This window comes from Monodelphis domestica, chromosome 3 (genome assembly GCF_027887165.1).
Source record: "Monodelphis domestica isolate mMonDom1 chromosome 3, mMonDom1.pri, whole genome shotgun sequence".
NCBI lineage: Eukaryota > Metazoa > Chordata > Mammalia > Didelphimorphia > Didelphidae > Monodelphis > Monodelphis domestica.
In genome coordinates, this window is record NC_077229.1 from 169,465,764 (window position 1) to 169,537,852 (window position 72,089).

The 72,089-nt window shown below is 40.0% G+C and overlaps 1 long non-coding RNA gene across 1 annotated transcript; it reads right to left on the bottom strand.

The window, feature by feature from the left end:
- Positions 1-7,668: 7,668 nt before the first annotated feature.
- On the bottom strand, positions 7,669-57,026 carry LOC103095114 (uncharacterized). The gene is made up of 4 exons (XR_001629108.2): positions 56,608-57,026; positions 53,501-53,578; positions 8,468-8,566; positions 7,669-7,770 (listed from the first exon to the last, which is right to left on the bottom strand). It is a non-coding gene; the product is annotated as an uncharacterized LOC103095114 (long non-coding RNA).
- Positions 57,027-72,089: the final 15,063 nt, after the last annotated feature.

Consider the following 72,089-nt stretch of genomic DNA (forward strand, 5'->3'; position numbering starts at 1 on the left):
CCAGCATTGTTGTGAGAATAAAATGAGACATTTGTAAAGTGCTCTGCAAATTTGAAAGTGCTATATAAATGCTACCTATTATTATTATTGCCTCACATACAAAAGGAACTTTTCTCAGTTGGTCTAGAGTGAAGATCATCAGCATTTATAACATTGCTGCAAATTTTGCCTTTTGGAGTAGTAATCTGCCATCTAAATCATAGTAATTATTTTTCTTATCATGGAGTAAAAGGTTTTTCCCCTCAGGACTGTCAGCCAAATCCTTCCTCTTGTTTCTTTCAGCATTTCCCAAATAGAGAAAGAATCATGAAAGTGAAAAGAGAAATTAAAATTGGGTGACAGCCACAAAGGGGTCTCTGCTTTCCTTGGCAGAGACGAGGTCCAGGAAGTGAATAAAATATGTAGTCTATGTTACATGAGATTAATACTTCTGCTTTTTACTGGGCATTTATTAGTTTAATCAAACCATGTTTTTCAATTCTGACCTTGAGTAGAGGTGGTAGATCAATGCAGCCACACAAAAAGAAGACATAGCAAGGGACATGATCAAACAAGTGGAAGCTCGAGCCAGATGTTGAGTGCTCTTAGTAAGAAGGGAGGGTTTACTGCCTTAGATATTTCCTAACTGTGTGACTCTGGGCAAGCCACTTAACCCTGAATGCCCAGCCTTTGCCTCTCTTCTGTCTTAGAATTGATGCTAAGACAGAAAATAAGGATTAAAAAAATTAAGGGCTTAAGAGAAAAGCAAAATTAATTTTAGAAGGGGACACAAACAGAACAATTTTGTTACTACATTGTTTAATTTAATATTCACTTAAAAAACAAACTATATAAAAGAAGTTAATGGGTTCTCATACAATACTCTTTTTTGGGTTCTTTTAACATTAAAGTGTAATGTTTATTTTGCTTGTCAAAAAAGACAAATATCAAGGATAAGGCTGCCAGCAAATAAAGAAAACGCAAAAATTAAGAATCCAGAGTGTCACAGTGGGAGTGGAGTATTGCTTGATTGCGCTGTCTCTGTTGACAGGCTCCAGACTGTTGCCATGGTTACATTTGTTTCACAATTTTTAAAGCTCATGTCCACATGACCATATTATTTAGCTCTTTTAAAAAGACTTTCTTTTCTCCATTCCTCTCTCATTATTCAATCCAAAAAATGTAGAGGCAAAGAAGAAAATGGTTCATAGAATCATAGATTTAGAATTGGATGGAAACTCTGAGGTCCTCTAGTCCGGCACTCTCATTTCATAAAAGGGGAGAGTGAGCCACTAAGAGGTTTAAGTGACTGGCTGGGATTCACACAACTAGAATGTGAGATAGAATTTGAACCCAAATCTTCCTAATTCCAGGTCAAGGGTCTTATCCAACACACCATCCTTCATCTGTAGTAGCTTCTTCAATCTGAAATAGTATTATTGTGATAAGGTATATTAGTATGAATTCTTCTGTCAAGATCCAGCCAATCAATGAGCATTTATTAAGTGCCTTCTATGTATCAAACACTGTGCTAGGTGCTAGGGATATAAAAGAGAGGCAAAAGACAGTCCCTGTTTTCACAAATAAGTGGAATGGTTAGCCACCCAACTGATAGAATTTGAAGGACACCGGGAAGTCTCTTCTTCCAAAATAACTCATCCCATTGGTGATTGAAATTTTACCATTAAGGAATTTTTTTGGTTTGGATTTTCAAGGATTTCAACCTTTAAAAAATTCTTTATATGTCTAGGTACAAAAAAATATATTTATAGCAACCCTTTTAGTCATATCTAAGAATCAGAAACAAAAAAAGGGGTGCCCATCAATTGGAGAATTGCTGAACAATTTTGGCTATGAATACAGTACTGTACCATAAGAAATGAAAAAAGGGATGGTTTTAGAGAAACAGTATTGATACTAAGGCAGAAGGTAAGGACTTTTTTTTTAATTCTCATTTTAGGGAAATGACTTGTGTTTCAACAGACATAGGATCCAGGTATCATGGGGATAAAAAGGATGAACAGGCTTCAATTTTCTCCACTTCCAAATCTTGTCCCATATCAAATACATTAGGAGGGATCCTCCTAAGCCTATTTGTCTCCTGGTTAAATATGCCCATTTCCTTCTATTGATTCTCTTATGGAGTGGTCTTGAGGATTTGTCACACATTTTTGGATACTCTCTGGCTAATCAGTATCATTACAGGAGTAGAGTACACAGAACTGAACAGAATGCTCTATATGGACTGACCAGGTAAAGTACAGCGAAATCACTATCATCCTTGTTCTAGATACTCATATGGATCTGTGTTGTTATTGGTGTGTATTCCCTCCAACAATTCAGATTGTAAACTAACCATGATGTCCCATTGTCTTGTCCATGTCCTCCTGCATTATAGGGATGACTCATTTGTTTCTCTCTCTCTCTCTCTCTCTCTCTCTCTCTCTAAATAATTCAAGGTTACCAGCAGAGCACAGGAGCCATCCAATGGTCATTGTTCTTTTGTCATATGACCAGTCCTTTTTTTACTCAGACATTTTTGGATGATATTCTTTATTCCACCTCTCTTTTGTAATTTCTTATTTGTAATTTGTTGTAGCTTGTTTGTGCCTACCAAAAAAAAAGAGATCTCCATTGATATTGGGGAAATTTTAAGTCTCAGAGATTATAGTATTCTAACTCACAGCTATATGACACCACCAGATGAATCCTAGAATTAAAAAAAGATGAGTCTTTAGAATAACTTTGTAATTTCCCCAAGGCGACTTGTGGTCTGCTCTCTTCTTATTTGATTCTGGGCCCAACTCATTTTCTATTTACAGTATCTGTCCAAAATTCTGATGGATGAGCTCTAGGAGGCTATGCATCTCTAAAGGCAGCCCAAGATTCTGTTAATTTTTTTTAGGTAGCCTTATCATGCTGTCATCTCATGTTGAGTTTGAAGTCTGCTAAAACTTCCAGATCTTTTTCAGAGAAATGACTATTTGGCCATCCCTCCCCACATGGTACTTATGAAGCTGATTCTTTTGAACCCAAGTTGCATTTACCTCTATTAAGTTCATCTTATTAAAGTCAGTTCAATACTCTAGACTTTTGAGTTCTTTTTTTTTTAAATTCTGACTTCATTATCCTGACCCAAGGCAAACTTTTGTGAGGCCTTAGACAAGAGTTGTACAGAATAGGCAAGGCATAGATGGGCTGTGTATGATTGGAGGAAACTTTTGAACCAATGAGATTCAAAGAGTGGGGAGGACTTTTTTCAAACTCAATATTTTTTATTGTTTACTGATAAATGTTTTTTGGTAAAAGAAGGAAGGAAGGAAGGAGGGAGGAAGGAAGGAAGGAAGGAAGGAAGGAAGGAAGGAAGGAAGGAAGGAAGGAAGGAAGGAAGGAAAGAAGGAAGGAAGGAAGGAAGGAAGGAAGGAAGGAAGGAAGGAAGGAAGGAAGGAAGGAAGGAAGGAAGGAAGGAAGGAAGGAAGGATCATCGATTGAGGACTTACTATGTACCAGACACTGTGCTAAGCCATTTACAAATATCTCCTTTGAGCCTCATAAAATACTGGAGAATATGTGCTATTATCAACACCATTTTACAATTGAGAAAACTGAGGCAGTGATTGTGACTTGTCCAGAGCCACACAGCTAGTAAATTTCTGGAAAGTTTTGAACTCAGGATCTTGACTTTAAGCCCAGTGCTCTCTGTACTGTATCACTTAGCTTCCTTGGAGTGCTCAGAAGATGATGATAACTATGATATATACTGTAACCAAGGTCTGATGTGATAAATAAATATTAAATAACAACATAAACTACATAAAAATTTATATTATCTGCACCAAGATAAAATAAATTTCTTTAAATTCCTAAAACTTAATACAGAATATCCTCACATTTTAATTATTAAAATAATGGAATAGAGTATCTCATTAAAAAAAGGAATTAGAGACAAAATAATTAGGAAGGAAACAACACCCAAAGTCATCAGAAAAACACTTGGAAAACACAAACTCTATGTGACTAGAAGTTTAAAAAATTACAGATGAGATCATTGATCTATTTGAATATTTGAGTGTTTAATTGAGATTTTATCATTCAAAATGGTACTTATTATAATCATAATCATAATAATGCTGTTCAGTCATGTCTGACCCTTTGTGACTTCATTTGGGGTCTTCTTGGCAAAAATACTAGAGTGCTTTGCCATTTTCTTCTCTAGCTTATTTTACAGGTGAGGAAGCTGAGGCAAAGAGGGTGAATGCATTATCCCAGGGTACAACAGCTAGTAAAAGTCCAGGGCCATATTTGAACTAAAGAAGATGACTCTTTCTGACTCCAGGCCCAATACTCTATTCATTGTGTTACCTAGCTGCCATAATGATAATAATAATAACAATAATTAGCATTTATATAGGACCTGCTATATGTGCCAGGCACTGTGAAAATCACTTTACAAATATTATTTGATTTAATCCTCAAAACCACTTTGCAAAGTAGACATTATTATTATTATTATTTTCATTTTACAGATGAGGAAACTGAGGCAAACAGATTAAGTGACTTTCCTATGGATGCAGAGCTAGCCAGTGTCTGAGACAACATTCAAATTCAGGTCTTCCTCTCTCTGGGCTCAGTGCTCTATCTACTCTGCCATCAAGCTGAGATTTGTGTCACCTACAAATCTGATAAACATATTAATTCATTCATGTAAGTCAACAATAAAAATGTGAACCAGCACTAGGTCAAGGACAGCTCCCAGTTTATAGTATTAGAGACCTTCTTCCAAGCTGACATATTAATGATTTCTCTTTGGGCTCATTGTTTCAACCATTCTTAATTCATATAACTATATTGTCATGAAACCCATATCTGCCGATATGGTCCACATGATAACATGGGAGACTTTGTTGCCTACTACCTGTGAGATCCTGGGCAATTATAGAAATGAAGGTACCAGGCTAGATGACCTCTGAAGACACTTCCAGTTCTATATCAATGATACCACAATCTTAAGACATGTTATATCAAATACAGTTAGAGAATTTTCTTATCTACCAGTATAGAGGGAGGAAAGGAAGAAGGAAGGAAGGAAGGAAGGAAGGAAGGAAGGAAGGAAGGAAGGAAGGAAGGAAGGAAGGAAGGAAGGAAGGAAGGAAGGAAGGAAGGAAGGAAGGAAGGAAGGAAGGAAAGGAGAGCGGTAGGGAGGAAAGAAGGAAGGAAGGAAGCAAGAAAGAATTGAAGGGAGAGAAGGAAGGAGGTAGTTTGAAGTGACTTGTCCTTGATGAAGCTATAGTCCAACCCTTCATTTTACAAATAAGGAAAAGGAGACAAGAGATATTAAGTGATTTGCCCAAGAAAGTAACTAGTAAAGCTAAGACTTATATCACATCTTCTCATTCCAAGTCTGATCTCTTTCCAGAACATTATATTGCCTCTGAAACTGCCTATGAACAACATCAGAATTCTAGCCATGTTCTGACTTCTTAATTCTCTGCCTCTTTGCTGCAAGAATCCTGAAAATTGGCCATTTCTTCACACCAACTTGAAAGGTCTGAACCTAGAAGAACTGAAAGGTTCCAGTATAAAGAAGGCAGGGCTCTGTATTCATTCCCACACAGTATGTTTTTAACTGTGAACCAAGTGAATTTCAACTTAGAAAGCTAATTTCTGACAGCATACAAAAATAGCTAAAAATAAATCTGCCCTGCCACAGGCACCACAGATCCTGCCATACTGTCAGAGGATGGGATAGTCTCATTGTCTTTATGCCTTGGCCATTTCGGACTCCTCAACCCTACTCTTTTAGAAATGAATGGACCATTCTAGTGGTCCCAGGTACCTCAGGGCTTTCAGTAGAAAAGGCAACACCCAGCTAATATGTGTTTCTGCAGTGTCCATTTTGTGAGGGTGGGGTGTTTGCTCAGGAAGTTCTCTGCAAGGTCTGGGGGAGCTTTGTAGCAATTTAAAATATATTTTCTATCAAACTTAGAATAACTGTACCATTAGTCACAGATACCTAGGCTCCTTTCTTTTAATCATCCTTTCTGGTTGGAGGAAAATGCCTAGAGATGAGTTGGGAGTCTCGATGCCCTTTTATAACACATCGACTTCAGACTGATTATGGGGGGCAGAGAGCCCTAGGTTAACTTGACAAGCCAGGGAAGTGAGACTGTCCCACTGGGTCTGAATAGCAGAAGATGGAGGTCCTTCAAACAAGGAATCATATTTTCAAGTACAGAAAATGCATTCTCATCCCCTTCCCTCAGAGGAAGCTATTTTTGTCTTGCTTTTTTACCAGATATGAGAGTCAAGTACTAAGAAAGGGAAAGAAAGCAAATTATCTCTAGCTTGGAGAGGAGCAAACTGTCCCCATTTCTCCAACAAAATGTTCTCTCTCTCTCTCTCTCTCTCTCTCTCTCTCTCTCTCTCTCTCTCTCTCTCTCTCTCTCTCTCTCTCTCACACACACACACACACACACACACACACACACACAGAGAGAGCTTGAGTAAAGGAACTATTGTGCAAAGCCTAAAGTCTTAAACTAGGATTCCTTCTGTGAGATTTCACTCCATACTGTTCCCCAAACAGGGTTTGTTGCCAGGGTAACAAATAAATCACATGATAGACATGCTACCCAGAAATGTAGGAGGTAAGGGGGCTGAGCACGCCTCTGAATGGAAGATGTGTCCCTTCCCTGCTCTGGCCTCTAGTCTCCCCAGGAAGACAAGATGATTTCAGAAGCCTTTTCCAGTTGAAACGGAGGCAGCCCCCCATCATTCCTTACATGCCTGTCTTTCTTTCACCATTCATTTACAATGCATTTTAAATGATTTTGTTCCCCCCCATCTTCCCATCTTCCACTCCCACTCCTCCCTCTCTTCATGCCACCCCTACAGTCACCCACCATGGTGGAGTGGCAATACCAGCATGCCCTCTGGGCACTGGCTGCTGCTCTAGCCCCTCCATCAGAGCAGGGCCTGTAATTTAATAGCTGAACCCGGGCACTGGGAGGGTGGAGCCGGTGGCTGCCACTTGAATAAGCCCTTTTTCATTTGAGGATGGCATGAGTCAGGGAATTTTATAGCAATGATACAATCAGGAGACTGATCCTCCATGGGGTGGCCCCAGGGATTCAGGGAAGGAGTCCTTGGTGTGGCCTCACCCAAGCCTGGCAATTGCCAGGACCCAGTTTCCAGGGTGGGTTTGCAGGTTCTCCCAGAGGCCATTCCCTGAAAGGTGAGGGTGGGCTGGGCCATCTAGCAGAAGGGAGAGCTCTCTAAACAGCAGGTTGTCCTCTGCCTCTGCACCCACCCTCTCCTCTCTTCTCCTTCCCCTAGGATCTCAGCGGACTGGAGCAGAATCACGTGCCCTGCAAGCTGTTCCATGAGTGGGTGTGCCTCTGCAGTCCTGCAGTGGGAGCACACAGGCAGGGTATACAAGGCATTTTTTTTCCTCTACAGAAAGGAATTTCAGACAAGGGAAAAGTGCCTGATTCTGATTCTTTGTGAGTCTGTGCAAAGCCTCGTCTTTAAAGATCCCCCTCATTTCTCATTTCTCGATTGATGCTCCAAGGTCAGAGTCACCTTCCCCTCCTGGATTCAGGGAAAAGTGAGAGACAGAGAAATTAAAACGACCTCCGAAGGGCAGAAGACAGGCCATAAGGGATGCAGAAATACATTCTTTCCAATTCATTCATTCATTTATTAATACGCTTTATTGATGCCTTTTCAGATCATCATCATTTCTGGAAATATCTTCCCTCCTACTCTATCCTCTTGAAATGGAACCCTTTCCTGTAACAAAGAAAAACAGTTAAGCAAAAATACTCCATGCCATGACCATATCTGATGATATAGAAAGCATTCTGCCCTAGTAATCCCCCCTGCCCCCATCCAGAGGAAGAAGATAAGGGTGGGGATGGAGGGGAGGGGAGGGGAGTAGAGGGCGGGACATATGACGCAATAGAAAAAGCTCTGCAGTGCGGTGACCAGCCATCAATCCAGATGACTGATGATGGAAGCCCATTCCCCACGCCTGCCAGACAAGCGAGGGACAAAATATGTAGCAGGAGACCCACATCTGGGACACAGCCAATTTGTGAATTTGTTTCACTTGACTATGGATAATGGTTCCAAGACTCTTGCTTTTCTCTTCATTTTAGTGTGTAGGGAGAGAGATGGGAAGGAGAGAAATACTTGTTAGCTGAAAAAGCAAATTTTATTTTAAAAAGAAGAAGAAGAAGAGCATTGGCATTGGAGTCAGAAGGGCTGGGTTCGAAATCTGCCCCTGACATGTATTATCTTATGACCTTGGCAAGGTTATCCTTTTGTTATTGTTGTTGTTCTGACATTTCAGCCTTGCCTGATTTTTCTTGATCTAATTGGGTGTGGGGGTATTAGGTTAGATGGATAGATGGAATGATTTACCATCTCTTTCCCCGGCTTATTTTACAGTTAAGGAAACTGAGGTAAACAGAGTTAAGTGACTTACCAGGGTCAGACAACTAGGAAGTATCCGAGGTCAGATTTGAACTCAGGAAGATGAGTCTTATTTTCCCAAGTTGGCATAATGTACTAGTGGATGGCAGCCCTGGAATTAGAAAGACTTGGATTTAAGCAGGACTTCACTGAACCTCCATAGGCTTTAGTTTGCTAAACTATTCTAGGTGATACAGTAGATAGGACTTACCTTCCTGAATCCAAATCCTGCCTCAGACACTTCCTAGCTATATGTATGACCCTGGGCAAGTCACTTAACTGTTTGCCTCAGTTTCCTCCTCTGTAAAATAAATTGGAACAGGAAATGGCAAACCACTCCAGTATTTTTGCCCCAAAACCTTAAATGAGGTTTCAGAGTCAGGCACAACTGAAAACAACTAAACAACAACAAAATGAGGGATTGGACTAAATGGCCTCTGAGATCCCTTCTAGCCCTAAGTTTGGAATCCTCTATTTCATTATCTGTTCTGAAGAACCATTCTTATAGATAGACATCCCCTAGATGCCCCCAAGAATTTGGAGAATTAAAAATAAAGGAACTGTGGAATAAATCTATCTATGACTATTCAGTTCAAATATTTTTGACCAAGTATATATAAACCATTAGGTGTAGAATGGATTCATATTAATATAAGACAGTGTTCCTGCCATGGGAAATATAGGACATAAGCTCCTGAAAATATAACCGTAGACCTTTGCTTTTATCAATTTGAGAGTACAACTTGACTGCTTGCCTCAGTTTCCTCATCTATAAATTGTAGATAATAATAGCACCCACCTAGGGTTGTTGTAAGGACCAAATGAGATACCAGCACCCAGCACAGTTCCTGACACATAATAGACATTTGATAAGGTCTTTCTTGGTTCCCTTACTCTCTGAAAGACACCTTAGGAGTCATTAAGTTCAACTTTCACTGCAGAAATCCTTGACCCTGAATTAGACATCTCCAGCAACAGTGAGTTCACTTCCTAACAAGACAGTTCCTTCCATGTTGCTCAGCTATAATTACTAGGAGATCCTTCCTTGTCTAGCCAAAAAATCAGCTCTGCTGAGATTTCTACCCATTTGCCCTCATTCTCACAGGCAAATCTCTCCCTGTACTACAGAAGTGGATAAATCTACTCATCTTTGCCATGATTATTGTTCTCTTCTTCAACTGAAGACCTCTTCCTTAGAACTACAGACTGGTAGCATTTTGGAGCTGAAAGGGGATTTAGAGGTGCCTTCAATCATTCCAGACCTCAACATATTCAGTTTGCCTTTCCAAGGAGGCAGTCACATTTATCAACGTTGCTTATAATGTAACATCTAGAAATGAGCATAAAACAAACCCTACAGATAGTTGTTGACCAAAGCCCAGAGAGCTTGTCTATTTGTCATCATCATTATTATTGTTACTATTATTATTATTATCACCATATGTTTTTGAACAGATCTTTTACTCCATCCATTTAGGGAGCTCACTGTAAGGAATTTTCAATTCATTTGGGCTCCTTTTCCATAATGTGGTTTTCAAGAGTTGCCTGGTGGACCTGAGTGGTTGGATGATTTGTTCCAGTTATATAGCCAGTAAGTGGCAGAGGAAGGACTTGAAATCAGCTGAGCCCAGGCCAGCTGTTTATTCACTATTTCACACTATTATCTTAAAAATAAAACTGGCAAACACAGTTAGGAAGTAAACCTTTTCAAGGAATTCCGTTATAATATGATAATGACAATAAAGGGAGAGAAAATAGGGAAGAAGATGAAAATGATGAGGTTGATAAGGAAAATAAGGCAGTTACATGGCACAGTGGATAAATCAATGGGCCTGAAGTCAAGAGGACCTGTTCAAATCTGGCCTCAGACAATTCCTAGATGTGTGACCCTGGGCAAGTCACTTAACCCCAATTGCCTGGCCCTTGCAACTCTTCTGTCTTAGAATTGATTCTCAGATAGAAGGTAAGCGAGAAAGAAAGGAAGGAAGGAGACATACACACACACACACACACACATACAGAGAGAGAGACAGAGAGAGAGAAGGAAGGAAGGAAGGAAGGAAGGAAGGAAGGAAGGAAGGAAGGAAGGAAGGAAGGAAGGAAGGAAGGAAAGTGAGAGACAGCATGGAGTTACTCCCCAAGTCAGGAAAACCTTGTGTTCAAGTCTTCCCTTAGAAAAATATTGGCTATTGGACCCTGGGCAAAGCATTTAAGATATGTGTCTGTGACCCCAAGCACTCCTGTGGAGGATATAAATTGTAGAGTGATTGCTGATCTCCCTTAGTAGAAAGTATTATCACACGAGCACCTCCAAATATTCATGAAATTTCAGGGCTGAACAAAATAATAATGACTTACATTTATAAAGCTCATTAATTTATAAAATGTTTTACTCACAAAATGTTGTGAAATTAATAATAAAACAGAAGTGGGCTAGTAAACATTTAACAATCAGCTCTCTGGAAAAAAATGTACCTAACACAGTTTAAAAGATTAATCTCCATTATAAATATTTTCTCCAAATCATCTAGAAAATCAACTAAATAATTAATTAAACCCTGATATAGCATTTGCCCATTACTGAGTTATTAATGCTCACATTGAAAATTTAACAGTTGGCTTTCATGAGCTAATATGAGCTGGCTCCAGTAATACAAATATCATGATAACAGTTTTACAGATGTAAGAAACTGATGCTTAGAGAAGTTGAAGAGCACACCTGGTAAGTGTTAGAGCTCTCATTTGAATCCCAGGTCTCCTGGTTGTATTTTCCACCATAGCAAAGCAACTCTAGCATGCTCTATTGTAGAAGTCTAGGGAATTGTGTTTTGGTGCTGATTGTATGACAAACCAGCTTCGTGACCAATAGGGAATCATTTAACATCTCTATTGCTTAGTTTCACTCCTTAAGTACTGAAATGCATGCTTCCTTCCTTCCTACTAAGGGACACCAGTTCCTTTTTCTGTAAAAGTCCCATTTAACTACTACCTGTATGACCTCTAGCAGATCAATTAATGTCCGTATCCTCAGTGTCTTAATCTGTAAGATGGGGGAATTGGACCAGATGGCCTCTAAGGTCTATGTCTCTTCATCATATGGTTCTATTCACACAGTCTACACGTGACATATATCCAAATGGACCCTTTGATTTGCTTTTTGAGTTGGGAAAATCTTGTTTCCATGAATTTTTTTTTTAACACTTACCTTCTATCTTAGAACAGATGCCAAGTATTAGTTCCAAGACCAGGGGGAGGTAAGGATTAGGCAACTAAGGTTAAGTGGCTTGTTTGAGGTCATATTTGAACCCAGGATCTCCCATCTCCAAGCCTGGCTCTCTACCCACTGAGCCACCCAGCTGTCCTGGTTCCATAAAATTTTAACAGAAACAAACAGTACTCCTGATCTCTTTCCTACCCCATCTCAGTTGCTAGTGCTCTTCCCTCCTCCATTTTATGATTTGACATTTTTTTGCTGTTTTTACAGTATTTATCTATATATATGGCACTCATCCATTCTTCCTCCTTCTCCTAAAAGGAAAGCTCCTTGAGGACCCACTTATTTCATTTTTTGGTCCTTGAATCCCTAGTGCCTAGCACAGTGCCTTGTATGCAGTAGATTTTTGAATAAAAACTTATTAAATGAATAAATTAATAAATAGTTGTTCTAACCTACCCAAAGACAAAGGCTTCTATTCTCAGGGGGTGCTGGGGTCAACCTGTACTAGCTTAAAAGAGAGCTGATAGTCAAATTTCAGGGAGAGCATTTACATCTCAAAAATCGACTCAAACCCTGCCAATCAGGTTTCTATTTATTGTTTTGTTAATTTCTAAAATGAAGAAATTCAATTTGGTAAACATTTATTTAGACAGGCACTGGATTAAATGCTGAGGGTAGAAAAAGAAGTGGAAGATAAACCCTGTCTTTTGTAAACACTCAAGGAGCTTACACTCTAATGAGATAACATGCAAACAAATATATAAAAAGCAAACTACATACAGGGAAAATAGAATTAAAAGAGAGAAGGACTAGAAATAAGAGGAGTTGGAGAGAGAGAGCTTCCTATAAAAGGAGGGATTTTACCTGAAGCTGAGAGGAAGCCAGAGAGGCCACTCGTGACAGCGGAGTCGGGAGAGTGTTCCAAGCAAAGGGGAGAACCAGAGAAAATACCCTGAGCTGAAAATTGGAACATCTTGTTCATAGAACAGCCAGGAAGCCACCATCATTGGATGGAAGAGTATGTGTCTGGGAATAAGGCAGACAAAGACTGAAAAGGCAAGAGAAGGCTTTGAATGTCAACGTCACTGGAGTTTATTGAATAAGGGGATGACATGATCAAATCTTTGCTTCAGGAAAATCACATTAATGGCTGAATGGAGGATGGATTAGAGTGGGGAGAGACCTGAGGCAGACAGAGTCATCATCAGGCTATTTATCAACCCATGCATGAGATGATTAGGGCCTATGTTAGAGTAGTGTCTGTGTCAGAAGAGAGAAGGAGACATATTCAAGAGATGATGTAAAGGTGAAATCTAGAGGAGGCTGGGATGATAGTTCAAATATGGTGGCTGAGAATTGGTGAGGAATCCAGGATGACTCCTAGGTTGGGAGCCTGAGAGACTGAGAAGATGAGGTTACCCTCTAGAGTAATGGGGAAAGTGAGTGTGAGAATGGAGGGTTTAGGGGGGAAGATAATGGATTCTGTATGGGGCATATTGAATTTAAGATGTCTATTGGACATCTAGTTCAAGATGTCTGAAAGAAGTGAGATTGGAGGTGAGCAGTGAGACTGGGGCAGGAAAGGTAGATTTTAGAATCATCAACATAAAGATAGTCATTAAATCCATGAAAACTGATGAGATCACCAAGTGAAGTATTATAGAGGGAGGAGAGACATGGCGCCTGACAAAACCCTGAGGAACACCTATTGTTAGAGGGAGTGATCTGGAGGAGGATGTGATGGAGGAAATATTAATAATATATGTTCAGGGAGCAGCTAGGTGGCTCAGTGGATTGAGAGTCATGCCTGAAGACAGGAGATCCTGGGTTCAATATTTCCTAGTTGTGTGACCCTGGGCAAGTCACATAACTCTCATTGCCTAGTTCTTATCACTCTTCTGTTTTGGAATCGATACATAATATTAATTTTAAGATGGAATGTAAGGGTTTTAAAATAATAACAATATAAATTCAATTTAAAAGTGTATTGGGCTTATTTTTTTTTTGGAGAGCTAGTTATTAAACATTTACCAGCATACACCTCTGAGCAGTATTCCTATTATATATGATTGCTCTCATAAAATGTGTATAACCACAAGGAGGTAAATGGCAATGGCAGAACATCTGTGTGTTACTGCATCTTAAAAATATGATGACTAGAATATCTCAAAAGGAGACAATGTGAACATAAGCCGAGAACCCAAAAGGGGGTAGGATAAGGGCTTAATGACTGAGATCTCTTAGTCTAACTCCAGTGTCAAATCATTTCTTTCAGATAAATGATTCAATAGAAATCCAGTCGGGCTCCCAAAGTGCTCGTTTCCAACATGTCTGGGATGATGTAATGTCTATCCACCCTGCCACCGTCTTTCCATATCTGCTGGAATATGTCTTATCACTTCATCTTATAGATCTTATAGTAATAGGCTCTTCTGCTCACTACATTGATAAATACTTACTTCCTTTTTTAAACGGCATGGAAAATGATCGTGTTACCGAAGCAGCCTTTTATGTCTGCTAACTCCAAATAAAAATCATGCCATTATTCATCTTGAATTCCCAGTAAGCTGTACACTGACAAATCTCAAGTATCGTAGGCAAAACACCTCCAATATAGCAAATCAAATATTTGGTTGGAATAGCCCTAGCGTGACCATTTTCTTAGAAGAGGTTGATATTTTTATTCATCCCTAGAAATTGTCATGGATTTTCAGAGAACTGCAGACACAGCCCTCTAAATCCAGTCTCTTTAGCAATCCTTCAGCAGATAGGTGCTAAGCTTATCTAAATGAAGGCTGGAAAATCCATTTATGGCCGGGGTGAGGGTGGGTAGTTGGAAGAGAAAGATGAGTAGGGCATGGTGCCTACCTATGCTTCGAGGTTTGTAAGACAAATACCCAGAAGAACATATCTAGCAGAATTGGGGCAGTGGGAGGATGCTGGGTAATGACCCAGAGGGCAGTGGCACATCTCAAACTAAGAATCCTAGAGCATCATCATTGGCTTTTGTGCAAGGGAAGCTATTTTTTTTCCTTAAAAGGTATTGGAACCATCCTGAAGGCTTGATTAACTTTGAAGACTAAAGGCTCAGGGAATTAATCTCTCAGATGCATCTTAGACAAGGAAGCTTTGTTCAGTTGAGTCGATTCAGGGTATCCACGACGTATTCTTGTTGAATAGTCTTCCCTTGCTAGAGCTAACTAAATCTCCATTTGTTAACTGCTGAATGGCATAAAAGAACCTCATTTCATTCTAATATTCACCTTAGATAGTCTGTTTTATTGTTTAGTCATTTCAGTTGTGTTTGACTCTGTGACCTCACATTTGGGGTTTCGTGGCCAAGATACTGGAGTGGTTGGCCATTTCCTTCTCTGTAGACTTAAACTAACAGGGACTAATGAGTGAGGCCCAGCCTAGAATCCCTTGCCTCCATGGGATTGGGGAGGGAGGGTGATCCACAGGAGAGAGGTACCAGGATAATAGTATGAGAATAATAGTAAGAGTAATTGTGGTGGGAGAGATAAAGCAAAGGGACTCAGGGAGGAGGGCAGCCCTCTTGGAGAAGAAGCATATGCTGTCCTGGATGTCAAAGGCCCTTTTGGTCTATGTTCATTACATCTCTGATTGGGAGATTGAATTCCTTTCTGCTAGGTGAAATTCAGGCAAGAATGTGAAGTAAAGGAAAGAGTAAAAGAGTCAGAAGACCCGAGTTCAAATTCTGAACCTGACACTATATCTTGTCTCTTGCAAAAGTCACATCCTTTTTGGGCTTTCATTTCTTCATCTGTAAAATTTGGTGGGCCATACAAGAGGATTTTAGATGCTCTCACTCTGAGTCTATGATACAGTTCTATAAAATATGTATTATTGGGTACCTTAAAGGGGCAATGATCAATTCATAAACATTGTAAATTCAATGTTATATATATAAGCCATTGTGTTAGACTACAGACAAAAATGAAAATTCCTTACCCTCAAAAAACGTATATTTCTATGGGGAGATTATTTCATGTGCATAAATGTGTAAATTCTTGGCAATATAAGGAGGGAAAGAGCATCATCAAACCAAGGAAATCATGAATGACTTCACAGAGGAGGTGGCCCTGGAAAATCAGGATTCTGAAATGCAAATGTGAGGAAGCATTCCAGGAACAGGGGAATTGGAAGAAGGTGGCAGTTTTCTGTGAGTACACCAAGGGAAAACATAAAATCTTGCATTGAGAGAATAGCTGGTAATTCAGTTGGGCTAGAATATAGAATTTGGGGATGGATAAGAAATAAGGCTGTCACAGAAATTAGAACTGGACTATAGAGGGGGTTTGAATTTATATTCTATCTGATAGGCAGTTACTAGAGGATTTTGAGCAGAGGCATGACATGGTAAGAGCTTGACCTTAATAAATTATTGTGGGGGGTTGGAGCTAAAATGGTAGAGAAGGTACACAAACCCATCTGATATCTACCAAATTATTCTCCAAAAAAATCTACAATATGCACCTCAGAGAGAATTCTGGATTAGCATAACCCACAAAAAGATGGAATGAAGTAACTTTGCAGCCTAAAACAACTTAGAAGGCTGACCCAAAGTATCTAGTACTCTGGAGCAAAGGAGGAGCACAAAGCAGCACACCAGGGCAGTGGGTCCTGGGCACAGCTGAAGCAGCAGTGAAGGCTTTCAGAGCTCTCAGCCACAGATGATAAGGGGAGTCAAACAACTGCTCAGGAGATCACAGCTGTCCTGTTGCTGGCTTTGGATGCAAGACTCATATTGCATTGCCCATATGCCAGATCAAGGTAGCAGTCCTAGGGTGAGGAGAAGCACTAGCACACACCAACACTTGTGACCAGAAGGAAACAGGTGGTTTCCTGGTCATATTTCCAAGGGGCAAAAAAGTGCTTGTGGTCCAGAGCACAGACTGGAAGAGTATCAAACACACCTCTCCTTACATCATACCACTTTGGAAGAACTGAAAACAGAGAGATCCGCATTGCCAACTCTGAAGACAGCTGCACAAAGAACCTAAAGCTTAGAATAGTGCTCCCTTCACCACAGTTAAAGAGCCTATCTTTAACAGTTTTTTAATTAAAAGAAAAGAAAAAGGCTAGAAAATGAATTAACAAAAAATAGACACTCACAAAAGAAAGTCATTTTAGTGACAGAGAAGGCCAAAACACAAACTTAGAAGAAGGCAATAAAGTCAATACTGCTACATCCAAAACCTCTGAGAAAAATATGAATTGTTCTCAAACCCAAAAAGAATTAATGGAGCAGCTCAAAAAAAGGATTTTAAAAATGAAATGAGAGTGATAGGAGAAATTTTTGGAAAAGAAATGAGAATGAAAAAGAAAAATCATGAAAAAAAGAGTTAACAGCTTGGTAAAGGGAGCCTCCAAAATACTGAAAAAAAAAATAATACCTTAAAAAATAAAAGAATAAGCCTGTTGGTAAAAGAGGCACAAAAATCCACTGAAGAGAAAGACTCTTTAAAAAAAGCAGAATTGGCCACAAATCCAGAAGAGATCATCTAAAAATTATTGGACTACCTTAACTTTCTTTCAAGAAAATATCAAAGACAATTGCCTTGGTATTCTAGAACCAGAGGGCAAAATAGAAATTGAAAGAATCCACCAATCTCCTCCAAAAGAGATCTCCAAAGGACACTCCCAGGCTTATTATCACCAAACTGAAGAACATGCAGGCCAAGGAGAAAATATTGCAAGTAGTAAAAAAAATAAATTCAAAAACCATGGAGACACAGTCAAGATAATACAAGATTTAGCAACTTCTACATTAGAGGGTTGAAGGGCATGAAATATGATATGGCAAAGGGCAAAAGGTGATAGGACTTCAACCAAGAATCACTTATCCAGCAAAACTGAGCATAATCATTCAGGGGGGGAAATGGGTGAAAATGAAATAGAGGACTTTTAAACATTCCTGATTAAAAGACAAGAGCTAAATGGTAAATTTGGCTCTGAAATACAAAACTCAAGAGGTATATATAAAGATAACATAGGAAGATGATTTTTGTAACTCCAAAAACTTTATCATTATTAAAGTAATTAGAAGTATATGTAGGGGGCAACTAGGTGGCTCACTGGATTGAAAGCCAGACCTAGAGATGGGTCTAGGTTCAAAACTGGCTTCAGATACTTCCTAGCTGTGTGACCCTGGGCAAGTCATTTAACCCCCACTGCCTAACTCTTACTGCTCTTCTGCCTTGGAACTAATACACAGTATTGACTCTAAGATGGAAGGTAAGGGCTTTATAAATTAAAAAAAAAAAAGAAGTATACATAGAGAGCAAGGGTGTGAGTTCAAGATGATGGAATGATATAAAAAATAAAATTGCAGTATGAGAAAGAGGAATGGATTGGGAGGAAAGGTAGGGGGAAACTAAATGGGGTAAATTACCTCATATAAAAGAGACATTCAAGAAGAGCTTTTATGATGGGGGGGAAGATGGGGGAACTCGGAAGGGGAACGTGTGAATTTTATTTTCATTGGAATTGATTCGATGAGGGAAGAACATACATAATCAATAGAGTATAGAAATCCATCCTACTCTGCAGGAAAGTAGGAAGGGAAGGCGATAAGAGAAGAGGGTGGAGCCAATAGAAAAGAGGGAAAATTGGGGGATGTGGTGGTTAGAAACTAGACAAGGGTAAATAGGATGGATATCCTATTTATGATGGTGGAAAAAAAATTTTTACAAGTCTCTCTAATGAAAGCCTCCTTTCTCAACTACAAAGAGGAATGAGTTGAATATGTAAGAATATAAAGTCATTCCCTAATTGATAAATGGACAAAGGATATGAACAGGCAGTTCTCAAAGTAATTATAACTCTCTTTAGTCATGCAAAAATGCTCTAAATCACTATTAATTAGGAATATTAAAATAATTCAGAGGTACCACCCCACACTTATCAAATTGGCTATTATGACAGAAAAGGAAAATGATGAAACTTGGAGGGGATGCAAGAAAACTGAGACAAGAATGCACTATTGGGAAAATTCTAAACTGATTCAATCATTCTAGAGAACAATTTGGACCTATGCCCAAAATGATATAAAACAGTACATATCCTTTGGCCTAGCAATACTAATACTGGGTTTATATCCCAATGACATAAAAAAATGAAAAGGGGAAGGACATATTTGTACAAAAATATCTAAAGCAGTTCATTTTGTATAGCAAAGATTTGGAAAGGGATGGGATATCTATCAATTGGAGAATGACTAAGTAAATTATAGTATATGATTGTAATGGAATACTATTGTGCTGTAAGAAATGACAAGCAGGAGGAGCTCAGAAAAAGCTGGAAAGACTTACATGAACTGAAGTAGAGTGAAATAAGCAGAACCAGGAGAACATTGTACACAGTGACAGCAATATTATACTTTGAACAACTGTGAATAACTTAGCTATTTTCAGCAATACAATAATCCAAAACTAACTGAAAGGACTCATGACACAAATACCATCTATTTACCTGATAGTCTGAATCCCCAACAAAGCAAAATATTTTACTTTCATAATTTTTTCATTTGAGTTTTCTTCCACCAAAGGATTAATATGGGGAAATGTTTTACATGATTGCACATATAAAATCTATATGAGATTGCTTACCATCTCAAGGCAACAAGAAAGGGAGAAAGAGAATTTTAGTCACAATATTCTTTGAAAAATGTTGGAAACATTTTTGCATGTAATTAGGGGAAATTAAATTGAATTAAAGAAAGAAAAACATAATTTTTAAAAAGAAAACACTGTAGTGGCTTTATGGTGGGGAGATTAGAGAGAAGAGAGATGGGAACCAGGAAGTCCAATGCAAAAGTTATTATAACAATCCAGTCAAATGGTTAAAATGGTCTGAACTAAGGTCATAGCACAGTTAGTAGAGACATGGGAGAATGTGAGAAATATTGTCAAGGCAGAATCAACAAGGATTAGCATCTGACTGGATATGGGAATTGAAGAAGATGGAAGACTTGAAGATGACAGAAATCATAATACTAATTGAATGGAAGAATAGTAGTACCTTTGTCTGAAAGAGGGAAGTTTGGAGGAATGACAGGTTTAGGGGTAAAGATGTAAAGGGGTAAAAAAGTCTTATTTGGGAATGATGAAATGTTCTTAAAACATCCAAGGAAATAGATATAAGTAGTCATTAGTGATGTGGGATTAGAATTCTGATGAAATATTTTAGAACTGAATATATACACATTAGAGTTGCCTGAGTAGAAATGATCATTGAACTTGTGGAAAGAGATGAGAGAGAGAAACAGAGGCAAAGAGAAGACAAAGACCAGGTAGTCTATAGAAATTCATATAAGACTGGGAGTATATCCAACTTGGGGAGATGAGGAGGATATTCAGAGAAAGCTTGATGAGAGAAATGGCATTTGAGTTGAGCCTCATAAAATATTTTGATAGGCAGATAGGGAAGGGGAAAAGGCAATCTAGAAAGAGGTAATAACATGAAGAAAAGCACAAAGAAAGGAAAATGCAAAATATGTTTGAGAGGCATAGAGGAGATCATTTGGCGGGAAGGAATCCCCCAAACGTTTGTGTATAGCAATCCAGTAGAATATAAAACTGGAAAAGTTGGTTGAGATCAGATTATAAAAGGCCTTGGATTCAAACAAAAGACTCATGATTTTAGCTGAGAGACAATGAGTAATCATTAAAGTTTTCATGCAGAAGATTAATATGACCCTAGCTCTAGTTTAGTAAGATTCTTCTGGTGGTGGTATGCAGTATTGATTGATTGATTTTGTCTCCCAAAACAGCTCTGAAAGACAAGAACTCTGATCTGTGCAATGTTTAATTATATCAGAAGACTGATGAGAAATCATGTTTCCCACCACGTAAGTAGAGGAGATGTACAGAACAGAACATATATTTTCAGTCACAACCAATGTGACTTGATTTATTTGACCATATTTATTTGTTACACAGGAAAGCTTCTACAGTGATGTGAAGGGAGAATAAAACAGGTAATGTTAATGTGGCAAATAAAAGTATAATGGGTTTAGCCATTACACTGATGATACAAAAGAAGATTGTCAAGAAAACATTAAGAAAAAACAACAAGCTGGGTTTGTACCCCAAAGAGATATTAAGGAAAAAAAACTTGTACAAGAATATTCATAGCTGCGCTCTTTGTGGTGGCCAAAAATTGGAAAATGAGGGGATGCCCTTCAATTGGGGAATGGCTGAACAAATTGTGGTATATGTTGGTGATGGAATACTATTGTGCTAAAAGGAATGATAAAGTGGAGGAATTCCATGGAGACTGGAACAACCTCCAGGAAGTGATGCAGAGCGAAAGGAGCTGAACCAGGAAAACATTGTACACAGAGACTGATACACTGTGGTACAATCGAAGGTAATGGACTCCTCCACTAGGGACAATGCAATGTCTCTGAACAATCTGCAGGGATCTAAAAAACACTATCCACAAGCAGAGGATAAACTGTGGGAGTAAAAACACCAATGAAAAGCAACTGCTTGACTACAGGGGCTGAGAGGAAATGACTGAGGAGAGACTCTAAATGAACACTCTAGTGCAAATACCAACAACATGGAAATGGGTTCGAACCAAGAACACATGTGAAACCCAGTGGAATTGTGAGCCAGCTATGGGAGAAGTGGTGGGAGGGGGGCGGGGGGAGGAAAAGATAATGATCATTGTTTCCAATGAATAATGTTTGTAAATAACCAAATAAAATAATGTTTAAAAAGTAAAAAAAAAGATAAGAAAAAAAGAAAAGAAAAAACAACAACACAGAAGAGATCCAAAGGCAGACCAGAAGGGAACAATGACAAACAGGGAAGTTTTGTTACTCTTGTCTTAAATTTATTGTGAACTCTTTTTAAAAGACAGACTTATGTAACAAATACTCAATTTCATATACAACCTTCTTTTCAGCTCTTTGTATATAGAAATGTTCATGTTTGTTGGTGTTTTAAAATTTTATAACATAGAAAGGAAAAGTTATGTCCTTGTAGTATTCCATTAGCAGAATTTATTTCTTTATTTCAGATGGGAAGAACCTCTGCTCCTCATCATCAGCTAGGCTAATCTGCTTTGGGGAGATTTGGCTATGTTGGAAAAAATCCTGATGATGTTTTCTTTAGAAAAATCTTAATAAAACCATCCCTGAAAACAAGCTAAACCAGGATGAGGCTAACTGACAGTTCTCAAACCCACTGCTGAGATAGGAGTATGTCTACTCTCAAGCATGTGAAGACTCCTGGCAGAATGAGTGGATAGGAACAATTTGTTCCAAAGGCCATTTAGGTGACAGAAGTAGGTGCTATGAGCACTTAGAGCTTGGCCAATCAAGATAGAGATGCCAAGGTCATCTACTGCATCCTGAGCCATAATCAGTTTTTGTCTTTCCACTGGACTTGGATGGCTCTGGAAGAGAGAATAAGGCTGATGCCTTTGTGAAATTCTATCTCACTTAAATTCAATTCGGGGGCAAGGCAAGTCATCACACATATAATTGGAATTCTTCTCAATGAAGAATGAACAATAATGTATATACACATATACATATGTATATATAAATCTTATATCTCATAAGCTCCTTTATATGGAGGAAAGAATTATACAATAGAAGATGCCTTGCTGCTGGAAATTTATACTTTTTGCAACTAATAATTGTAAATTGACTTTTTTTTCTTGACAACACAGAATTTAAAGTGGAGGGACTTTATAGATCACTTAATCCAATACCCTCATTTTTTTCAGAGAAAGAAACTGAGGCCTGTTCTATCATGTTCAGAAACTGACCAAAAGCAATTAGATTTGACTCATTTTTATATTGCATCCACATTTATAAATTTTCCTCACAACAAGTTTGTGAGGTATATAGGATGGGTATTACTGGATGAATCTCAATTATCAAAAGAATGATTATTCAAGGTATAAATTTTTCTGGGTCCCTTATTCCTCCTTCATTTCCTCTATTTTTCATCTACTTTTTGACCATTTAATGCCTAGGCAATCCCCCAAAGGAGCAATAAAATGAAACTGGTATTAGAGTCCAGAGGATGGCAATCAGGATGGTAGGCCTTGAATCTATGCTATATGAGAAGTAGTTGAAGGAACTGGAGCTATTTAGTCTGGAAAGGAGAAACCTAGGGATAGGGAGTGAACTTGAAAGCTTTTTACAAATTTTTATTCAGCTGTCATGTGGAATAGGTATTAGACTTGTTCTGTTTGGCCCTGGAGAACAACACCAAAAGCAATGGGTAGAAGTTACAAAGCAACAAATTTAGGCTTGCTATCAAGATCAGCTTCATAACAATGAGACCTGTCAGTCATTCAGCAAATATTTATTAAATATTTACTATGTGCTAGGCACTATACTAAGCACCAGGGATGTAAAGAAAAAGAAAAACAAGCTCTCTGACTTCAGAGAGCTCACTTTCTAATGGGGAAGACAATCTGGAAATAACTAGGTATATATAAGATACATATATATGTACATGTATATATAGATGTCTTTACTTGCCCAATAATTTGATTTAAGTGAGGTAGAATTAAACAAAGTCATCTCTCTTATTCTCTCTTCCACAATCATCCAAGTCCAGTAGAAAGACAAAAGTCAGGATAGCTATTTCTGCATTCAGTGGATTCAGGATTCAGTGGAGGACCTTGGCATCTCCAATGGCTCACAACATCTGCTTCAGTTACCTTGATGGCCTTTGGAACAAATTGTTCTCATCTGATCATTCTGCCAGGAGAAGTCTTCATATGCTTGGGGTAATCATCTTCCTAATTCACCAATGGGTTTAAGAACTATCGGTTACCCTCAGCCTGGCTTAGCTTGTTTGCAGTGATGGTTTTATTGAGTGTGGCTTCTGATTATGCTACAATTTCTTGGAGCTGTAGTAAAAGTTGGGCGAAAAGTAGGCACCAAATGTGGATGATGGACCCTGAAAAAGACTGGGCAAACTCACCTCAGAGGCGCTAGTCCTCCCTGAACATCCCATACACTCTGTATATATAAGCATCTATTGTTCTATCTGTCCATCTGTCTATCTGTGCTTGTTTGTGTATGTATGTATATACATTATGTATGTGTATAATATATATACACACACAAACATATGATCTATGTGAAAGAAAATGAAAGTAAAAGAGTAGATAAAAGTAATTTCAAAGGGAAGACACTAGTGATTTGGGAGAAAGGAGACAAAAAGTAGAAAAGGCTTTCTGTAGAAGGTGGGATTTGAATTAAGTCTGGAAGGAAGCCAAGAATACTAGGAGGAAGTAGTAGAGAGAGTGAACATTGCAGGCAAAGGGAATATCCAGAGAAAATGTAGAGTTGGGATGTCATCATTGAAGAATAAAAAAGAGGTCAGTGTCAAAAGATCATAGAGTTTCTGGAAGAGAATAAAGCATAAGACTGAAAAGGTAGAAAAGGTCCAGATTGAGAAGGACTTTAAATAATTGCAGAGCATTTGCTACCTCAAAGTGGTATGGGTTGCCTTGGGAGGATTCTCTATCCTGGGGTTTTCAAGAAGAGGCTGGATAGATTAGATAGCAGTTGTTAGATTAGATAGCAGTTGTTAGATTAGATAGCAGTTGAAGCCTTTTCTAGTTCTCAAATTCCATGATTTCTAAGCTTTTGTGGTAGGCCAAATGTAGAAAAAAAAGGCAGTGAATAATGAAATACAAAATGATTTTGTTGCTGAGGGAAGTAGGGCAAAGTCTGTCAGTCATTTTTAGTCTTCTCCACAGACCCTGTGATTCAAAAAGAATTCCAGAAACATGATGGAAAGATTGAAAGCAATCTTTCTAATACTGCTTTACCCAACTCCTTTGCAGTTCCATAAAGATGGAGCCCTGGGAATGTTTGCTAGGGCTGGGACAATGGTAAGAGATAAGGGGTTCAGGGCCAAAATTTAGTAGAGAGTAAATTGGGGGAGGCAGGGGAGGTAGCCTAGGAGCAGTGTTGACCCAAAGAATTAGCCTCATCCTATCCTGAAAAGGAGGATCAAAAGGCTTTTGTTGGCTACCTAGGATGGGTTAAGTATGCACTGGACCTCAGACCTCTCCAGAGGGAAAGTAATTTACTAGTCCCTGTACCGGACACTGGAAATAGTAACATATCAGCAGATGGCCCGAGAGACTGGCTGAATCCTAGGCAAAGATGTCCAATGGTGAGCCAAAGGAGGGCAGTGTAGTGACAGCAGGAAGACTCACTAGAGCCTCTGCATCATTGAAAGCATTTGTTACTCTGACAAGCCATGTGCCCTGGCCAACTGCTTTCTCTATGTATGTACCCCTTGCCTCACATATATATTCCCTGGCTATTCACATATCTATTCCTGGTTATCAGTGATCCCTATGTATTCCCTTCCTGCCTTCTGTAGAGGTTGTTATGAAAGGATGTACCCCTATATGTCTGGGAGAGATCTTAGTATAAAGGAGATCTTTTCTTGTCACAGTTTACTATCAGTTGACATTTATTAAGCTCCTACTATATATCAACATTTATTAAGTGCCTACTATGTGCCAGGCACTTTGCTAAATGCTAAGGCAAAAGATCGTCCCTACCTTTAAGGAATTTGTAATATAATGCTATCCAATGAAATTTCTTTGCCTTTAAACTAACATTTTTAACAGTTCTATCTAATTGTGTGTTCTGTTTTTAGTGGCGTGCCTTGTATCTGAGGCAGTTTTCTGGAAGTCCATACAGGAAGGCCCAGGAAATACATACCTCTTTGGCATCCCCAATCAAAAGTTTGTTGGGGAAGAGATTGAAACCGTTGGCTAGAGCTCTTTGTGATGGCAAAAGATTGGAAAATGAGGGAAAATGGCTTGTTGGGGAATGGCTGAACAAATTGTGGTATGTGTTGATGATGGAATACTATTGTGCTCTAAGGAATAATGAACTGGAGGAATTCCATGTGAAGTGGAACAACCTCCAGAAATTGATGCAGAGTGAAAGGAGCGGAACCAGGAGAACATTGTACACAGAGACTCATACATTGTGGCACAATCGAATGTAATGGACTGCTCTACTAGCAGTAATACAATGATCCAGAACTATTTGGTGGGACATATGAGAAAGTATGCTATCCAAATCCAGAGGAAGAACTGTGGGAGCAGAAACACAGAAGAAAAACAACTGCCTGATCACAAGGGTCGATGGGGATATGACTGGGGATGTAGACTCTAAATGACCACCCTAGTGCAAATATCAATAATATGGAAATAGGTCTTGATCAATGACACATGTAAAACCCAGTGGAACTGCTCATTGGCTATGAGGAGTTGGGAGGAGGGGGAGGGAAAGAACATGAATCATGTAACCATTGAAAAATATTCTAAATTAATTAATTAAATAAGAATGTTCAAATTTTAAAAAAGAAACTTGTGGCTAAATTGGGGGTTTGTGTTATCTTTAGATTTTAATTATCCAAACAAGTCTATGTCCATGGCAATCCTCCCACCTTCCCCTGTTCCTCTATCCCATATAATGGATGGAGTATCTATCCCTTTATCCCTCAGTTCCTCCATCACAGGTAATAAATGGAGAAAGAGTTGACTTCAGTGATCTAAATGAATAAGAATTAATCTGTGACATCTCTCTTATTATTTATAATAATAGATGAGCTTACAGCTTAATACTTTTACTCAATTATTTAAAAAGCATTTTATCCACATGTGAATTAATCAGCAGAATATTCAATGTTAAAGAATAATAGCAAAATATCAAATTTGTCCAAATATTGTCAGCCTACTAGCCTTTATTATGTGTCTACTTTGTGTTAGGGGAAACTAGGTGGCAGAGTAGAGAGACCTGGTCCTGGAATCAGGAAAACTCATCTTAGTGAGTTTAAATTTGTTCTTAGACACTTACTAAGGTGTGTGACCTTGGTCAAGTCACTTAACCCTGATTGCCTCAGTTTCCAGATCTAGAAAATGAGCTGGAGAAGGAAATGGGAAACCATTCTAGTATTTTTGCCAAGAAAACTCCAAATGGGGTCACTAGGAATCGGACATGACTGACCAACAAATGAGTTTGATTTAAATAATTTCTAAAATCTCTCTCAGCTCTCCCAGCGGAAGATTTCATGAATACATACCCAGCAAGAATGCTATGAGAGCTACTTGGTGAAGATTTGCTGAACATTTTGGCAATGAAGAGTGCTAGCTATTTTATCTGGAGCTACAGTATATAGCATCAGTTGTGAGTCAGCATAATTATAGTGGATTGTGCCTAATATCCTCTCCATAAGTTTTATTCACATTTGTATTTGCAGAACTGTTTAGCAGTTTAATGACTTTTGTTGGCATAAGCTGGACAAATCAGATTATGTAGTCCTGGGAAAAGGGGGCTAAACATTCCTTAATTCCCTGTAATACATACAGAACCTCTTCATGTCTTTCATAGGGATCTCAGAAGTTAGGGAATTGAGCAGATAACAAAGATGACCCCTTGAAACCTGACTTCATGGGGACTTGATCAAAGATTCATGATGGCAAATGTTGGTAGAGATAAGCAGCAATAGTTAGACCCAGATTGTGGATGGCCTTGAAAGCCAATGAGGCATTCCTAGATCCCTTCTAATCAAGTGATTTGACCCTCCTGTGGACCAACACCACCCCCCTCCCCAAACTACCACCACCATTTCTAATACCTCATACTTCTCTATTACTTAATTTCATGTGTCGTGTCTCTTATTTGGGTACATGTCATTTCCTATACCAGTGATGGCAAACCTTTTAGAGATGGACTGCCAGGCCCCACCTCCACCCCACCCCACCCCACCCCACCCCCAACCAAGTACTGTGACCCTCACCCCCAAGTGCCAGGCATGCCTCACCCCCATCTTATCCCACACAGGGGAGGGAGGAAGCACTCCCATTGGGCTCCTGGGCAGAGAGGCAGATGAAGTGAAGAATGTCCTCAGTGAGTATAGACAGGGGGAGAGGAGTGACCCAAACTCTCTGCTTCCCTCCAACTCTGCCACCTCTGAGCTGCCCACCTTACTCCTGTGTGCTCCCATTGGCTGCTGGGCAGAGGGGTGGGGGATGTGAAAAAAAGTCTTATGGAGAGGAAGAAAGGAGCAACTCTACCTGTGTCCCTCTGCCTTTCTCTGCACACCATCTTTGGCACCCTTGCCATTGGTTTGCCATCACTACCCTATACTATTTGGTAAATTTCTTGAGGGCAGGGGCCTGCTTTAGTACTTTAAGGATTCCTGATTTCCCTGGCATGAGCATTCCCACACTGAAACCAGTATTTGTTCCTCATGGGTTTCTGTAATTGAAAAAAAAAATGGTTTATCTGGGGGAGAATCTCTCTAAAACAAGTTAGTACTGTAGGCCAAGCCTAACTCAGGACAGTCTGACACTTCCAGTCTGGAATGGGAACAAAATGAAATACAAGCAGGCCATCTAACACTGGACAAAGAAAGGTTTATTTAACCTTAGCAGGGAAAGGATATTCAGCAAGGATTTAGAATTAATTCATTAGGGGGCAGCTTCCCTGCTTCTGTGTGCTACATTGATCTGTTGGTCAGAAGCCTGCGGAAGATGGTCTGACTCCTCATGTGCCAGGAACACCAGGAAGCATGTCAATGTTTTTAGTCTTAGTCCTCTGGACCAATCTAAGCCAGTTTCAATACTTTTTAAGAAAAAAATTACCCTGTGTGATTATATGCATATAAAATAGAGCTAGATATATTTATAGTCCAGTCATCAGGTATACTAGAAGTCTCTGTAGCTTGGCCCAGTCATTTCCTTTGGGAACCCAAGTTCTTCTTCAGATCCACAACACGGTGTCAGGGCAGGATTTTAGTGGAACATATAAGCTGTGTCTTATTTGGTTTTGTATCTTCCCTATATTCTATGTGCCCAGAACAATGCTTTGGGAGATAACCTCTTCCCAGCCCTGAGGGCTCTTCATATGGTGACTCCTAAATTATTCCCCTTGTCCCTGGCATTATTGGAGTGGTTGTCTATTTAAACCCACTGTGCACAAGCTCCCATCGATATTTCTTTATCAAGTCAAAACCAGGGACAGCAAATTTAAAGCAAAGTCATTTAATCAAACAGAATAATGGGCAATAACATGCAATTAAAATGAGTATTAAATTCTCCCAGTATTCATCTTCAAATGGCTGCCATCCACCCCGCCCCCACCATCATGTATCTTCCAGGGAGCACAAGTGTTCTTCCCAATTAACACTTCTGTCTCCCTAACACTGTGGGAGGCAGTTACATTAGATGCTCACAGCAGGTATAGCAGGCTCCCTGCAACTCCAGGTCCCACTAACTCCCTCCCTCCTTAGCTCAGCACCTGACTCTCTCTCTCTTATCCTCCCTCTCTCTCTCTCTCCCTCCCTCCTCTCTCTGTGTCTCCCTCTCCTCTCTCCCTTTCTCTCTCTCTCTGTCTGTCTCTGTCTGTCTGTCTCTGTCTCCCTCTCTCTCTCTCTCTGTTTCTCTGTCTCTCTGTCTCTGTCTCTCTGTCTCTGTCTCTGTCTCTGTCCATCTCTGTCTCTGTCTCTGTCTGTCTCTGTCTCTCTGTCTCTGTCTCTGTCTCTCTCTGTCTCTGTCTCTGTCTCTCTCTCTCTTTCTCTCTCTGTCTCTCTCTCTGTCTCTCTCTCTCTCTCTCTCTCTCTCTCTCTCTCTCTCTCTCTCTCTCTCTCTCTCTCTGTCTCTCTCTCTGTCTCTCTCTCTCCTTGCTTACACTCCTGGTCATAGGTTGCTCACTTCTTACCCACTCTTTGGACATCTCACTTGCACCACACTCTCCTCAGTGAGATTTCCATTGTCTTTTTTTTAATTAGGAATGCCAATGGCTGCTACTGTATAGACTTTTGAGAGATATAGTTCCTAAAATGAAACATGGCATTCATCCCCTGAGCCTGATCCCATAGAGGTTTTTTAATAAATTTAGTTGAATGAATTGATGGATGAATATTGGGTAAAATGGTCCTAGAGGAGCAAGGAGTCTTAAGAGAATTTTGACCAAAAGAGTTAAAAACTATTACATCAAGCCATTTCTCATCTCACTAACTGATTCTACATCTCTTGGACCCTTTACTTCTTTGGCTCCTCACCTATGAAATGAGGCTGAAAATACTGGATAACCACAATGAGAGAGTTGGGTTTGGATGTGAGTGGGAGCAAGAGATTTGGAGAGGGAAGAAGTATATTGTGATAATGAACATATTGACTAAAAGAACATTTACATAATGCAGCAAAAAAAAAATATAGCAGCTCGTTGGGTTCTAGAATCCTTCTCAAAGAATCTTCCCATTCTTTCTGCCCTGTTCCATAACGTGTAATTTTACAGCTATGGGAACATACTGATTCCTACCCCCTCTCTACTCCTACTTTAGGCTACATAATACTGTCAAAGAAATTAATACTCTACTCTGAATTTTTAGGCTCAAGTCTTCCAGAAACAACTTAATTGAACATTAATCTATATCCCAGCTATTTCTAGTGTGGAGAGAAATTGTCCAAGTCAGCATTGTACCTCATGCCTTCCAGCATAACTTTCTGCCCCAAGATGATTTGAATTAATTTTGAACAAGGGAAAAAAGATAATGATATGTTAAAATACAATTTGGGGGCTAATATTCCAGAATAGCCTCTCCTTCATTCCTTCTATGACCACTCTTTTCAAGGACTCAAAAGACTTTCTGTGATCGATATCTTAGCTTGAATGCAAAAAAGGACACTGCCCTTGAGTGGATCATGATTCCAGTCACTTCAGGTGGACAGGGCAGCATTCAGTGAAATCATCTCATCTAGCTACCTTATTTTATAGATAAGGAAACTGCAGCCCTGAAATTTAACCTAACCTGTATAAGATCATACATATATTTAGTAACAGAGCTAGGATTAAAACCCATATCCTCTAGGTGAGGACTCTTTCAACTCTTCTAAAATGTTCCAAATCCTATAAACCCTCAAATTCCATGCTAAAGGGTCAATCCCATTTTTCTGAATGCTTTGGTTCCTGAGACTAAAAGGAAGAATCTCATAATTTTTCAGAGGGAGTAGCCCAAGTCTTGTCTTTCAAAAAGCTTGAGGGATAGAGACAAGGTAGATATGAGATATGAAATGGCAGTGGTGGAAGTGTGTTTGTATATAAGAGATATCCTCCTCTTATAACTCCTTTCAAGGGAATGATCTGCCAGTCTTGGATTCAGAGCAGAAGGAATTTTGGCAGCAAGATCATGGAAAAAGTTTTCTCCTTTCTAGCAATGAATAAATGAAAAAAAAAAAAACAAGAGTAAGCAAGAAGGTATGGAAGGGGCAGGGTAGGAGAACAGGACAGCATAAGACAGGAGAAGGTAAGAGAGGACAGGACAGGAGAGCCCAGGTACTGAGCTGGAGAGGAAGGGAGTATACCTGGATATACCAAATGGATATATCCTGGATATACCTGGATACCCAAGGAGTGGGACTAGCAGGAAAACTGCTCTCCTCTGCTCAGGCACAAGTTGTCAAGGAACAATGAGAACAACAAAAAGGGCTTGAATAACAGACATAATTCTTTAAAAATTTTAAAGCACCTTACATATATTAATCTATTTGATCCTCACAAGAACCCTTGAAGGTAGGTGTTATTGATTTCATTTTATACTTGAGAAAACAGAGACAAAGAGAAGTAAAGGGACTTACCTAAGTTCACACAGCTAGGATATATCTATGGGCAAGATTTGAACCCTGGCCTTGCTTATTTATAAGTCTAGCATTCTATTCACTATCCATCAGAGGCAGGAAAATGCTAAGTGTCACACAGGAAATGCCATCTCATTCTTGAAGCATACAAGGCTAATATCACATAAACATGATAAAAACTTAACCTGGATCTTTCCTTCTTTGGGGAGGTGATGGGAATAAAGCCATCTTCCCAGGGATAGGCAAAGTGGGTCCTCGCTGCCAAAAGAAAGAGCTTTAAGACAAAACTTTATGAAAGACCACACAATATCAAAGAAAGGCTAGAAACAGCTTCTTAGAGTATATGGGACTGTGAAAACAAATGAGGCAGAAAAAGCCTAACTACTCAATCCTGATTTTGCTTCTGATTAGGAAGGATAGAACAAAACATAACTAACAAGGATTTCAGAAAGGCAGCATAATACACTCGAAAGAATGCAATATTGAAAGTCTCAAGATCTGAGTTTTAATCCTGTCACTAACTCTATTTCTTGGGCCAGGAATTAAGAGTCCAGGAACTCTTGTTACTCAAATTCCCATGAATGTTGCTATGTTCAGTTTGAGATACTCCATTTTTCCTTTCTTTTCCCCATCTGTGGGGAAAGAGAAGGGGAGATGAGGATGGGGGATGCCTAAGGAGAGGCATCTTAGGGTTATTCCTAGGAACAAAAGTCTGCTCTCACTTCTCACTAGAACACTCTGAAGGACTGGGTGGCTCTGATTTTCAGAGACCTAAGCCAATCAAATCATCCCCAGAAGAAGGCATCCTCAATGTGCAATGAATGGGTAGACAAGGACTCGGGTCCGGGAGATGGTTTCAGTCTTTTTTGGCCAAGTTGTTAGTGGATATAACTATATCCATAGGGACAGAAGGAAAAGCAATTAAAGCCCCAAACAAAAGCACTTCTTCCTTAAATTATCAAGCAAACCAGGCTCTCTTAATTCACTCTCTGCATAGAATTCAGATTTTTCACAGATTTAGAAGATCTTTTCCAGTTACTGAGTTTTTTAAAAATTCTAGATATTAACAAAAGAATTGTCAAGAGCCTATTTCTGAACTAGTCAGAAATGATTGAATTTTTCTTTCTTAGGGCTGTGTTCTCATTCGAGAGTCTTTAAACAGAGTAAAATGAAGTATTACTTAGTTGCCCCAAGCATTTAATATAAAACCTTTCACTTCTCAGCTGACATTTCATAATATTGCCACGGTCATCGGGGGATTTTCCAACCAATGTTCTATCGCTGATCTAAACAAAGTTCTGATCTTCCCAATAACTTCTAACTGAAAGTCAGACTGTATAGAGAAAACCAAGAATGGTAGAGCTAACAATCTTTCCCATTCTTAAAATCTAGAGTATATTAATAAAGGAATGATATTTGAGAAGTTAGGAAGAAAGATGGTGATCATTTAGAGACAATGTAGTGGGGAAGCCAGCTGACTCAGAGAGCCAGGTTTGGAGATGGGAGCTCCTGAGTAGTTACAGGTCTCTGTCCTTCTTTGCTACTCAACATTTTTATCAATGAGTTGCCATAAATTCAGTGACACAAAGCTGGGAAAGATAGCTAACACTTTGAAGGACAGAATCATGGTCTAATATGATCTCATCAACTAGAATGATTGGCCACACCTAGTAAAAATAGAATTTAGTACAAGTAATTCTATTTTTTTTTTTTTTAGTGTGGCTAAACAACAGAGAGGCAGTGTGTTTTCTGAAAGAGTATTGTGTTTGGAGCCAGAAGGCCTTTAAATCCAGACTCTTCCACTTACTATTTAGTGTCATCCTAGACAAGTTATCTTTGTGGATTTGGGGTTCCTGATATGTAAAATGAGTAGAACTAGGGTTGGAAAAGACCCCAGAAACCATTTGGAGTTGGAAGAGACTTTAAAGGACATATAGTCCAACCCCCATATTTTACTAATAATAATAGCTGGCATTTATATAACATTTTAGCCATTGTCAAAACATTTTACATACCTTTTCTCTCATTTGTAACTCTGTGAGGTAGAGACTATTATTATTCCCATTTTATAGAGGGGGAAACTGAGGTCAAGGAAGGTTAAATTATTTGGCCAAGGTCATAAAGGTAATATCTAAGGTGATTTTGAACCTAGGAACTCCTATGCTAGAATCATTCTTCATTCTCTCTTTGATGGCTAGATGACCTCTGATTTATTTAGCTTTAAAATCATATTATTATGGCAGCTAGGTGGCTCAGAGGAAATAGAGAGTCAGGCCTAGAGATCAAAGATCCTGGGTTCAAACCTGGTGTCATACTTCTTTCTTCCTTTCTTCCTTTCTTCCTTCCTTCCTTCCTTCCTTCCTTCCTTCCTTCCTTCCTTCCTTCCTTCCTTCCTTCCTTCCTTCCTTCCTTCCTTTCTTTCTTTCTTTCTTTCTTTCTTTCTTTCTTTCTTTCTTTCTTTCTTTCTTTCTTTCTTTCTTTCTTTCTTTCTTTCTTTCTTTCTTTCTTTCTTTCTTTCTTTCATTTTAAAACCCTTACCTTCCATCTTGGAGTCAATACTGTGTATTGATTCCAAGGCAGAAGAGTGGTAAGGGCTAGACAATGGGGGTCAAGTGACTTGCCCAGGGTCACACAGCTGGGAAGTGTCTGAGGCCAGATTTGAACCTAAGACCTCCTGTCTTTTGGCCTGACTCTCAATCTACTGAGCCACCCAGCTGCCCCCTGTCATACACTTTCTACCTGTGAGATCCTGGGCAAGCCACTGAAACCCAATTGCCTGGTCCTTACTACTCTTCTGCCTTGAGATTTATGCTTAGTGTTGATTCTAAGACAGTAAAGTTTTTAAAAAATACTATTATTTTATGTGAAGAAGACCTGGGGCTGGTTTTGCAATGAACGATATACTCAACGTGGTTCAATATGGCAACCCCAAAAGAGGTACTGCAATGTTTGGGTATAATAATAAAAATGGTGCCTAGAATAATGGAGATCATAGTTCCAATGTACTTTGTCCTGAACAGAGCACATCTAGAATATTATACTCAGTTCTGGCAGTAAGTCAACAAACATTTGTTTGTGTTTTGTTTTTATTTTCCAACACTAGGTCTCCCTATCCACCCCAGGCTGGAAGTACAGCAGCCACCACAGGGCCCCTTTCCACCAACTATCATGGAAGCTTTGACTTGCTCAGTTTCCAACCAGGGGTGGTTTACCCCTCCTTAAGCCACTTAATGGTCCCCTAGTCTTTTAAGTCTCACTAAACTGGTTCCAGATCGTGCAGACATCCAATCCTTTTTTGCCCTACTGCAGCTCAGGACTCCAGTGCCCAAGATCCATCAGCCTCCTCCAGGAGAAGGGATTCCAGACATGCACCATCCCATTTGGCCTTTTTTACCCCCCCAGCAAGCAATCCTTAAGTACTTACTATGGGCCACCTACTTACTAAGCACTCAAGGTTTAGCATGAAGGGCAAAAGCATAGTCCCTGAGCCCAAACAGCTCCCATTCTAATGGGAGGGTCAACATGCAAATAATTCTGTAGGCATGAATATATTCAGTGCCAATGGAAGGCAGTCTCATAAGACACTAACACTTGAGGGAAGGAGGTACAGAAAACTGGAAAAGGCCTCTTGGAGAGGGTGAGATTTGAACTAAGTCTTGAAAGAAGCCAGGAAGTGGAAGTGAGGAGGGAGAGATTTCCAGGAGTGGAGAAGAGCCAATGAAAGAAAAAAAAAACATTGGAGTCTGGAGATGGAGTGCTGAGTATAAGGAGTAGCAAGAAAACTAGGGTGTCTAGATTGTACAGTGAAGGGGGGGGGAAGAGTATAGACGGTCTGGAAAGGAAGTAAGGGGCCAAGGTACCATATTTCTTATAGGTATTGGATGGGTAGGGTAGCTAGGTGATACAGTAGATAAAATGCTGAGCCTGGAGTTAGGAGGACCTGAGTTCAAATCTGATATGGAAGAAAGGAAGGAAGGAAGGAAGGAAGGAAGGAAGGAAGGAAGGAAGGAAGGAAGGAAGGAAGGAAGGAAGGAAGGAAGGAAGGAAGGAAAGAGGGAGGGAGGGAAGGAAAGAAGGAAGGAAAGAGGGAGGGAGGGAAGGAAAGAAGGAGGGAAAGAGGGAGGAAGGAGAGAAAGAGGGAAGGAAGGAGGAAGGGAGGGAGAGAGGGAAGGAGAGGAGGGAAGAGAAAGAAAGAAAGAAACAAAAAGAAAGAAAGAAACAAAAAGAAAGAAGGAAGAAAGAAAGGAAAGAAGAAAGGATGAGGGAGGGATGAAGGAAGGAAGGGAGGGAGGAAGGGAGGGAGGAAGGAAGGAAGGAAGGAAGAAAGGAAGGGAGGAAGGAAGGAAGGAGGGAGGGAAGGAAAGAAGGAGGGAAGGAGGGAGGAAGGAGAGAAAGAGGGAAGGAAGGAGGAAGGGAGGGAGAGAGGGAAGGAGAGGAGGGAAGAGAAAGAAAGAAAGAAACAAAAAGAAACAAAGAAACAAAAAGAAAGAAGGAAGAAAGAAAGAAAGAAAGGAAAGAAGAAAGGATGAGGGAGGGATGAAGGAAGGAAGAGAGGAAGGAAGGAAGGGAGGGAGGAAGAGAGGGAGGAAGGAAGGAAGGGAGGGAGGGAGGAAGAGAGGGAGGAAGGAAGGAAGGGAGGGAGGGAGGAAGAGAGGGAGGAAGGAAGGAAGGAAGGAAGGAAGGAAGGAAGGAAGGAAGGAAGGAAGGAAGGAAGGAAGGAAGGAAGGAAGGAAGGAAGGAAGGAAGGAAAGAGGGAGGGAAGGAAAGAAGGAGGGAGGAAGGAGAGAAAGAGGGAAGGAAGGAGGAAGGGAGGGAGAGAGGGAAGGAGAGGAGGGAAGAGAAAGAAAGAAAGAAAGAAAGAAAGAAAGAAAGAAAGAAAGAAAGAAAGAAAGAAAGAAAGAAAGAAAGAAAGAAAGAAACAAAAAGAAACAAAGAAACAAAAAGAAAGAAGGAAGAAAGAAAGGAAAGAAGAAAGGATGAGGGAGGGATGAAGGAAGGAAGGGAGGAAGGAAGGAAGGAAGGAAGGAAGGAAGGAAGGAAGGAAGGAAGGAAGGAAGGAAGGAAGGAAGGAAGGAAAGAGGGAGGGAAGGAAAGAAGGAAGGAGGGAGGAAGGAGAGAAAGAGGGAAGGAAGGAGGAAGGGAGGGAGAGAGGGAAGGAAGGAGGAAGGGAGGGAGAGAGGGAAGGAGAGGAGGGAAGAGAAAGAAAGAAAGAAACAAAAAGAAACAAAGAAACAAAAAGAAAGAAGGAAGAAAGAAAGGAAGAAAGAAAGGAAAGAAGAAAGGATGAGGGAGGGATGAAGGAAGGAAGGAAGGAAGGAAGGAAGGAAGGAAGGAAGGAAGGAAGGAAGGAAGGAAGGAAGGAAGGAAGGAAGGAAGGAAGGAAGAAAGGAAGGAAGGAAGGAAGGAAGGAAGGGAGGGAGGAAGAGAGGGAGGAAGGAAGGAAGGAAGGAAGGAAGGAAGGAAGGAAGGAAGGAAGGAAGGAAGGAAGGAAGGAAGGAAGGAAGGAAGGAAGGAAGAAAGGAAGGAAGTTGTATTTGAAATTCTACGAAAGTATGGCAGATTTAAAGCTAAAGGATCTTGAATAAAATCCCAGCTCTACCTTCTACCTAACTGTATGGCCTTGTAGAAATGACCTCCATAGGCCTCAATTTCTTCATCTGTTAAATACTCACCTGAAAAGACCCTTCCAGCTCTAAATCTGTGATTCTATGGTTCTTCACTTGTTCTTTAGAATCATTCAGAAATTGTTGAAATGATCTTTAAATATAGATATATAGATATATGGGGCAGTTAAATGGATACTTCCTAATTGTGTGACCCAGGGGAAGTAGCTTAATCCAAACAGTCTAGCCTTTATTGCTTTTCTGACTTGGAACTGATTCTTAATATTGATTCTAAGATGGAAGGTAAGGGCTTACACAAAAGAAAAGAAAATAATAAGAAAACATTTCCCTAGCTTCCCAGAAAATACCAATTTCTGAATCAATCTATGGTTTATTTGAGGAGACAACAAAAAAATCGTGTGACAACCTAAGCAGAAATGTTTAAAATTAGGTTCTAATATACCAACATCTCTTCATGTTGACATATGTACATCCCAGAGAAGCTCTTTCTAGAAAGAAGCTATTTCTGCCACCCTTTTACTGTACATTCTCTGAACCTGACATCCTTTGGTTTCACACAGCTCTGGGCTGTGTAAATTATTTTAGTCTCTGCCCTTACCTAGTTTCTGAAAAATATTCTCAGAACACAGTAGGTGAATAGTGGGATTGAAAAACTGAAGGTGGCTCTTAGAGATGACTAAGAGACAGCTCTAGGGAGGATGAGAGGATTGAGGAGAAAAGAGAGAGCAATCATTTTCTCTCCTCTTCCTCACTCCTCCCCAGCTGTCCACAGCAGCTTTGAAGAAACGCTTTCTGTTTCAGTGTATAAATATACCTCTTGCCCTGTCACGGGGCCCCTTCCTGTCTCGTTCACTCTTGCTTGTGGTGTCTGGTGTGTTGAAATGAGCCCACAAAAGCCCAGTTGGGATGGCCCTGGATGACAAGGCACTGCTTGGCCCATAGGCCCAGAGCCTAAAAGCCTTCTCCTGAAGCATCATTGTCCCCCACCCCTCTGCTAAGATTTCTTGCTCCCTGGAAACTTGTTAAGTTGTCTGCCTGATTGGTATGTTATTCCTGCATATGGGAAAATCCTGGGCTTTGAAAGGGGTTCTTTTAATTATTATTCAATGATGGGGTTTTTTTCTCCCAGTAGCTCCTACAAACCTTGGTTAGCTAAAGCAACCTTATAAACAGTTTTCTAAAAATCACTAAAGCTATGGATTTTTTAAAAATTTCTAGCACCTGCATTTTCAGATGCAGTTAGATGGTATAGTTCATCGAGTGCTGATCCTGAGCAAGGTCAGATCCTGTCTCAGACACTTTCTAGCTGTGTGTCCCCCCAGTCATTTAAAACCTCTCAGCCTGAGGCAAGTCGCTTAATCTTTCTGAGCCTCAGTTTCTTCATCTGTAAAATGGAGCTAATGATATCTATGGGAGCTACCTACAAGTTTTTTGTTGTTTTTTGAAGTAATGCCCATAGAGCTCTTGGCAAACTTGAAAGCATGATATAAAACGTTAGTGACTGCTACTACCACAATCTGCCCATGCCAATTATACCCCATTCTCTTCATCCTTTCTTTTGTCTATTTCCTTTACCAAAAGGCTGTGTTGGGGCAGCTAGGTAGCACAGTGGATAGAATGCCAAGCTTGGAGTCAAAAGGACCTGGCCTCAAACACTTCCTAGCTATGTGACCCTCCGTAAGTCACTTAACTCCAATTACCTGGCCCTTGACACTCTGTCATCTTAGAATTGATATTAAGACAGAAGGTAAAGTGTCCAAAAAAAAAAAAGTTTACATGTCTTTGCCAGGCCCACAAGTGGTATGGAATAGGAATAACCAGGTCATTAGTTATTCATTTTCAGTTGTGTCCTGCTCTTCATGACCCCATTTGGGATTTTCTTGGCAAAGACACTAGAGTATTCTGCAATTCCTTTTCCAGCTCATTTTACAGATGAGGAAACTGAGGCAAACAAGGGTTAAGTGACTTGCCCAGGGTCACACAGCTAGTAAGTGTCCAAGGCCTCATTGGAACTCAGATCTTCCTGACTCCAGGTTCGGTACTCTATCCATCGCACCACCTAGCTTCCTGAGTAACTAAGTAGATGACAGTAAAGCCAAAAAATGATATAGTAGAGTGAAAATATTGGTGGCTCATGATTAAATAACCCTGATCAGGGCTGTTGGAAGCAATTGTTGCCTTCCTTTTTCTACAGATTAACTGATCTGCTTCCTTCCTTCCTTCCTTCCTTCCTTTCTTCCTTCCTTCCTTTCTTTTGTTTGTTCTTTCTTTCATTTGTTCTTTCTTTCATTTGTTCTTTCTTTTCTTCCAAAATAAAAGCATTTACTGAAATAACAGTAAGAAATGTTTTTTTGTGGGGGAAGTAAAGATGGTTGGATTGGCAATATTGGAATAGACTGCTCTCCGTGCAGGTTGGCAGCTCCGCAAGTTAGAACCTCGCAGAACTGCTAAGGACACTGGGAGATGAAGAGATGTGTCTAGTGTACCTGACCCATGACTCTCTGATTCTGGGGCTGAGTCTGTCACTTATGCACAGAAAAGAAAGTAGAGAGAACACATTTATCCTCCATTAATCTGGGACACATCCTCCCATAATGTATACACCTTCCGTGGGAAAAGTAGATAGCCCAGGAAACACATATAGAAAAATAGATATGTAGGGAATACCTATAGCCAGGATACACATATGAAGGGGATCCTCTGTCTGGAGCATATGTGGCCAGGGCAACCACATGGAAAGGTCCTTCCCCATTGGGATGCTGTAAGGCTACTGATGTCTTCTGCTGCTATCACTGTGCTGCTCTAAGGGGCTCTGTGTCCCCTCTGGTATCACATGGCATGTTGGCCTCATTGGGCATTGTTCTGTTCTTTGTAAGTGGCTATTCTTCTGGGAGCAGAGCTTCTCTCTTCATCTAGTGTCTGGCTTTACCTGGAGCTCTTTTTATTTTTTTAAACCCTTGCCTTCCATCTTAGAATCAATACTGTGTATTGGCTCCAAGGCAGAGGAGCAATAAGGACTAGGCAATGGGGGTCAAGTGACTTGTCCAGGGTGACACAGCTGGGAAGTGGAACTCTTAAGTGAGTTTCTACCTCTTCTCCATAAAAGTAAGAATGGAATCCACCATTGGGTCTTCCAGCTTAAAGCCCAGAAGCTTAAATTAGCCTCTTTATTGGTCTTTGTGCTGCAAGACTCCTTGCTCCAATCCATCCTGCATATTGCTACCAGAGTAATTTTCCTTAGGCTTAGATCTAAATGTGTGGTTCCTATACTCAAATCAACCCCAATGGTTCCTTATTTCCAAAAAATGAAATCTTCTATTTAGATTGTCAATCCCTTTACAACCTAACCCCAGCCTCATTCTCCCCCTCCTATACTCTGTTTTCCATTCTAACTTTCCATTTCCTTGTTTCTCCTATACAACAATCCATCTCCCATCATGCTTCCTTTGCACTGGCCATGCCTCATGCTTACAGTATACTTCCGCTTCACCTCGACTTCATAGAATCCCTCTCTTGCTTCAAGGTGCAGCTCAACCTCCTACATGAACTTTGGTTTTTTTGTGTTTTTTTTTTTAACTCTTACCTTCTGTCTTAGAATCAATGCTGTGTATCGGCTCCAGGGCAGAAGAGTGGTAAGGGCGGGGCAATGGAGATCAAGTGACTTGCCCAGGGTCACATAGCTGGGAAGTGTCTGAGGCCAAATTTGAACCCAGGACCTCCTATCTCTAGGCCTGGCTCTGGCTCTCAATCCACTGAGCTCCCCAACTGCCCCCTGGGGTTTTCTTAACAAAGATATCAGAGTGGTCCATTATTTCCTTCTTCAGTTCACTTTACAGATGAGGAAACTGAGACAAACTGGGCTAAATAACTCACCCAGGATCACAGAGCTTGTAAGTATCTAAGACCAGATTTGAACTTAGGAAGAGGAATCTTCCTGACTTCCAGTCCAGCACTCTATCCACTGTACCACCTAGCTGCACATAGCTTATATGCATACATATAAGTATATACTATCTATCTATCTATCTATCTATCTATCTATCTATCTATCTATCTGTATGATTATGTATTTCTATATTTTATATGTTATATATTTATAAATATATATTTATATATACATCCATACCCCATGTGAATTTATATACATACACACACATATGTCTCCCCATTACAATATAAGCTTTTTATGAGTAGGAATTATTTCATTCTTTGTACTTATATCACCAGTGTCTGGTATAATGCCTGACATAAAGTAGACATTTAATAAATACTTGTTGGATTGATCCATTAATTAGGTCTTTTAGGGCAGGGGTCCCGAGGGGCCACATGCAGCCCCCTGAGACCATTTATCTGGCCCCCACCGCACTTCTAGAAGGGGTGCTTCTTTCATTGGTGGTCAGTGAGGGGAGAACTGTATGTGGTAGCATCACAAAGCTCAGTGTCACTCACATACAGTACTACTTCCGGTGATATAACCCTTTGCTTGAGGCCTTGTTCTGAGAGTAACTGAATGAGACCGAGGCACCGTGCAAAGGATTATGGGGTTGCACAATGGAAGAGGTCTGCATGGTGAGCAGCGATGGGGGGAGGGGATTCTACACTGCGTATACTGCTACCAGGTACAGGGGTGGCAGTGATGGGCCTGTGCAAGGTGTGACAGGACCATCCCAGCCAGTGCTGCAGCCTCCGCTATCCCAGACAGCATTATACAGATTTGTTCATAGTTTTTTTATAGTCCAGCCCTCCAATGGTCTGAGGGACAGTGAACTGGCCCCCTGTGTAAAAAGTGTGGGGACCCCTGTTTTAGGGGGTGGGTTTTTTGTGTATCTAGTACCAGACTAGAAATAAATCTATTCACTGCTTTCCTCCCCATGACTGAGGGGTCGGGGAATCTTAGTTTCCAAAGCTGTGACTATGGTGGTTTGGGGGGCATTGCCCCCCCCCCCAGAACAGAGTCTTTTTGACTCCAGGGATAAAGCTCTTTTGGAACACAGAACAGTGACTAAGCTAGGCAGAGCTCACGTGACTGACTTCTTGATTGGTTGAATACAGTCAAGAACCAAAGAGTCCGTAATCCTGGGGTGCGCAGGGGCAGAGCTGAAGAATAAGTAATAGTTCAGGAATTCAGGTCGTTTTCTCTTAGTCTAAGCAGCAAGGAGCTATCAAAGCTCAGGGCAGGTAATGGCTCAAAGTCTAAACAGACAGATGTCAGGCTGAGATGCCCTGGGGTTCCTGATTCTAAGAGAAAGTCTGTCCCCACCAAGGTCTCTGCAAATGCCTCTGCAAAGAGCAGCAACTCTTCCCAGGGCAGAGGAGGGCCCGGGACCACAGCCCCATAAGGAAGTAGCAAGAAGTCGGTTTTGACAGCAAGAGAACACAATGACTCTGTTCCTACTAAAGACTGTTCTCCAGCAGGAAAGGACTTCAGCGAGTTTAGGAATCAGAGTTAAGTTTAAAATTTCTAACGGGAAAGATTGCTCTTTGTGAGTTAAGTGTATTATGTTTTGAAGGTAACTTGACAGAGACAGAAGGTAACTGGATCCCCTCTAACAGGTGGGGATGCCATGGAAACATTATGGAATTTAGGTTCACAAAACCTGCGTTTAAGTGGTTCCTAACTTCTGCTAGTGTTTCAGTTAATAACTATGGACAAGTCACTTAATGTCCCTCTAAAATGGAGATGTTTCCATATATGTAAAATAGAGATAATACTTATTGATCAACAAGTAAGCACTGATTAAGTGCCTACTGTGTGCTGGGCACCATTCCAGGTGCTGGGATACAAGTAGAAAGAATGACTCACAAGGAAGTATATTCTGATGGAGACAAGAAGTGTATCTATTATATACATATATACATGAATACACAATATAAAATATGTGTATGTATGTGTATAAATTTTATATATATATATACACACACACACACACACACACACACACACACAAACACACATATTGTTGTTCAGTCATTTCAGTCTTGTCAGACTTTTCATGACCCAATTGGGCAAAGATATCAGAGTGGTTTGCCATTTCCTTCTCCAGCTTATTTGATAAATGAAGAAACTGGGGTAGACAATGTTAGGTGACTTGCTCAGGGTCACCTAGTTAGTAAGCATCTGAGGCTGGATTTGAACTCAGGAAAATGAATTTTTTTTACTTCAGACCCAACACTCTTTTCCCTTTGCTACCAGCTGCCCTATATATACATATATACATATATCTATCATAAATATAAAATGAATAAATGCAAATATATAGCAAATATGCAAATATTATGTACACATGTTTATATATTATGGATATGTATGTATATGATACACACACATAGCTAAGGACCACAATAGCTAGAATATTGGACCTCTCTAGACAGGAAGATCTGATTTTTAATCTGTTATATATTTACCAGTTCAACTGCTGGACAAAAAAAAGAATTAAGGGTTAATTTATGGAGGTGCTGACAGGAAGCACAAGCCAATAGCAAACAAGGATAGCACATCTTCTATTAAAAAACTGATTAAAAAAACTAATAGAACAAGAAAGATCTAGAGCTAACCTCTCTATATGTGCCCTTCATCTTGCTCCCTCACACTTTACAACACTGATCATTCTCTCTTTCTCTCTGTGTGTCTTTCTCTCTTCCTCTCTCTCTTTGTCTCTATCTCTCTATCTCTCTGTCTCTGTCTCTCTCCCTCTCTACCTCCCTCTCCATCTCTCTATCTTTCTGTCTCTGTTTCTCTCTCTGTCTTTTTTCCCTCTCCATCTCTCTCCCTCTCTCTTTGCTCTCTCTCTCTCTCTTTTTCTCTCTCTCTTTCTCTGTCTCTCTCTCTCTGTCTCTCTCTGTCTCTGTCTCTGTCTCTCTCTTTCTCTGTCTCTCTCTCTCTTCTCTTTCTCTCTCTTCTCTTTCTCTCCCTCTCTCTCTCTGTCTCTCTCTCTCTTTCTCTGTCTCTGTCTCTGTCTCTCTCTTTCTCTGTCTCTCTCTCTCTTCTCTTTCTCTCTCTTCTCTTTCTCTCCCTCTCTCTCTGTCTCTCTCTGTCTCTCTCTCTGTCTCTCTCTCTCTGTCTCTCTCTCTCTCTCTCTCTCTCTCGTCACAATCTAAAATGGCTCTCTCCAAAGTTACTCAGTGTAAGAGTAGTTAGAGGATGATTATCAATGAATCATCCACATCCCACTTAAAGTAAGTGGTGAGATGCTATGTTCTGATATTTGTAGGTGACAACAATCATTTGATCAGGGACATCATGCTAGATGTGCCCAATCTCCAGCATTTCAATAAGGTTGGCCAAGAAGTCCATCCAGATTGGTTGAAAGACTCAGCCATGCCCTAGCATCTAGTATCTCAGCATTGGAAGTACCCAGCTAAAGGAGAAGGTATTGCTTGGGGGTTGGGAACCGACACTGGACTGGTGGAGGAATTTGGACATTGTAGAGTAAGAGAATTTAGAACAATCATTGCTGGTAGCAGTGTGTGTATTTGAGTGGCGAGGTGGGAGGGAGAGAGAAACAAACTGGATGCAAGGAAGGAAGTCATATTCAAAACTCTACAAAGAGGCCAGCAAAAAAGCAACACTCTGCCTAGGGAGAACATACTGATTCTAGCCAAAGGGCTTCCAGGAGCTGGGTTACCTTTCTGCAACATGGACTCTCCAAACCTGAGACACTTTCCCTTGTACCTGGTATGTGCTGGCAAGAGAGCATGTCACAATCTTCAGAGGGGATGTTTCAAATTAACTGTTCCCACCCTACCATTATAGTAAATACCCCTAACTAAAAGCTAATTCAGTCTGCCTTATAAATTGATATCAGCTGATAATAATAGGAGATGCACCCTGATGGGGGCTCATGAACCCTAGCTTTAGAGAGATGCCTCCATCTTCTCAGGGCTCCCTCTAGATCTGGGAGAGGAGATGTAGCAGCCTGGCTCTAGGGACCCCACCTGCAAGTGTGAGTGGTGGTTGGGAAAGTAAGTTCCAAGCCAGCATTCTGATCTCTTCATTGCTAATATGATGATCTTTTTTGGTCCTCATCTTTTTTGACTAAAATCCTGTGTTTGGCACAGTTGACCACCCTCTCCTTCTATAGATTCTGTCCTCTCTGGGCTTTTGATAGCATTCTTCTCTCCTTGCTTTCTCCCTACATGACCAATTGTTCCTTCTCTAGCTCCTTTGCTGGTTATCATGCCCTTGTCAGTCATAAATCAATCAGCAAGCATTTTCCAAGTAACAGTGCTAAGCACAGGGAACATAAAAAAGGGGGAAGAAACAGTTTGTACTTTCAAGGAACCCATATTCTAATGGAGTGGACAACATGTAAATTATCACCAAAGACCTCGACCTAACTTCTCTCCCCTCCTGTCTCTAAACACTCTCCTGATGACTTCAAAGAGCTCTCATGGTTTGATCCCCTCTCTTGTCCTCTAGACATTTCAAGCTGGACATTCTAGTCATCTCAAACTCCACATGTTCATAACAGAACTCACTAGCTTCTCACGTCCATACCTCCCCGTTTCTGTCCAGGGCACGACCATCTTTCCAGTCTCCCAGATTCTATTCCTCATGAACTAGGAGGGGGAAAAATCATTCTGGATGAGTCTTTGTGTTTATTCTGTTCTCTCTCTCTTCACAATTCTATTCCCTGTTTGTGCCAGATGGAAGCATGAAGAGGAAGGTAAATTATCTTTTATTTCCTTTTCCTCCCCACCTCCAGCCCAGAAGGAAAAATGAATGTCTCAAGAGAACTGTAGCACTCTATCATGCCAACGAAGACCAGGTCAAAGAGGCCAGAACCAAGAGCAAATGTGACATTTTAAGTGTTGTTATTCTTTTCTTTCTTCTCTGTGCCAATCCCTCCGCCTCTTTGTTCAAGCTGCTTAGTACAGACATTTAAGGGAAATTCTCTCATTGCTTAATAAGCCTACAGGCTTTTCTAGGGCCACAGAATTCCTGTGTTTCTGGTATCCTAATGATGGACTTGTGAGAGGACCAAGATCCCTATCGCATCTGATCATTGCCACACCATCCTCTGTTTTATGTGGCCTTTTATTCCCCATGATTTCCCCGAGAGCTGTAATCATCCTCTTAGAAGATGCAAATGAGATTCTTGCAGAGAGTTACAGTAAAGGCTGTGGCAGATGGTGTTAGGTTTGCTCTAGATCTGTTTTTGTTCTATTGGCCTTTTTCATCAAAAATATGCTACCCCCTTTCCCCCGTGCTGTTTGTGTGTGTTTTTCTATCAGCATCGCCACTCGTTGACCTTACACCCTTGCATTCTACCCAGCCAGGTTGGTGTGTTGGGGGGGGGGGGGCAGTGACCGTCCCTGGAAGCCCCCTGGCTTGCAGACTGCCCTTGCGGGGTATCACACAGCCGCTGCCGCAGAGGTATGGGAGGAGATGTCATGGACTTGGGGACACACCCAAAAGGCTGCTGACATTGCCTGTGCTTCAGAAATGCTGACATGAGCAGAAGGTTTTCTGATCTGTTTATCAGAGCAGAAGGAATAGTAATGATTTCTCCTATTTGTATGGCCCCTCAGAGTTTGCAAAATGCTTTCCTTAATGGAGGTTGTAGCCTTTTTGGTAGCGTGGACCCCTCTGGAGTCTGGGGAAACCTACAGATCCCTTCTCAGAACAATGTTTCTAAATAGTTGAAGGGAATATTGTACTTCCCTTAGAGATTAGTGAAAGTGAGCATGTAATTGCTTTCCTTTTCAAATAAACAGCCCCCCCCAACAAGTCTATCCTTGGACCCCAGTTGCTTAGGGGTACCGGGGCAGAATATGGGACCCCCCTCCCTTTACTGTGACTTTATGAAAGCTGGACCCAGGTTTCTGGCTTGATGGGGGTTCCTTATCTACTTAAATCCTACATGCAGCAGCCTCCAATCTGTACATTTCCCATCCCAGTCGAGCAGACGCAAATTCAGAATAGAAAATGTTGAATGATAGAAAGTAAGAAACTGGATTATGTTATTATGTGATGGTGATGATCAGACCCACCCCTGATGGTCGCTTTTATCAGTTTCCTCTTATTAACATACTATGTTTGGCTCCTGATTAATTATTCTGAATTTCTAAGCATAATAATTGGATGGGGAAAGGAACTGGACAAGGGGAGAAGGAGAAACAGAAAGCCCCTCATGGGTCCAGAACTTTTAGGAAAAGGTTTTGCATTCTCTCCCTTAAAAAAGAAACAACAGCCCATACTTTCCATTTTAGAATCAATACTGCACATTGGTTCCAAGGCAGAAGAGAGGGCCAGGAATGGGAATTAAGTGATTTGTCCAGGGTCACACAATCACATTTGAACCCAGGACCTTTCCTCTCTAGGCCTGGCTCTCAGTTCACTAAGCAACCTCACTGCGTCAGTTTTGTCATTCTTTGCCTAAATAGATTTCTTTGCCAGGAGACCCTCCTCAGCTTGGATTCAGCATCTATGTGACTTACATGCTTAATGCAACTTCATTCTGCTATTTACTCTGACTCTGATGACACTGTTCTGGCTTTTGCTTGCTCTATTATCTCTATACCTGCTGCTCTGTCATTATTATTTTCTGTCTGTCTGTCTGTCTTCATACTCCTCCATGCTAGTTTCTCCAGCCTTCTATCATCCCAAGCCTGTGTCTTAATCATCTCCTTGAGATTCTCATTCTCATTTTAAACTGAACACACTGTGCTCATGCTCAGGCTCTGGAGAAGAAATAATTTTAGAGCCTTAAAATGAACAACACTTTAGGTCCAAAGACATTTAGGGGAATATGTTGCCCTAAATATCTCCTCTGCAAAAGTATCACTTGTATTATAGGCATAGATGGAAGGGACTTATTCATCATTATGCATCTGGTAAGTGTCAGAGTTATAGCCTCAGTTTCCTCATTTGTACAATGAGGAGATTGGACTAGCTGACTTTTGAAAACCTCTAGCTCTGGATCAATGATGTACTAAGCAACTACGATGTGTCCAGCACTGTAGTATTCAAGTCCCTGACCAAAAGTCATTCTAGTTTATTTGGGAAAAGAAATAGGAATAAGCATGAAGCAACTAAAGGAAACTTAAATGTCTCACTGTGAGGGTCTAACTAAAAGGGCAATAAAAATTCAGAGTAGTAAAAAAAGAAAAAGTTTGGACTGAGATAGTCAAGGAAAAAATCAGTAAGAGACACATTTGAGATGAACCCCAAAGAATGGATAGCATTTGGATAGCTAGAAAAGGATCAAATCTGGAGAGCTAGAAGCTAGGGAAGGGCATTCCACATGGTAGTGAGTGAGGGACCTGGAATGTCATGAGCAAGAGAATCCAATGGGAAGGAGTGCCTTGTGTTTGAATCAGTGATATCAGTGGAACTAGAGGAGACAATGTTTGCTGGACAATGGCATGAAATAGGGTTATATTGGAAAAGTACGGTTAGATGGAGGGCTTTGAAAGCCAGCCTGAAGAGTTTGTATTTGACATGGTAGGCAACAGGGAGCCATTACACGTTCTTGAACAGAGGAGTGATATGATTAAAGAGGTACTTTAGGAATATAAATGCCAAAAGAGTATAAATAATAGATTGGAGGGCAGAGAGATTAGAGGCATTAAGACAAGGAAAGAGACTTTAGTATAGAATTATAGTATTATAGTAATGCATCAGAGTATAGCTATATAGTATAGTAAAGCAATATTATAGTGTAGAATTATAGATAACAAAGCATCATTTTAGTATAGATATATAGTATATTAAATTAATATTATAGTATGGAATTTAAAATAGAATTAGAGTATCATAATAAAGCATCATTATAGTATAGATATATAGTATAGTAAAGCAATATTATAGTGTAAATTTAATATAGATTTATAGCATTATAATAAAGCATCATTTCAGTATAGATATGTGTATAGTAAAGCAATATTGTAGTATGAAATTTAACATAGAATTATAGCATAGCATCATTATGATAGAGATATATAGTATAGTAAAACAATATTATGGTACAAATTTAGTATAGAATTATAGTAGAGCATTATTATTGTATAGATATATAGTATAGTAAAGCAATATTATAATATAAAATGATAGTATTATAACAAAGCATCATTTTAGTAAAGATATATAATAGTAAAGTAATATTATAACAGGGAATTTAGTATAGAATTAGAGTATTTTAACAAAGCATCCTACTTAAAGAGCCGTATTAATAGAGGAAAACATTATGAGGATAAATTATCAGCAAGAAAATCTCCCGAGCTGTTTAGTAGGATGGGACTTGCATTGTGGGGACTCAGTAAGTATTGATTGTTAAGGACGGGGAAGAGGATTAGAATGAGTCAGACAAGCATTTATTAAATGACACCCATGTGAAATGTGTTGCATTAGACTTGCAGGGTTGGTATGATGGAAAATAAGATAATTCCTGCCCTCTGGGAGCTTCAAGGGTCATATATATCCCTATATATGTACATGTTGTCTCTTCTGCAAATATATATGCTCCTGACAGGCAGGGCCTACGTATCCCTTTATCATCATATCTCCAGCTTTCAGTGTAATACCTGACACATAAATAGCTCATTATAAATACTTGTTGGTTGATTACTAATCATTTTGTGCATATGTATAATGCTTTATAGTATATTTTTAATATTCATATTAATACTCAGGTCATCGTGGTTAAATACAGGTTAAGTCTCAGTATCCATATTTTCTGTATAACTTTAAAAATTATTTAACCTCTAAATTCTTCTGGCAACTGTCTATAAGTGTTGCATAATAGCTGCTAATCTGCACTTTGCATCTGCTGCCTGGTTTGCATTCCACAAAACAAGATGCCCCTCCCAGCCTAAGATCATTTCTTCTGGACTCACCACCAAGCTGTTCACTCAAGCCTTGGTTGACTCCATTTCCCTCAGTCTCCTCTCCTGTCTGATTGGAGGGTCAAAGGGCAAAATACCAAATTTCTCCCCAGTGTCTTCCTTTTTAGAGGGCAAAAACTGGACTCTCAGTCACTCCTCTTTGCATCTGCTGCCCTGCCTAGTTTCAACTCTGGGGAATGAGATGCCTCTCCCAAGTTAGGCTCATCTCTTCTGAACTCACCACCATACTGCTGACTCAAGCCTTACTGACATCAGCTCCCTTAGCCTCCTCTCCCTCTGACTGGAGGACTGGAGGGTGGAATCCCAAACTCCTCCTAATGCCTTCCTTTATGTAGTCCAGAAACTGAACTCTGATCACTCCACCTTTTGTCTGCCACTCTGTCTGGTTTCAACTTCAAAGAACAAGATGCTCCTGGGCTGGGTAATCCTAGTGTCCTGATACCACTCTCCTTTCCAGTCTCCTTTTGTGTATTGTTTCTCACCCCCACCCCCACCACCTCGTAGATTTTAAGCTTCTTGGGGGAAGGAACTATCTTTTTATTAATTATATCCCCAAGTTTTTAAATGTAATTAGAAAAACATATGTTTTAAAACATTTTTTATTATATTCCCCAGTATTTAGCAGTGTCCAGTGCATAGTAGATGCTTAGTAAATGTTTATTGGATTGAATTTAATTGATCTGCATTGGTAAAGGAAATTTCCTCACTGGGAGTTCCTTCTAACCAATGAAATCACAGTTCCAAACTTAAGATATGTTCATGCCTCATACTTAAGTAGTGCATTATGATTACAGGATTTCAATGGACCCTTACAATATTCTTATGAGATAGGTTGTACAAGAATCATCAACCCCACATGCCAAGGAAACAGGATCAGAGAGATTTAGAGATTTACCCAAAGTTATTCTGTCAATGAGTACTCTCATTCCAAGCTTAAATCCTCTCTTTACAATATGGGTTTATAAAGTACTGAGGCAGCTAGATGATGGCAAAGTGGATAGAACCCTAGACCTGGAGCCAGGAAAATGTGAATTTAAATGCTGTCTTAGATACTTCCTAGCTGTAAGTCATTTAATCCCTATTTGCCTCAGTTTTCTTTTCTGTAAAGGGGGGTATTGTTACTACTATTCAGGATCATTGTGAGGGTAAAATTAGATAACGTATTAAAAGCACCTTGCAAACTGTAACATGTTATATAAATGCTAGTTATAATTATTATCACTTTTATTTCATTAAATCTGTGAAATATAAGCATTTAAGTATTTACCATGTGCCAGGCAGTGTACTAAGCTATGAGTATACCAAGAAAGGTAAAAAGACAGTTTCTGCTCCATAAGAAGTATGTCATTATCCCTATTTTACAAATGAGCAAACTTGGGCTCATATAGATTAAGTGACTTGGCCATGATCATCACAAGGCTAGTAAGCGATAAAATCAAGAAGGTTTTTTATTCCAATATTAACTGGAATTTCTACAGTTTCTTAAGACTGTTAAACTGGGGCAAGTAGGTAGCACACTGGATAGAGCCCTGGACTTGGAATCAGGAAGACTCCTCTTCATGAGTTCAAATCTGATCTTAGACACCCAATTAACTATGTGATCTTGGGCAAATCAGTTGACCCTATTTGCCTCAGTTTCTTCATCTGTCAAATGAACTGGAGAAGGAAATGGCAAACTACTCCAGTATCTTTGCCAAGAAGAGTCAGATTGTAAACCTTAAAATTTCTTAGACTTATGAATGTTGGAAATTTCCCCACTGGGAAATTTCATACTTGAAAAAATCTCCTACTGATAGTAAGAACTCTATTGGAATATGAAACTCCTTGGCATGGGAGGATCCTTCTCCTCCCTACTTAAGACTACTTTAGGACAGAAACCTTTTGCTAAACAATGGAAAGGGCTTTGACCTATGCTTAAGCATAGAACAGGAAGTTCTTTATGTCATGATTGATTTTAGAATTGATACAAAAGAGATACTTGGAATGACAGAACCAGGTCTTGGAAACTATAATCTCCACCCTACTCAGAGTAACAGGATTTAGGAAAGGCTGCAGCAAAGATCAAGATTTAATTATTTGAGAATATGACCTTCAACAGACATGTGCAAAGCCACAGACCTCTGGGCGGTCCTGGGTTAAGCTAGAGCCACCATTGGCAAAGGGGAGACATCGACAGTGATTGGTAGATGTGAGAACTGAGGGGAGGGAACTTAGTTTGTTTCCTTAAAGATAGCGGGGTCTGAGGACGGAGAAGAGGGTTGATGCTCTGAAGGAGGTCTGAGAGGAGAGAGGTCCTGGAGGGAGAGCTCCTGGAGAGGTCTTGAAGGAGGCTGTGGAAGGAGAACTCAGGAAGAGTCAGGAGGAGAATTCTCTGGAAACATTTCTTGAAAGGAGGCTCTCTTGAAGGTGGAGCCTGAGGTTGGCATGAGAAGCCTTACCTAGAGAGATCTTGGGTGAGTGATAAACCAACTGACTGATTTATTCATTCTTATTCCTTTCTTACTTTCTATCTTTTTCTATTGATTAATTAGTGTATTATAAATTAAATTTCTCTATAAAACCCAGTTGGCTTGGGCATATTCATAAATTGGGAATATATTCCCTGGCGACCATCTTATATTTATATAAAACCAAGACACAATAGAAAACATATTTCAGCGGTCATAATTGTTATATATTTCCCTTGCTCCCAAACATTTTAATTATCACATTTTATGGCTCCCACTCTCTTATCTACAACTATTTAACGCTCAAAACTATTTTACATCTAACAAGATCCAACCAATCAAACAACAACAGAAAATGTGTTAAAGCACTTTCTCCACAACTCTGTGAGGAAGATATTTTAATTATGATCATTTACATTTTATAGATGCATAAGCAGAGGTTCAAAGAAGTTTTCAGGCCCCACAACCAGTATACTCCTGACACTTAATCCAATAGATGTTCTATTGTATCATAGTTGGTTTCCAGTTAAGAAAGACCTGGAATCAAGACCTTGATTTGACATGCAGCTATATGACTATGAGCAAACCATTTCCAATGCTCAAGCATCCATTTCTAATTTACAGAGGCTGATATGCTAGGTAGAGAGGGTCCCTTGTGCTGGAAGTTCCCTGTGGTGATAAAATCACAGGCTGAGAGCCAAAAAAGAAAAATGTTTTCATGATGATGATGAATTAAGATTCCATTTCACTGACTTTACACACATGAATTCACAGAGACATCAACCTATATCATTAAACCTGACTCAAGAAAACCACCTTCTCCAATGTCATCAGACAGGACAGGTAGTTACATGTACTCCCCCTCTGGCAGATTGTTCCATTTCAATTGTCAGCTACTTTCTACCACCATTTCTATGTCCTAGAAGGAGTCAAGAAATTCTGAGGACATCCTGTTCATCCCTGAACACTCATGTCCCAAGTTTCTCATCCAATTCAGATTGGCATTGATGGGCCATTTCGCCAACTCAGGAAAACAGTAAGGTGACTCACGCTGTCTCCTGTCTCACTAAAATGCTCACTTGAGTACTTTTCCTCCATTGATAATGTACATTTTTTATCTGTTTTACTCTGGAGTGCAATTTTCTGCTTACTTTTGCTCGGAGTAGCCTGGTTAAGTATAAATTTGTTTACTACCACACTTTGTTCCTTTATGGCTGGTCCTTCTAGTCAAGCCTTACCTAATGATGTTCCCCACTTCCAAGATAGGATCATATTTCCATATCAAGCTTTACTCTGCAAGGTCTTAGGGTTCATTTCTGAAAAGACACAAAGCCAGAGGCAAAGGTGGGGATTAGTCAAAATGTGGGCGCTATAATTCCCCCCCAGGAGCATTTAGAGACATTTGCCCAATCCTCAGAAAACTGGACCCTGCATGGATTCCCCCCTTCCTTCTTACCTGGTTACTTATTTTAAGGTATCAAAGGAGACATTAAACAGCAGACTGAAGATTCACTATTAGCTGAGAACATCCCTACATTTTTAGAATTCCAATAGACAACTTATACTTGTACTATGGTCCAGAGTTGCAGTGACAGGAGCTCCAGAGACTAAGGACTTAGAATCCAACCCTAGCTGTCTTACTGACTGCTAGGAGAGTCAATTAATTCCCTGGGATTCAGGTTCCTCACCTATAAATGGCACTTGGAGTAGCGACCTCTAAGGTCCACTCTTGCTCATGCCTCCATTGCTATAATGTGCTCCTACCTCTACTTAGAATTCTTAGTTTCCTTCAAGGCTATGAGATAGTGCTACATTTCTTAGCACAGTCTCCTTCTTAAAATGATTCTTTTTTTTTTTACATGTTTTTGTCTCCTTCCCTTCACCCTAGCAAAAAGTGACTTCCTTGAGGTAAGATCTGTTTGTGTTTTGGGGTGATTTTATCTCTAGCATCCAACCTCTTACTTCATACATCTATCAATCAATAAACATTAAGCGCTTACTGCTATGTGCCAGGCACCGTGCTAAGTTCTATCAATACAAAAAGAAGCAAAAGTCAGTCTTTGTCATCAAGAAACTCACAATCTAATTTACTGTGAGCAGGTCCTTAATAAAAGTTTGTTGGACCGAATTGGATTGAGGGAGCTATGGGTGTCCAGTATTTCTCTATCTCTTGTCACTGGACGTCTGAGATGTTACTTTAATACCAGACTGACCATCAATAATTGGTAGGCAGCTAGGTAGATAATTACAAGTTCCAGACCTGGATTCAGGAAAACCCAAGTTCAAATTTCTCAGACATTTACTAGCTATGTGACTATGAAAGTCACTTAACCACTATGCACCTTGGTTTCCTTAACTATAAAATGAGAATAGCAATAACACCTATCTCCTAGGACTATTGTGAGGATCAAATGAGATAATATCTGTAAAATATCTGGCGCATTAATAAATGCTTGCTTCCTTCCTATAACAAACACTCAAAACCTTTGCTGGCTGATCCAGCGAACAAATAAAGCATTGCTGACCAGTAAACAGATTATGTATGTGTGTGATATATAAATAATGTGTTCTAGAACTTCTTCAGAGGCTATCTCTCTGCTTTCCTGCTTCATGTATAAAGAATAGAACATTAGCCTCAAGATCAGAAGTCTGGGGTTCTAAGCCTATGATGCTTCAGTCCCTTCCTAGCTATATCTCCTTTAGTAAATTTAGTAATCCATCATCTATAAAATGGAGATAATACTTATACCACAGGATTATTGTGAGAACCAATAGAGATAATACACATAATTCAAATGAACCATAAAACATCTTTAGAAATGTGAACTATTATTGCAGTAAACATGGTTGTGACCAGTCACCTCCCTTTTCCTGTTTTTTTCCTCTTTTGGTATCTTTTTTTTTTTAGTATTTTCTTGTTCTCTCTCATGTTCTCATATAAATCTGCCCTTCATAATCATAAGATCGTCTATAGCATTACAGCTGGGGAGGACTTTGGAAACCTTGCAGTCCAACATCCGATCATTTGATGGCTGAGAAAACTGAAGCCTGGGGAAGTTAAGTAATTTGCCCCAAAGTGGCACAGCTGGTAAGTGACAAAGCTGGGTTTCAAACCCTCTGACATCAAATCCAGGGCTCTGACTGCTTTTTCACTAGTGGGGATGATAGTAAAGATGGTGATGGTAATGATGGGGGTTGGAAGAGGTTTGTTGGTCCCAGAATCATTTCCATCAGAAATCTTATCACAAAAGATGAAAAAGAATATTTGCTTGTTTTTCCATGATTGGGATAAGCCTGAACCTGTGATTGACAGGGAAGATGAGAAAACTTCCTCTTCCACTGTAGGTCATTACCACCACCAATAACAGTAGTAACAGACATTTACCCAGTGTTTTAAGGACTCGGAAGGCTTTCTACATATTATCTCCTTCACAGAGAGAGGAATTTTAGCCTAGTGGATAAGCAAGTAGATCTTGGAGACAGAAGATCTAGGTTAAAGTCCTGTATCTCTGAGATCATAAATTGTAGCTTCAAGTGCTGGCCTACATTAGCTCGAGGGGCACTTGCTCCCCAGGAATTCCCCATGCCTATAAAATCACCCAAGCCATCTATTCTAAGGTAGAAGCATTACCTCTCCCAAAGACAACCGATCATTTTTAGGTTAGGACAACAGTGATCTCTAACTGGAGGTTTCAAGCTTAGCGGGAGGAGAGTTGGGAGGGGCAGACCCTGTGAGTACCCCCACCAGAAAGCTCCCCCCCCCCTTCTGAGTAATGCTGGTCGGTGGGCACGAGTGCTCTAGGAAGGGCATTGTGAGGGTTCCTCTTCGTACCAAAGACCAATTTTTCAGGGATGGCAGAATGTGTTATGGCCCCACACATAATGTACATGAGAGCCGGGATTCGAAGCCGCAGGAAAACCCTTACTTTAAGTAGAGAGTGACTCAGGAAAAGGAGGAGGACGAGGAGGAGGAGGAGGAGGCGGAGGAGAACCTGGAGGAGAAACAGAACAAAAGCCAACCGCCACTGAAATGAGAGTGGCTGCCAGAATCTGCACAGCAACAGCCTGCAGCAATCCCCTCCCGGGGTTTGCCAGCTCCAGCGCGGGTGCAGGGCTCGGGGAGGGCATCCTCCCTCTTCCCCTCTCCCTCCCCAACCTTCTCCTTCCACCCTCTTTCCTTCTTCCCTCCTCCCGCCTTCCTCCTCCCTCTCCTGTTCGCTTCCTCTTCTCTCTCCTCGTCCCCCGCCCTGCAAACCTCCATCCCAAAAAGCCTAGCTCCATCTCCACCGCTACCCTGCCGGTCTCCTCCCCCTGAGCTGGGCGCTGGGGGTGCCCAGATGCTCACCTCTAGCTTTGGGTGGGTCTTTCTGTTCCTTTGTTTTCTAGCAAACCGCAAAGCCTCGGGCTGTTTTCCGGCGGTCTAGCCCAGGTCAGGTGGATCAGTTGGGGATTGAGTCTCGCTGTCCGCTGCAGCCCCATTGATTAAGCGGACTTAAGAGCCCCCTAGGTACGGCTCAGTTGTCCTACTGAGAAGCCTCCCGCCATGGGCCACCCAGGAGGGGCGGATGCCACAGATGTCTCATCATCTTCCTCATTCACGAATCTGTAACGCTTTAAAGATGACAAAGCACTTTACTCCCAATCACTCTGAGAGGTAGGCAATGCAACCCTCGTTATCATTTCCCATTTTACAGAAGCAGAAACTGAGGCTGAGAGAGGGCCAGCGTCACACAGCTGTAGCTAGGATTGACATCCATGCCTTCTAACTTCATTTCATTAGACTGACCCTTATAATACATAGAATGTCAAACACACTGAAACTGAAAATGTAACCCAACACTTTCGTTATTTTAATTAATTAATTTTATTTAAATACATATTATATTGATGCTATTTTTTTACCTTTCTCTTTATTTCCCTATGGCCTGCCTCAGCTCCCCATTGTAATAAGTAAACATTTATTGTAACAAAAGTAAACATGTACATAGCAAAATAAATCAGAATTTAACCTGTCTAGGTCTCAGTTTCCTCATCAGCAACAAATTCATTATTTGGACTTTCTGAGTTCCTAAGTTTCCTCCCAGCTCTAGAGCCATGATCCTATCTGAGGTCTCTACTCCTTGTTGCATACCTTGTGCCTTTTGCCAAGAGAAAGAAGCCGTGCTTCACTGCCAGTCATATCCTCTGAAGTCATCTTCCCTCTTCTCCTAGATTTTACCTTATTGTTGATTTAGGGAGCTGAATAGGGAGCTCAAGGTAAAACCAAGACAAACAAACAAACAAAAAAAGCCCACTTCTGTCAATGCAAAATGGCACCAGTATTTTAGACAAGAGACTTGCCAGTAGGTGTCAGAGGTGAGATTTGAACCCAGGGTCATCACTTTATTTTCTAGAATCTAAATCATTCTGCTTCTGCTAATTTTACAGATAAAAAAAAAAAAGAAAGAAACTGAGGTCTGGGGAAGCAATGAAATTTGTCCATGGCCACAAAATCAGTTTATGGCCAGGTTGGGATTAGAAACGGCCTCTGACTCAGTCTGATGTTCTTTACTTGACATCACACCTAAGGACTTGAAAATCACATTGGGGAAAGAAGTCATAGAAGAATGAATTTGTCAACTAGATGACAGTGAAGACTCAGGGAAAATGTCTGACTTCACAAAGCCCTTTAGGCAGAGTTGATCTTCACTCAGCTGAACAACACTGGAAATGCAGCTGGCATAGAGCACTATAGTGTATCTCTGGCTCCCTCACTGAAGAGTAGAGAGAGCTGAAGAGATGGTGTTGGGTCCTCCTGGGCCTCAGTAAAGTCAATAAGCCTTGGTAGTGGGAGAATCCTTAATATATTTGCAATCAAACCTTCCTGGGGATATAGCCTAAGTGTTAGAAAAGGTGTGTCTGAGCATGTTCTTGTGAATCTGGGTGTGTTAATAAAACTGTATTCATTCGCATGGGAGGATAAAGAGGTGCCTGTGTTTGCTAGGACAAGTCAAATCCCAAAGACAAAGAACTCTCTGGTACTACCCAAAGTCTTGTATCCAGTGGGATTTTTGTTGCAAAAATTCCCCTGATCCACTACATCAAGCCAGCCCCAACACCAGGCTTCCTATCTCTTCCAGCCATTCTTCTAGGCACCTGGCTTGCTGCCTGCCTCCTAGTTATCATCTCCCCTCCCTCCTTCTATCGCCCTCCCTCTGCCTCCAACTCTTTCTGTCTTTTGCTCTGGAAACAGTAATCAAATCAGTGCTAACGTTACTTCTTTGCTATCTTACTCTGCTCTTATCCCGACACTCCCCAAACCAAAATATCCTCCCCTGGCTGCCACCCTGACATTTGTTGTCTCCTATTAGAGTGTAATTCTCATGAGGGCAAAGACTTCATTTTTGTATTCATATCCCCAAGACCTAGAAGAGTGCATGGCACACAGTAGGCACTTAAGTTCTTTTCCATTTATTTTTCCATTAATTTTCCATTAATATGGTTTGAAATGCTGGGTGCAACAGTTTGGATTTGGAAACCTTAATGTATTGTAAGGTTATTCACTAATGTGTGTTTTTTTCTCTGTAGGTATAAGATGTAGCCAGGGTCTAGAAAATTCGTTGTTATTTGGCACGGGGGCTGCAGCTAGGTGGTTCGGTGGATGGAGAGGCAGACCCCCTAGACAGGAAATCCTGTGTTCAAATTTGGCCTTAGATACTTTCTAGCTGTGTGACCCTGCACAAGTCACTTAGCCCCAACTGCCTAGAGTTTACTGATACTTAGTAGAGATTCTAAAAAGGGTAAGGGCTTTTTTGTTTGTTTAGTTTTACTATTTTTAAAAAAGGAAAGAAAGAAAAACTGTTGGGGTTTGAGTCAGGATACCTGAATTTGACTGTGTGATAACAGTGAGCTGGGAAATAAATCATATCCACTTCTCTGACCCTCATTTTTCTCATCTGCATAATGGGATTAGCAGCACTTGGACTACAGGTCCTTTGTCCTGTGGGTCCAGTGAGTTAGCCTAATCCTAACACTATTTAACTGTCAGCCATTGTTATTATGTGCCTGTGTATGTACATTCTGGCTTATGTCCATCAACCAGCTATAATATATCAACATCCCTAAAATGAGCACATCGTGCTAGTGTTGACATTTTGGTTCTCAAGTTAATGGTTTGTTTGCTTAATTGTCCTCATTAAGGACTCCAAGCCCATTAAAAGAACATTTAAAAATTAGCAAGGATTAGCCTTAGGAACAAAAGAGCAAATATAACTTTAATAGATCACTTCAACAAACATTATTTTGAGATCCTCTAGTCCCCAGTGAAGACATTGACTGAACCAGCAGTTAAATGAGCCATTCAGGAACAAACAATTAGGTTTCCAGTAGAAATGCCAAGGAAGGCTCCAAATCTTCTAAATTGTGGAGCTTTGGCAATTTCATAAACTTTAACCGGCTCTCTATTTCTAGCTATTAGAAATGGGGCACCACTCAGCCCCGTCCCCTCAGCCCTAACAATAGGTTCTAGAAAAAGGGGACAGTGGCAAATCGTGTGACTGAATGGAGACATGCAATTTCTGTTTAACTGGGCTGAGTCTCCTTGACTGAAAACTGAAAAGGAATAGCAGTTACACTGGTCATTTCTGGTTTTGAAATGTATGAGCCTGTATGTTGGCCCCAATCATCAAGGAGAAGACTGCCGAGACAAAGAGAAACTACCTTGAGAAAGGTTAAGGAAAAGATTGAAGGATACACAATTCTAAATGTTAAAATCCAATTCTCTTCAGCTCAACAGACATTTATTAAGGATATGTAGATTGTGAGCTCCTCAAGGGCAAGGAGGCTACCAATTCCACTAATTTGTGTCTCTTGTCCCTCTTTGTATCCTCAGCACATAGTATGCCTGGCACATAATAGGCACTTACTAAATGTCTGACTCACTGAGACATACTGTTTCATAGAGAGCTGGTTTTTAAGTTAAGAAGACCTGAGTTTGAATTATCTCCTTAAGATAGATATTGGTCACAGGACCCTGGGCTCAGTTTTTGATTTATACAGAGCTTTTTCTGATGGCTCTCAATGTTGCTTTAAGGGTGGGCAAGCATTTCCTTCTTACCCCTAAATTCTGTCTTAGAATTCATACTAAGTATCAGTTCCAAGGCAGAAGAGTGGTAAGAGATAGGCAAATGGGATTAAGTGATTAGTCCAAGTTAGAAAGTGTCTGAAGTCAAATTTGAATCCAGGACTTCCCATCTCTAAGCCTGTAGCTCTCTCCACTGGAGCCACCTAGCTGTCCCATTCCCATTTCTCTTTGTTCCCTTCTGTAAAGATTAAAATGAATAATCAATAACTAAGTATTATGTTTTAAAAGTTTTATTCATAATAACTAAAGTAAAAGAACTGCCTGAATTCATCCCAGTCACAGGGCAAAGAGAGTATGGGAGGAGTCACAGCAAATTTAAATACAATCATATAATCACTCAAACATAGATACACAGGAGAGATTAGAGGGAATTTTGGGAAATGTAGTTTTTTATATTTTAGGGGTTCAAGAATTTCTAACTATACGCTTCCCTGATATAGCCCATTCAGACTTCCATCCACCATAGAGAAACATGATCATTTGAAAAGAGAGATCACTAACACCTTGGGGAACCAGGAAAGCTTACAGGAGGAAATGGTCCTTGATTGAACCCTGAAGAAAATTAAGGATGCTAAGAGGCATACCTATGGGTGAAGACCTAGTGCATTCCAGGCTTGGAGAACAGCCTCCTGCAGAGACAGAGGTGAAAGAGAATATGCCAGTTTTGAGGAATTACAAGTTAACCAGTTTGGTTGAACCAAAGAATGCTTGAAGATCAAATAAACCTGGAAAGAAAGACTGGAGCCAGGTCATGAAGGGCTTTAAATACCAACATGAGGAGTTCTTTGTCTTTTATTCTAGAGACAAGATAGAACACTAAAGCTTCTTAGGAAGCTAGGTGGCACAATAGAAAGAGTGCCAGACCTAAAAACAAGAAGGCCTGAGTTCAAATTAGGCCTGGGCAAGTGACCCTGGGCAAGTCATTCAGCTCTGCTTGTCTTTGCTTCAGCAGCAGCAAAAATGAGCTGGAGAAGGAAATGGCAGTGTCTTTGCCAAGAAAATCCCAAATGGAGTCATAAAGAGTCAGACATGACTGAAAACAACTACAGTTGTCCCTTGCTCTATCACTCATCAGGGCTTCACTATATCAAGGATTTTTAAAAAATTCTAATTCTGTGTCATGGAATTACACTTATCGGGGTACACTATTGGCTGATAGAATAAAAGATGCCCAACCACAGCACTGTGTTCTGTATCCTGGGTAGTGATTGGCTCAGTGACTATAGGCTATAAGCATGTAGAAAAAGGTTTATAGGAGAGTGGGAAGGGCTTATAAAACATATATATATATATACACATATGTATAATAAAATAAACATAGCCACTTCTTTGCAGATTTTCATCTATCAAGGGTGTCTCTGGAGCGTAACTCCTGCAATAGGTGAGGGATCTCTGTAAATACAACAACAATAAAAGCTTCTTGAGCAGGGAAATGACAAAGTTACTCCTGTGCTTTAGGAAAATTATTTTGGTAGAATGGAATGGAGAACTTGACTGGGAAAGAAAGCTTGAACTGGGATGTTAATGTATATTTAACAAAAAGCCTTAGCAACTTTGCTCTAGTATTTAGAATTGCTTGGAAGGGAGATTGGGAGCCATTTTTGGACTGTTCTTGTAAGGTTGCTTTGATTTTTACTAAAAGAGAATACTGTACCCCAGTTCCAGGCCTGGAACATGCACTGGTAGTCAGAGGCTACCAAAAGAGATGCTGAAAAAGGCAAGTCAAGGTAGATACCTCATAAACCTGGCAGATGCCCTGGGAACTCCTGGAATAAACACATCTACCAGAAGGCATTGCTTCATAGCCTCTAGATTTATAGAATGTTGGCTCTAAAAGGATCTGGGAGACCAGCTGGTTCAACTCCATCATTTCACAGAAGAAGAAATTGAGGTCTAGAAAGAGAAAGTGAATTATACCCAAGCTATACTCCCAGTTTACCGCAGAGCTGGGTTTAGAACCTATCGCTGGGGGCAGCTAGATGATGCAGTAGATAGAGTGCTGGGTCTGGAGTCAAGAAGACTCATCTTCCTAAATTCAAATCTGGTTTCAGACATTTATTCCCTCGGTGACTCTGAGCTTAACCCTATTTCCCTTAGTTTCCTCATCTGTAAAATGAACTGAAGAAGGAAATGACCAACAACTCTGGTATCTTTGCCAAGAAAAACCTCAAAGAACTTTGGGAGTAGAAACACAGAAGAAAAACAACTGCTTAATCATATGGGTCGATGGGGATATGACTGAGGATGTAGACTCTAAATGATCATCCTAGTGCAAATATCAATAATATGGAAATAGGTCTTGATCAATGACGCATGTAAACCCCAGTGGAATTGCTCATTAGCTATAGGAGGGGTGTGGGGGAAGAGGGGAGAGAAAGAATATGACTCTTATAACCATGGGAAAATATTCTAAATTAATTAATTAAATAAAATTTTCCAAATTAAAAAAAAAAAACTTAAATAGGATGTGACTAAAAAAAAATTACTTGGATGAATGACCAAACTCTTATTTCTCAATCTGAGCTTTTTCAATTGATCACAACATAATGGCCAACCACTTCCAGGAAAGCGGAGAGGGATTCATCCCTATCCACCTCTTACTACTCCCCCTCTCCATTCCAACTCTGACATCTGCTTGCCTGCTCTACCCTTCCCTGCATTAGTTCCTAGTGTAGGCTAATGAATCCTGGGGGTGTCAGACAGAGAAGTATGACTTCAGGATATAAACTGATGACTTGGAGCAGAAAGAATCTTTAGAGTTTTAATTTTGTTCTGTTTAATAAGCATTTATTCAGTGACAGCTGTGTGAACTAGGTCCTGGAGGTATAAAAACACAGCTACAATAGCCCCTGCCTTCAGGAAGGATCATTTGGCCTGTTGGTGGGATGGGGAGTTATAACATATCCATAGGAATATGCAGTACGAACAGGATCGAAGAGGGAGAGGCCATTAACCATAGTGAGGAGGGACATCAGAGAAGGCTTTATGGAAAAGATAATGGCTAAGAGGAGCCTTGAAGGAAGATGGAGCTTCTGAGAGGGAAGGCTGAGGACAGTCCTGAAATGGTGAGTATGTGGTACAAATACATGGAGGAAGGAATTACAGTTATTGAGTTCAAGAATAGATTGGAAAGGGGGGCAACTGGGTAGCTCAGTGGATTGAGAGCCAGGCCTAGAGATGGGAGGTCCTGGGTTCAAATGTGGCCTCAGACACTTCCCAGCTGTGTGACCCTGGGCAAGTCACTTGACCCCCATTGCCTAGCCCTTAACACTCTTCTGCCTTGGAACCAATATGCAGTATTGATTTTAAGATGGATGGTAAGGGTTTAAAAAAATAGATTGGAAAGGTTATAAAGGGATAGATCTTCTGCCTTGATTCCAAGATGGAAGGTAAGGGTTAAAAAAAAAGAAAAAAATACACAACTTTAAGAACAAATCCCCTCTTTGACTCTTGGAAGTTCTTATGAGTTTTTTTCAAGTTGAACTTGTGAAAAGGTTTCCCTCTCTGCCCAGTTAGGGACCAGATGCCTCCATCCCAGGTAGATGTGGCAGATTTTAGTTCATCAGCGCTCGCCTCAATAGTGGCAAGCAGGACCCAAGCCCAGTCCCAGGCCCAGAAACAGGCTGATGGCTTAGGATGCCAGTAGGTTTTTTACACTTTTAGTTATGGCTGTTCCTAAATTACTTGACCACACAATTTACTTTGGCGTTTACTTCAAAATTACTGATAAGTTTGTTTATGGCATTTTTTCATTGGTGTTCTGTCTTATCACAGAGTTCACTTATTTTTATGAGTTGTTTACGAACATCACATGGTGTTTACTACATACCTCACAAGCACTTCTTATTGAAAAACAACTTATTCTCAGAAAATAACTCTGTCCCAAAATGGAGGCTTAAAATAAAATGGAGTCAGTTGTGCTAAATTGGTGAATTTATTCCGGCTTTTTCATTAAGATACTAAGATGATTCTCGCTACACCGATATGTGGAGAAAATAGATTAGCAGTGAGGAAACCAATTAAGGAGCTACTGCAAAAGTCTAAAGGAGGAAAAATGAAGGTCCAAATAATCTTTGTTAGCATTTATATGACTAATATGATAATTTAGTGGTTATAATTAATAATCAGAGTTAGCATTTATATTACTAACATAATAATTTAGTATTTATAACTAATAGTAATATTTAGCATTTATATTACTATTATAAGAATTTAGCATTTATAACAAAAATAATATTTAGCATTTATATTACTATTTTAAAATTGAAAAATATTATCTCATTTTACTTTTTAAAAATAAACTCTGACCTTTCATCTTGGAATCAATACTATGTATTGGTTCCAAGGCAGAAGAGTGGTAAGGGGGAGGCAATGGGGGTCAAATGACTTGCCCAGGGTCACACAGCTAGTTACCTTCATTTTCTTTTTCTATGTTTTTCTTAAAACCCTTATCATTTTCCATCTTGGAATCAATATTTTATAATGGTTCCAAAGCAGATAAGTGGTAAGGGGTAGGCAATGTGACTTACCCAGGGGTCACACAGCTAAGACATGTCTGAGCTCAGATTTGAACCTAGGAACTCCTGTCTCTAGGCCTGATTCTCAATCTGTTGAGTCATCTAGCTTCCCCCATATCATTTTTTTAAACCCATATCTTCCATCTTAGAATCAATACTGACTATTGGTTCCAAGGCAGAAGAATATCATTTTTTCTTTACAATAACCCTGGGAGATAGATATTATTATCCCACTTTTAGAGATAAGGAAGATGAGGTACAGAAAGGAGTTAAATGAATTTCAGATTCATTTACGCCAGTTAAATAAGTTTTCAAGACAGAACCCGAATTCAGGTCTTCCTGATACCAGGTCCAGCATTTTTATCTGCAGTGCCACCAGCTGCCTCGCCGGACAGAAGTAAGATGGTGTATATGTGAATACAGAGGTGACAGGAAAAGATTTGGTAGAGGTAGATTCAACCCCTTCATTTTATAAAGGAAACAGTTCCAAAGTTAAGTGGCCTTGCCAAGGTCATAGAGATAGTAAATGGCAGAGCTGGGATTCAGATATGATCCTCTGATGCCAAATTCCAGTGGTCTTGGCAACACTGCCTTTTTTAGACCACATTTCCTTTTTTACCCCTTCGTTTTTCCAGAGCGTCTTCCTCTCAGGCAGACCAATTATATCTCAGCTCATCATTCGACCGACTCTGCCTGAGCTACAGCAAAGGGAAGACATCCCAGGAAGCCTCCTTAGCATTGCAGGGTGCGGGGATCTAGATACACAAAGAACAACAGGGGAGACAAATGCCTTTGCCAGGTGAACAAAGCTGGGACTGTGAGCCCATCTAGGGATGATTTCTCTGACTGGGGTCTGTCTTCTGATGTGGGAGAACCTTGAGCTAAGGTGCCTTTATCTTCATCAGTCAGACTCCCTGATGTGTGTTATCACCCCCTGGTAGAGGACCAGCCCTTGTTCTAACATTCCAGCATCCCTAAGAACCCTGGTGCTGTCTATATTCAGCCGAAGAAAAAAAAAATAAAAAGGTTTCTTGGAGCCACAATATTCTTATTAAAGACCCTTGTTTCTATGGGTCCTGTGCTGACTCATTTGGGGGAGGTTTGGGCCAGGCATCAGCTAAAGAAAGATTCTGTTTCTGTGGCTTAAAACCATTTTGCTAAAACCCAAGCACTGTCTTTAAGTCCTCTTTTTAAAAGGCAGAAATCCCTGAGAAAGGCAATAGCTTAAGCTATATTTGATTTCTAGTGGTAACTTCTGGGAGCCCCATTTTTGGAAAGACAGTGATAAGCTGAAGTGAATAGAGATAGAGAAGGGTGACCAAGATGGTGCACGTCTCAGGATTATACCTTCTGAGGATCTGTGGGAGGAACGAGATGTGTTAAGCCCGGAAAAGAGACAATTGGGGGAGAATTGGTAGCTATTTCCAAGTACTTAAAGGCTCTGATGCAGAAGAGAAATTGGGTTTGTTATGGTTTAGTCCCAGAGGGCAGACACAGGACCAGTGGGTGAAAGGTAGGTGGTACAATGGATAGAGGTCCTGGATTTGGAGTCAAGAAGATCTAGATTCCAATTCAGACTTACTATCTGGGTCAAGTTATTTAAACCTCTGTTTGCCTCAATTTCCTCATCTATAAAAGAAAGATAATAATAGCACCTATTTGCCAATATTATTGTGAGAGAAATGAGATTAATAGTTGTTTAATGTTCAGCACAGTGCCTGACATAATAAGCATTATGTAAATGTTAGCTGTTATTACTATTATTAAGTTACAGAGATTATATTGTTACAGATATGATATAATATATAACTTATAATATATAAATTCTATATAAATACATAAATTTTATATAATATATTATTATGCATTATAATAATATACTGTTATATATTATACTATGTTACATTACGTTACATAATGTTACATTATGTTACATTACATTACGTTATATTATATCAAGGGAAACTTTCTCTAGGGCTGTCTGAAAGTGAGAGGTTCTCCTTAAGAAGAGAATAAATTCCCCAAAGCTTTATTGCTGTTCAATCATTTCAGTCATGACTGATTCTTTGTGACCCCATTTGGGGTTTTTTTGGAAGAGATACCAGAGGTGGCTTGCTATTTCCTTCTCCAGTAAAAGGAAGACTTTGGAGAGAAGTTAATGGTCCCATTACTATTACTATTACTGTTATCATCATTATCACCATACAAATATAGAAACTGCAGTCCAGAGGCTTGAAATGATTTGCCATTGTCACCCAGGTAATCAGTGTTGAGGCAAAATTTGAATCCAGGTCATCTGCTGCCCAGTGCAGCACCATACTGTCTTCTTCCTATTTGACAATTTTGTTCCAACCAACCCTGGTCACTAGGCCTGGGAAGTGAGAGCCTTTGGCTTTTTCTTTGTTCTGAAGCTCAAAGTAACACTCTTCACTGGATAATGATCAAATGGATGACGCAGACAACGGGCTCAGGTTCTCGGTCTCTAGGAACATGCTTCCTATTTTTATTCTAGTTCGGTTCTCCGAAACATGTTTTCCCAAACAACACTATTTACTGTGGGATAAAGAGGACCCTCCTAGTTTGGGGGGAAATGAATAAATCCTAAGGGGCTGGGGGGTGTACTTCCCAACTCTCCCCTCCCACACTTTGAAATGGGGGTGATTTCCCCAATTCCAAAAAGTCTTTTTTTCAAAAGCTTTTAATAGTCTCCTTTGCTAATTGTATATGTCCACATATACATATTTATTCTTTTTTAATATATAAAAATATATAATATATAACATAAAATGTATTTATGTAATATATAAATAGATATAAATATATACTATACATATGAGAATATATATAGGAAAATATATATGTATATGAAAGAAACAGATTTTTTTGAAGGAGACTTCAAATCCTCTCTTTTCATGTTAAATTTCTTATCTACAAATAGGAATAATTCAGTAGTCATCACAAACTTTATGGTAATGGTTGGGCACAGTGAGATAGACCCTACTAAGCATTTTTTCCAGACTGGGCACAGATTTGGGACATTTCTGAACATTGTGTTTTTAGATGAATAATGAATGATATACAAAATTAAGCTCAAACCAGCAGCTATTATTTAATGGATCCTTTACTTAAATTCTTTGGCTATCAGGGACGCTATCTAGCTGAATCATGCTTCTCTCCCGGAACTACTGGGAGTTCTGATCACCATATTTATTAAATTTTCAAATTATTGGGACTGGTTTCAGAGACTCTGCCTGGTTACCTTTCAGGTGTGTGTGTGTGTGTGTGTAGTGTATAGTATGTTTAGGTGGGGGGAGGACTTAAAAATTCATTGTCACAAGTACAAAATGAGAGCTATGTAGCTAGATGCTGCTTTAGAAAAAGATATAATGTTCTCATTCAATCATTTTTCAGTTGTACCCAACTCTTTGTGATTCCATTTGGGCTTTTCTTGGCAAAGATGCTAGAGTGGTTGGCCATCTCCTTCTCCAGCTCATTTTACAGATGATAAAACTGAGGCAAACAGTTAAATGACTTGCCTAGGGTCATATAGCTAAGAAGTATCTGAGTTCAGATTTGAACTCAGATCTTCCTAACTTCAGGCCCAGCATTCTATCAATTGCACCATCTAGCTGCCCCTGAAGTTCTTGGAGGACTATAAACTCAACATGAGTCACCACTATGATGCAGAAGTTAAAAAACAAAAAAGCTAGTATAATTTTTAAAAATGAAATCATTATTTTTTCTGACACTGAGTCTTTCCATCTCTCACTGGCTGGAAGTGCAAGGGGTACTCATGGCCTGATCCTATTCCTTTTTCACACAGGATCTTCAACTGGCTCTGTTTCTGTCCTGGGATAGTTTACCCCTTTTTAAGGCAAGCTGAGAAAATGGAAACCAAGAGAAAATGACTTGCCCGAGGTCACCGAGCTGGTGTAAGGCAGAGCCAGGTCTTCACCCTCTTCCTCCCTAGAACTTGGACTCTAGAACCAAGACATTTTCCTACCACAACACTTATCCAACCTACAGCTGAACAATTTCCCCCACAAGACTTAAGGTGTTATGTGCTGTTCTTCCCACTGTATCCTTAGATAGCTAAAGGGAAATAATCCATCTCTGTCCAGCATCTAAAAGGAATCTAGTCAGGCCAGTCCCTCAGTCCAGAATTCAATTAGCCCTGCTATTTCTAGGCACACTTCAGAGGCAGCCTCAATCTTCTACTATTGTGTAGTTGTTGTTAATCCTTCACTTTGAAGAAGACTGATGACATCACAAAAGTGTTGTCTTGACTGACTCATGAATTGGATTTAAGTTTGACAGAGTTGCACAAGGTGATCAGCCTCACCCTTTCTTCTAAAGTCATTGAAGTCCAGTGGCAAGGCAAAATTTTGTCAGGATGACTGGTGATACCCTGAAATGCAGCGGATGACCTTGGCTTCTTCCATAGCCAGCTAAGCTCTAAGTACTCCATAAAGCCTGCTTCCACCATTCTCAGGGCTGTTGGAACAAATCATTCTCGTCTGTCCATTCCACCAAAATTAGTTGCATTGATCAACTAATGGATGTTTCCTCAGTGGGCACTATCCAAGGCTATTATGAAGAGAAAACTAAACTTGGTAGTAGCACAGTTTTTAGACTTCTTGGACCAAGAAAGCTGCTGCTCCCCCTTCACCCATTTGTTACTAGATACCACACAGTTGTTGCCAGGTAAACCCGGGCATGTCCCCTGGCACTGGTAGGCATTGAAGATTTGGGGCATTACAATACATTTGCCCCAGAGAGTCTAGTGGAGGCTTACTATTAGCCACACCAAGGAACAAGGAAGAAAGGAAGAGAAGGGAAGGGGAGTTTCTAGTAATTAGTAGGCACTATATAAATGCTTATGTCCTTCCTTTTTTTGTCCTCTTCGAGTATGAAGGTCAACAATGAATGTGTTCATTATCATCATTATTAACAGAACTGTCATTTTGCTGGTAGAAGTAACTTCCAGGGAGGAATCTCCAATCTTCTACCAACAGGAACTGCCCTCTGCAATAAGAAACTCGATGATGTTCAATAGCATCTTTTAAAAGATGTTCATTGATAAACTTAACTATCCTTTTCCTTGTGTTCCATAAGGCAGCAAAGAAGAGTACATAACAGTGCTGAGAGTGCTGAGCTTGACTTCAAGAAGGCTGAGATTCCAAATAAGCACTAGGGGAAACCATCTCCCCACCTTCTTTGCACTGTGTATGTCAGACTTTTTCTTTCTGTTGGTTGGTTTTTCTGAACCATTTTTTTCCTTGTTATTCTTTCTTCTAAGGAATAGCTCTAGGGAAAGGAAGATTCATCAAGAACAGTAATTTATATGAAAATAAGATGACAAATTTATTTTAAAAAGAAATGATGATCTAGGACCACTCTAAGGGACATATGAGAAAAAATGCTATCCACATCGAAATAACTATAGGAGTAGAAATCCAGAAGAAACATGTGATTTAATACTTGTTTGCATGGGTTTGTGATTTGGGGTTTTGGTTTTAAAAGATTATTCTATCACAAAAATAGATAATATGGATACTGAGTGATGATACATGTATAACAGTGGAATTGCTTGTCAACCCTGGGAAGGGGAAGGGAAGAGGGGAGGGAGACAAGAATTATGTAATCATGGGAAAATTTTAAAAATAAAACAAAATGGTGATGAATTTAAATTAGATCTCAGACATTAATTAGCTATGTGACCATGAGGATATCCCTACATCTCTTTCAGTCTCAGTTTCCTCATTTTGGATAGCATTGGAGTCAGAAGGATCTCATTTGAATACTGCTGCAGACACTTAGGGAAGACTAATACTTCTGGTGTGAGGGTTTGCTGACCCATTTTCAAGACTGTTCATTATCCTTTGGCATCTATCTACCTCTTGCTTCTCATCTATGGCTCCAAGAAGCTGTAGCATGTACAAAGCTAAAACCATATAGGCAGATAGGCTAAACCATATTGAGGGTAACCAACAGGTCTCAAACCCATTGGTGAGTTGGGGGGGGGCGGGGAATACCCTAAGCATGTGAAGACTCCCCAGCAGAATGAACAGATGGGAACAATTTGTTTCAATGATCATGAAAGCACCTGAACCAGGTGCAATAAGTGCTTAGGATTTGGTCAAGCATAGAAGAAGCCAAGACCATCCATTGCATCCCAGGCCATCGCCAGTTCTCCTGACTATTATCATATCACCAGACTTGGATGACTCTGGAAAAAAAGACTGAGATTGACAACTGTGTGCAACACTGCCTCACTTAAATCCAATTTATGCTTGAATCAAAAGACATCACTCTAGAATGACATATTATGGTCTTTGAGTATGAAGGACAACAACCAAATGTATACAAGTATACAAGTTACTTCATTATTTTGGCCATCAGTTTTCTCTCCTGTAAAATCAAGAAGTTGTATTAGATGGCATCTAAGGTCTATTCTGGCACTAAACCTCTGTTCTTATAAAAATGGATTTTTTTCCAGGATCAAATGATATAATCTTCTGCTATATATAATTTAAAACCCTCTAAAAATAATGGCTATTACTTAGCCCTCATTTTATACAAAAGCCCAGGCAATGGTCACTATAGTTTAGGGGAGCCACCTATGAACCTTAGAGGTAAAGACCTTCTTCTCTTCTCCAATGACTAAGACATCATCTGGACAATATTTTCATTAAGCTCTTCCTTTCCCCCACTATACACACTTTCCAGGCTTCATTTTTCCCAGGGAAATGTTCTAATTCCCTGAGCATTCCAGCTTTCCCTCTCACTTTTGTTCACTTTCTTTCCATTAACTGACTGCTTTTAGCATTATCAGAGATCTAGTTAAATTAGGGGAGACAATGAAGACATTTCATTCCTTCCCCTGATGCTAATCAAAGGCTATTTCCACACAAACTGAGAAAAAAAAGACTATTTGAAGGTAAACAAACTGTTACTCACAGTCATACAGTTAACTTGCTATTTGCCCTGGCACAAAGAAGTTTGTGCAGGTGCAAAAACAGCATAATAATCCTAGATTTGGAAGAAACCTTGGAGAGTGGCTAGGCTTTTGCTCTCATTTTACAGATGAGAAACCTGAAACCCAGAAAAGCAAAGTAACTTGTTCAAGGTCACACAGGCAGTATTCAGCAGACAGCATTTGAACATAGTTTCTCTAAATTCAAATTC